The sequence below is a fragment of the Parasteatoda tepidariorum genome, chromosome 4 (genome assembly GCF_043381705.1).
Source record: "Parasteatoda tepidariorum isolate YZ-2023 chromosome 4, CAS_Ptep_4.0, whole genome shotgun sequence".
Taxonomy (NCBI): domain Eukaryota; kingdom Metazoa; phylum Arthropoda; class Arachnida; order Araneae; family Theridiidae; genus Parasteatoda; species Parasteatoda tepidariorum.
Genome location: NC_092207.1, coordinates 64,583,081 through 64,655,169, shown reverse-complemented (window position 1 = coordinate 64,655,169; position 72,089 = coordinate 64,583,081). Strand labels below are relative to the sequence as shown.

The window sequence follows — 72,089 nt, the reverse complement described above, 5'->3', positions numbered from 1 at the left end:
AAAAGAAGTCATTTCATTTGTTGATGAGACTTACATCATTATAACATAAGACATATATTTTTAAAAATTTAAGTATAAATGTTAATATCTGGCAACATATAATCTCTCTCTCTCTATGTGTGTGTGTGTGTTATTTTTAATATAAACGCAAGCGGAAGCTTATAAAAGATGGAGAAATGAATAAACTTTTCAACTACAATTTGTAAATAAATATTACTTGGAAATATAAAAGAAATAATAGGAACAAATCGCGAGAAAACTCCTAGAATTGCAATAACTTTTCAAAAAAATTAGGTTTTTAAAAAAACTCGTATGAAGTTCTTAAATAAAAAGCACATTTCAGCACGCCAAATTTTACCATAGTTATTAAATTTTTAAGGCTGTTTTTCGAAGCTCAGTCACCAAGGAAAATAAAAAAGCCATAGTTTAAGTGTCTTACACTTGAAGCAATGTGATGATTTTAAATTATGTATATAATATTGTCGTGGTGAATTATCTGCCCTTTAGAACAGACGAATAACTTATTTATATAAAAAGTTCTTAAACTTTTTAAAAATCACTAATTTGGTGACACTCTCCCATCTAGATGATAATTATCAAAATCACTGCCTTATTCTCAGTTTTTGAGCCCAAGAAGGCAGCATTGGAGTAAGTTTTTAAATATTAAAAGATTAGACCACAGAAACTTTTAATTTTCACAAAACAGTGACTTTTCTCCGTATTGACGTTTTGCGCCATTTTCACAATAAGAATAGACAGCACTGGCTTTACATAGGACAAACTTTACCTAATAGTCACGAGTAACAGTTGCAAATTTACAGCAAAAAACATTCTCAAAAAAGCATAATTTCATATTACGACGGAGCCTTCGAAAAACAACCTTTCTGATTAAAACTGTTTTCCAAGTAAATACCGATAATTATTTTTGTGACATTCATTTGCTTGCTGAAAATTGCTTAATAAAATGCAGGCTGTTTCAAAATTATAAGAGACTTTTCAGTGGGAACGTCATGTTAATACAAGGTAATTTCGAATTCTACAGAGCACCAAATATTAACTACTCCTGCAAAATACTTTTATATTTTAAAAGATTAACACCTTAATTTCTTTTTTTTTTCATCGAGTTTTAAGACAGATTATTTAAAACAATAAATTTTCAGGGAAGACTATCAACGGCGTTGCGTATGTAACGCGATTTTAGCTATTCGTTATATCCGTGTGTAAGAAAATTGTATTTTGTTGCATAAATATTTTCTAACGCAAGAGAAAGATCTTTTAACCCTATTTGAATTTTTTTTTTTTAAGAATTTATAAATAAATTTAATACTTACTGGGTAATAAGTACTTACTGTGGAAATAAGTGTCCCTTTTAAAGGGATAAGTAATTGAGAATTTTCTGGATCGTGATAAATTCTGAAATCGAAATTTCAAAACTTTGCAAGACTCGTATTTCTTTTACATGGGGCCCTAGCACAAGATTCAGAGAGTTTTCTGTGCCGAATTCTATGTATAAACCTACATTATCAAACTATTGAAATAATCGAAAGCAGTAAACTCTAGTAAATTTTCGAAATCTGGCTATGCTTATTCATACCATTTAAAATACTGGGAAAGGATTGTACATAATAGAAATTTGAAATCCTATTCCAGTTTTGCTAACTTAAACAGGAATTGTTGTCCATAACTTAGCAAATTCACTTTTGATTTTAAAAGGATGTAAATATAGACTTTTTTTCCAATTTGCATATTTCTGATTTTTAATAAAGTTATAGTAAATTCCTTGTTTCTCTTTCTTATAACATAAAACAGAACAAAGCTTTCTATTGCAGTCGTAGTATTTTTATTGCCTGAAAAATCTCATGTTAGGATCCAGTTTTCCCAAAATAATTTCCGTAATTCCTTTGTCATCAGCAAAAACTAATGAAGTTACTGTTTTCCTATAAAATATTTTTGTACCCCTAAATCATGGGATACAAAATTATTATAATATTTTGGAATAATTTGCAATATTAATAATAATTTATAGTGAATATAATTTATAATGTTAATATTTTATACTATAATATTTAAGTAATTTATTTTGTATAATTAATGCAAATTTCGTAACTTTTCTTTTTCTTATTCAATTATTACAGTGCTTTTTCTTTTCACCGGTTCAATTCTGACAACAGCAAAAGAAAAGTGCTTTCTTCATGTTAACCTACGAAGAATCAGTTAACAGAATTACTTTATTTATTCAAACATTTTTGAATAATTTTAGTTTCATTTCATTCGTTGAAATGGGTCCTAGTGAAATAAACCAATGTTGAATTTTAATGCTGTTGTCAGTAGCTTCTAAAACATTTGCAAAGTTTTTAATTAAGTATTGTTAATACTTTCCTTAATAATTTAAAATCGACTAATATCAATAAAAACAGTTTAATGAATAAAATAAAACAAATTATTTCAAAATCTGAATTAGTTATTCCTTAAGTAAATTCTGGATATATTCTTCGTAGGCGATTACCTATAGAGTAAAATCTTTTTTTCAGTCTGAAGGAGACCTTTCAAGGAAATAATCTTTAAAAATATTAAGTTTCAATAGTATTTATTCTTGCAAACTCAAAAAATCTTAGAGTATCAAATGAGTTAAAATTTATTTACAAATCAGGAATTAAATTACAAATCTTTCTAAAATATACATGTATATCAAATTCAAACACTTCACAAAATAAAATTGTCACAAAATCGACAAAATTCCAATCTTCGTTTAATCAGCTAGTCGTTTAATCAACTAGTTTTTAAAAATTAAATAGTAAAATGTCAGGTAAAAACTTGTACACAGGTTTACATTTTAGCAGAAAAATCGGAAGGAAAACTCATAATGTATATAAAGATTGTATATGGACGTAATTGTCACTTTCTCTAACAACTTTGGGAAGAAAAAAAAACCTAAACTTTACGAGGTTTAGAGATTTTAATCCTATGTGATTTAAAAGATATTGGAACTCCAAAAGATTCAACAATCGTTTAGTGTTTCTAAGAACACTTATCCAAGGTAAAAAGGCTTTTGATCAAGATGTAAAATAAATATCCTTGCATTAATTTCAACTTTACTTGTACACTATGTAAGGCCTCCAGAATTCACAGGCTTCTAATCTAGGGTGAGGTATAGCTCCTTCACTTCTAGGATTTAACTCATATGCAGTAGGATTTAATGCCACCAGTTTCGGCCAATAGCCGTTGCTGTTATCTGAGATTGGGTTGCTGAAAGATAAGTTATAAATGAAACATTAGTACCAAATTTAAACAGGATAACTTAAGATGAAACTTGGAAGAAAAAGAAACAGTGAGCTTTTGTTAAAATTACAATATAAGCACATTAAATTTTGAATACACATCTATAATTATAACCATCGATGAACAGCAGACTCAATTTTAGGTTTACGACTACTAATGGTCTTGTCTTCTGGATTTGGTTCGAAATCACAGGGGATTGTTGTAGTTAATTTACGTCGCACTAGAGCTGCACAATGGGCTATTGGCGACGGTCTGGGAAACATCCCTGAGGATGATCCGAAGACAAGCCATCACAATTTTGATCCTCTGCAGAGGGGATGGCGCCCCTGTTTCGGTAGCCCAACTACCTGCACGCGAAGTCTAGCACTTAACGGTAGAACAATTTAACGAGGACCAATACCGCACACCCTTGGCCCCTACGCAGACTGATCCAAGTAGTCACCCACCCGCACACTGACCGTAGCCAGTGATGCTTGACTTCGGTGATCTGCTGGGAACCGTTTCTTAACGATCAGTCCACTGCGGGACCAGAAGACAGGGGAACTCCTGGATCAAGAATTGGGAGGAATTTTGCTTTTGTACAAGACTTCTTGACGGAACTAACCCACATTTGGGTGAAGAAAAAAAACACAAAAACCTCCCATGGTTAGCCTCATGGCAAGTGGACTAACCCATGATTCGTCTACCACTGAGAATATTTTAAGTCTTCGCTGTTACCGGTGCGATGCCACTGTTTGAACACTAGATATTTCAAACAAAAATCTTGTAGAAAGCCATAACTTCTGTGTGTTTCAAAACTTCAAGAGGCCTTTTTCATGACATCGCCATCTTGGATTTTAGGTTAAATGTGCGATTTCCCGATTTTTTTTTTTTTTTTTTTGTACTTAAACTTCTGACAACAGATTATCGTGTGACAGCATAACGTTTTTCAAAGATTGAGAATGAAAGGGTCGCCTTATGAGATATAGAGCTGAATACATTTAATAACTTCTGTAAATATTTCCACGGAATCGTTAAGCGATTTCTTGATTCAAACTGGAAATCCTCTGGAAAATTGAGGAAAACATTCACATCTGGTACTACTTTTTGTAATCTGAGTAAATCAAGACGCTGATTTCGTGTTCAACTACTTCTACATTAACTATTAAGACAAACACTTTGAGTCGACCTTAACATCGATGGTAAAAAGTAATCTACAAAATAAGGCTCTTTTGTTTGATTAATTTTCAAAACTTACAAGTGCCAACAGTGAACCATGGATATATTTCTGTGAAGACATGCTAATAAATAGTACATAAAAGAATAAAGATTTGGTGTATATTTTACATGACCTTAAAGTTTACCATAAGTAGCAAGAAATTGAAACGTTGCCCAATTTTATAGATCATTAAATATCCTCACAAAAACTTAAATAGTATGAAGTTTGCAGGAAAAAAGACTTAAAAAATAGCAGTAACAGGAGTCAATTTGCAGATCTATGGTAACTGGTTCAACTTTTAAATAATACTGCACTAAACTTTGAGGCCCGTACATAAGTAATTGAATGCAGCATTAGTTACAGAAAAGCTGTGAATTGTTTCAAAAAAAGGAACTTTGAGCCTAATATGAATATCTAAAGTTAACACTTACCTCGATGCGAGTTTTAGTCTATCTAGAATTTACTAAGGTGGAGGATTGATAATACTCCGACTATTTAGGAAAGTTATGTTTCTAGCGCAAATTTTTACACTGATTAGAATACGTATTAGAGTATGTATATAATACGAACTGATTAGAGTATGTTAATATTTTACACTCAAGTAGATAGATTTAACAGTTAAATTATTTGCATTTTATACAGAAATAGAGCAAATTCTAACTTGCATGTTTATGCATCTAGCATTGCTATCCAATCAAGTTGGGTATTAATTCCAAAATATTTTTAAAGCAATCAACAGGAACACTTCCATTCACTACCAGCATACAAGTTATAAAAGCTTTGAGTAGGTAAGTGCAAACAAAGGATATTTTAATAAAAATCTTTTATAACTTTTTTAAACTGTTAGTAAACTGAAATGTTCCTCTGGATTTCTTAAAAAATACATTGGAATCATACTTGACTGGATAACAATGTCAGACGCATAAATACGTACGAGTCAAAATTTGACCTGTTTCAATGTAAAATTTAAATAAATGCAGGGTGTTATCTAATGATCTCCTTTCACTTTTTATTATTAAAGAAACATTTGATATCTAGTCTTAATTACGCTTTAATGCAGAAAAATTTATTTAAGAAAGATTGAAAAACCTGCCTTTGTAGTAGACTTTTTCGCAAAAACTTTAAAAAGAAAAAAAACTGAATCAATACCTCATTTGCTTGGTTAGCAATGTCAGACGTATAAATATGCACGAGTCAAAATTTGCACTGTTTAGATATAAAATTTAAATAACTTATTAACTAACAGATATATCTTATAAACTATTAACTAGCAGGCTTCGATATGATTTTATTAGATTCTACATAAATAATTACATCGGAAGCATAACTTGCTTAGATGGCATCAGTATGTTTTTTCATCCCTCTTCCTCAGTAAGTTCTAGTTATAGACTAAAGCACAGCTTGGAGAGTGTTTACTTCAGATATTCGTATAGGTCATAACTCATGTAAGTCATAAGACATTCGTATAAGTCACATTTTTTAAAACAATTTACAGCTGCATGTAAAATATGAAAGGTAATATGAATATAGATATTCATGAAGATAAAGTACGAGCCTCAAAGTTTAGGGCCTTGTGTAGAAGCTCAATCAGTAACCCTAGTTTTGTGAATTAATTTTGTTTCAGCTATACTTTTAAAGACTAATTTTCCAGCAAATTTCCTACTTATTTAGTTTTGACGAAGGCAGTTAAGAACCCTAAGTATTGTGCAAACTTCCAGTTTCTTGCTACTTCAGGCAAATGCACACCACACACATTTTTGGTAATCCTCATTTATGCATTCACAGAAATACGCATTTGTGGCTGAACCAAATAGGTTTCGACACTCAAAATTAAGAAAAATATATCCTTATTATAAAGATTTAGTAGTTATAGCTTAACAATTAGTGTGGAAGTAGAACAAAGTAGTGGTCAGTGCTATGATTTATTTCAGAAAGTGTTACCGCGTGTAAATAGAATATATATTTTTCTCTCAAAATTCCAAAGTATCTTTTGCTTCGACCCCCAAAATCCCGAGAACATTTTTTGAAAAATAAAAAAACGTATCAAGTAATTTTAAATAGAGTTTTATATCTATAAAATAGTTTAATATCCAGACAATTTTAATAGAATCAAAAATGTCAAGTAGCAAGCTTTGTATAATTTTTGTTTTTTCTTTTAAAAAGAGGGGCTTTTAAGAATTATACATTTACAGCAATAAGTATTTGAAAATCTATTTTATAAGGCAGAGCACAATTCAGCGCTTTTTTTGAATTTAAAATTGCTTTAACAACTTGTTGCTAAGAAAAAATTAAATAATTCATCTATATTCAAAGGTAAGCTAAACCAGGGCACATAGCCTGTCACGTTTCACTATATTTCGGATACCATATAGAAAACCACTGTTTCACTTTCGTTTTATTAACTTCATTTCCTACAGATTAGTCTTTAACCATAACTTCACCGTTCGAGGGTACTGAGTATCGGGAACCCAAAGATTGGAGTGTGGTTATGCAAAGCTTTAGCCCTCCAGATCGATGTGAAAGCTATATTTAAAGAATAATTTTTCTTAACTCCTTAGCCAATGAAAAGTTGCCTACAATTTAAGTGTCTTATTACTCAGCTCAACATTGACACACCATTTTGTTTATTAACGATTTACTGGTGCTGACCGTCTTAGGCCACATGTGTGGGTATGTTTGATCTTATCGAAGTGCAAAAATCCAATTATCAATTTTTCCAATTTTTTAGGAGCCAAAACAATGTAACATTTGGAAAACTTTTGAAAAATTAAAATATAACACCACAAACTCTTTCAATTTTCACAAAACTGATTTTTCTCCACATTGATGTTTTGCGACATTTTCGAGCAAAGTGGATGAGTAATTTTTGGCAAGATACTTAAATCCCTTAGTCAGTTTTGGAAACTTATGTATTACATAAACAAATTTAAATTGTGTTTAATTTATACTCACCCTGTACGAGCGAAATTCACCCATTTCTTGATCAGATCACCACTAAACTTCCCATCTTCCGGTGTATATTTGAGTGCATCAATGATTGGCTTGCCAAAAATATATTGTACTTCATAAAAATGTGGTATTCCCATCCATTCCGCGTCACCTTCCTTCAGAGAACGATGCGTTAACCAATACAATCTTGAATTGTTAGTTTTTTCGGCGAGAAACAATGATGGGCAATTGAAAGTGAAATCGCCAAAAGCATTTGAAATTGCTTGCACAACCTCGGCAGAGTTGTCTTCGGTTATATTCCGGAAATAAAAAGCAAACACTACTTCTGGAGAAACTTCTGGCGCATTAGCAAATAATCCACGTATAACATTTTTAGCTTGCAGCAAAGTAAGATTCACACTTTTGTCACTCGGAAACACGTCCGGCATGGCATAGGACAAAAAGACAGATCCTTCGTTTTTGTTATTACCAATTAGAATAGGCAACTGAGGAAATTCGCCAGATTTCATCTGTAATATGGGATGTTGTGGCAAAAATTCGTCTCCGAATGTTGGGGTGAAGAAAAGAGGGAATTTAGAGGTAAACATGTTCTCAGCTTCAGCAAGTTGAGAAGAATCTTTCTCCTTCAAACACTGCACCACTTCCACCGGGCTAGTTGCTAAAGTTTTGTTCTCGCTCTCACACCCAACCACTTTGGAAAACGTGCTTGCTTTAAATAAGGCTATATTAGAATTATCCGTATAGTACTGGTAATAAGCTGTACCACTCTCCATAATCACCTTGTGAAAGAGTCCATCTGACAACGGTGAAAGCAAGAGATCGTTGATTGAAATTGACCCGGCACTTTCTCCGAAAAGTGTAATGCTGTTTGGATCTCCACCGAAATTTTGAATATTGGCATTAATCCATTTCAACGCTAAAAGTTGATCAAAAAGACCAACATTTCCTGGCGCTTGATCTATGCCAGCATTAAGAAAGCCAAATATTCCCAATCTGTAGTTCACACTAACAATGACAGCATCACCGTAAGAGGAAAATATACTACCGTCATATACATCCATAGTCGATGAGCCAGCATAAAATCCACCACCATGAATCCACACCAAAACAGGTAATTTATTAAAATCATTGCAATTGCAGTGAACTGGTGTCCATACATTTAAATACAGACAGTCTTCACTTATGTTTATTCCCTTGGGAATCCAATGAAAATCTCTGCTAGAAAACTGCACACAAGATGAAGGTTTCGCATTGGCAAAGATCGGTGTTTCCCACTTTCCTATTGGTTCCGGTTTGGCGAATCGCTTTTCTCCTATCGGAGGCTTTGCAAATGGTATACCTAAGAAGGCTGCAACATCTGTGTCGAATACCTTAACGTATTTACCAACTATCGGCCCAGAGCTAGTTTCCACCAATGGTCCAGTCTCTTTAATGTAAGGATTTTTATTGCATGCAGAGGCGAAGCATACTCCATATTGGCCAAAGAAATATAGCACGCCTGAAATGAATTAAAATAATGAGGAAACTAAGGGTAACACTATAAGATTTGTTGCATGAAGTAAGTAATCTATAACATACAATTTTCTGAAGATAATTTGTTATAGATTTGAAAAATACGCTAACGATTTTGTAGAAATAAAATTACTTAAAATATTGATTTTATATAATTTCTTATTCATTTAAAATACGAAGAAGGAGTCAAGTGGACAAGAATTATTCCAGCATTATTCTTTCTTTTCAGTCAGCACTTCAAAATTCTTGCATATAAAAATTAGTTTTTGCTAATTAAATCATTAGATTGGATGATAATAGTTCAAGAATCTGCTTTAGTTTTAGTGACATCTTAAACCAAACTTAAGAAGTTAAGGTATAAGGGACCCGAGCTACAACCTGAAGCTATAAGGGAAAATACTTGAACTTTAACGACAACTTTAGGATTTTAGATTTTTTTTATTTTATTTTGATTTTTAAAATTTAAACCGGGTGGTAAAAAACGTTAAAATTATGTTCGTGAAAAATTGCAGGGGAGCTTTAAGTCTTTATATGAGCAGGGCAAGGTTTGGGTTCACAGCGTGTGCCTAGAAACACTTTTTCTTGAAACTGCATTTTCAGTGTAGCCAAACTCACAACTCTATCAAATCAAATTAACCTCAAATTTGAAGTTTTATATTGATAGTGACACTTTTTTAATAGACGTACATAGAATTATTTCCTTTTTTCGGCTATAAACAATCTTTTTAAGGGATTTTCGAAGAAATAAAATAATTCTTGAAAAAATTGGTAAAGGAAAATTCCTGTACTGGAATTAGAAACCGAGCGTGAAATTATTTCGTTCTGTATCACTTAAGAAAAAAACTTTTTTTTTTTTTGCAACTTACTAGTTGCATAATAGACCTTTTCAAAATATCGATTCATTAAGCTGCCTCGTTAGGGGGAAAATATTACTGTGTCTATTATTTTAAAAAATAAACCATGTGTCAAATTTCATGAGAAATTAACAGAAATTTGAGATTTATTCAGAAATCGAAAGTATAAAGATAAAAAAATTACTGAGAAATTTAAGAAATTTCGTAAGAAGATCCGTAAAAATCAAGTATGTTTGATTTTGATTCTAAATTCACAACTTAATTAAGAGGGGCATCATGCGTGTCAGCCTCGAACGATAGAATGTACAATTGTATGTTTTAAGGGGAGTGACATCTAAGTTAATTTTTTTTAAATTGCATTTACCGTGTAAATTTAAGTGTTAAATGCTTTCCAGAAAATAGAATTTTTAGTGGAATTATACTTTGACTAATAGAGTTGAACCAATTTTAAGTGAAATATTTACGAAGCAATTAGAAATTAAGAAAATTTTCGTGAATCATCGATTTAAACTTACGAAAAGCAAAATTGAGAAAAAGATTTTTGCTGCAGATATTCGGCAATTTTTAGAACTAACTTTTGTTGTATAAGAAATTTGGCGAAAATAAGGAGACTATTTTAATTTCGTCTCGCTCAAACATTGAACAATTGCAACACCCATGCCTTCTTCCCACTCTTCTTCCCTTCTAAACTATAGCTGTGTGAACAGATTGTTAACAATGTTTAACTTAGTACTCTATATGTGCCTGAAAAGAAACATTGAACGATCGGAGTTTATATAAAATTTTTTCAGACCTGTAAGAAATATGTAGTTTGACATTTAAGTCGATATTATGTATTTAATTCTTTAAAATAGAAAGGTGATACATCAAACGCTAAAAAAAAAGCTAGGTTAAAATTCATTGATCAGCAGGAATTTTCCTTAAAATGACAATATGGTTAAAACATCTCAAGTAGTACATCACATCAAAAGTGCTGAAGAAAAGTTTTTTTTAAACTTTTGTTTGGGGGCGTTGAAGAATTCTGAACTTGCAAAGTGGGCAGTGAGTTAAAAAAAAAAAAAGTAAGGAGCCTATTGAGTAGAGAATTCGATTACCATAAGCCAAGAAAAATCTTCCTCCAAGTTTTCTGATTTTTGTAACATTTAATGCTTGTAACTCTGCTGCAATTGGAGAGAACTATATTTTATGCTTTAATTCTTATCCAGACAATGCATGCTTAAAAATACCAAATTTTATCACAGTAAGGCACCCTAAGCAAACCACTCTCGCCAAAATGGTTCAATAAATAGATACTCTGGACATGGCGCCAATAGCTGGACAACACGCTTTGTTTTCGCGGAATTTTCCTATTCTTAACAAGGCAATCAGATATGCACTACATAATTTTTTTTTTCATTAAAAAAATAAGTAAATATTTGAACTGAATATTCTAAGGTGCATCTTTTTATTTAATTTATAACCATCAGTAAACAAAAATTTGAGTTTACGACTACTAATGTTCAGCTCCGTGGCCTTGTAATTTTGAACCCAATCCAGAAGATAAGGGAACTCCTGGATCAAGTATTGGGAGAAATTTACTTTGGTGGAGGACTTCTTGATGGAACTAACCAGCAATTGCGTTACATTGAAAGGAAACCACGAAAACTTCCGACGTTTATCCTGATGGCAAGGAGACTTTAACCCCTGATCCGTCTACCACTGAGGATATTTTACGTCAGTACTGTGGTCGGTGCAAGCCGGATGCGGAATTCGTATGGACCAACCATTGCTGGGTTTCGAACCCTGTTCACCTCATTTGAAGGCGAAGTATTCCCTGAGCCCCCATAGCTAGTGTATATTACATATAGTGCGCCTTTTCTGAAATATCAAAGAAAATTTCCCTTTTTCACACAATGAAAGGAATTTAAAGTAAATTAAAATAAAGCCTACTAACCTTGAAGACAGTTCATTCCCTAGCTATGGTGGCTCAGTTCCCATAGTTCGGTGTCTGGGAAACATTTCGCACAATCTTGTAAAATTTATTTTTAACTTAAAATTAAAACATTAAACACTTATTTTATATGTATTTGTATTTTTGCTGCAAAACGTTATCAATTAAAAAAAAAAATTTAATTTTTATAAGAATATAAATATTTTTAAATAAAACATTTTATGCTAATGTTATTTATGACTTGAGTATTTTAACTTTGTTTTAACAGCAGTTCATTTTGTTTTAATTTGATAAAATAAAAAATTAAAGAATAAATTTTTAAAAATGTAATATCTTTTAAATAAAATATCTATGGTAACTTATTATGGCTTCATGTTTGTTCTAATATATTTTAATTAATTTTTTTAATTTAAGGAATCTATTTTTAATTAACAAAATGATTAAAGTTTTCTTTTTATAAATAAATATTTGTTAGTGTTTTTGTTTTCAAGTAATTAGTTTCAATGTTTTACATAAATTAATGTACTATAAACCATTTGAATGTGAACGATAATGTCACAATACAATTTAGATTAAGATTTTTAAAACAATGATGGAAAAATGATTACTTTTTTTAACTACGTTTTAGGCATTTTTTTCTTTTTAATTAAAATATAATATTTTGTTTTGCTAAAAATGCAAGTTGATACTTACAAAAAGAGTAAAACTTATTTTACTAATCAATAATTTTAAGACAAGATCATATATCCATATAAAAAAAATAAGTTTCCCATCCACTTATAATTTCAGATGAAGATATTGTTACAATTCAACAATTATTTCAACAAAGTTTTTAGATAGTTACTTTATCTTTTGCTTGACGATTCAACGGTGATAATTTCTCTTTATCCTAAAGGATTTGTTTCACAATTTTCAATTTGTAAAACAATTGTGAGTGTTTTTTTTAATATTCTGAATGTAAAACTTACTTAAATGACGAGTGAGTTACTTAAGACGTATGTTTTAAGCAACATAAAGTTTTATAAGCGATACTCGTAAAGAAAAAAGAAAAATGCTACACTTGTATGTTTCCTACTTGTCACTAGATGGCAGCATCAGAAGCAGCCTCTCATTTCAAACTATCAAACGTTTCTCAAATTCGAAGTGGTACCTTTTCCCTTACTCCTCTTCGATCAAATTTATTTAACATTTAGAACATTTAATTTGGTAGTATTATAAGGTAATTTTGAGTTCTACCGATACATTTGTACTATGCTTTAAATAGCCACTTATAGACAAAATATTTGTTTGTACTACAATAACTTATTGTATTTAAATTTAAAACATCCGATTTTTTTCAACAATGAACTAATTACAATATTGTTTGCTTAACTGTCTATAGACAGGTTCATTGCTTTATTTTTAAAGTTCGACAGATAAATAAATTTAATAATTGTCAAAACTTAAGTTAGATTGTGTTTCCCTCCAATCTTTTAATCCGTTTAGTCCCGAATTTATATATGGAAATGATACAAAAAGTGGTTTTATGGAAAAAGTGGTTTAATATATTATCGAAATTAATTGGTTTTTCCACTGTTATGGCATTCAAAAAATCTTTGATAGATCAAAAAGTACTTATTCCTTATAATTCTAGATCTAATCAGAAATAACTAAATCATTGTGGTATCTGAGAATCATTTAATTCACCCAGATAAATGAAAATGTTGAAAAGAGTTTCCCGCCACAATGAATGTCTTTGAAAAAAGGAACTGTCCTAAATATATGACGCTGGGCGTTAACCGGTTAATACTGTTCAAAAACATTTTAGTAGTAAGAATTTAACAAGCTGTGTTATAAACTCCGATTAAAGTGTTAACGTGTTATGCGTGAGTCAGTATAGAGCGTTTTTTTTTTTCGTCCTACCAGGGCATTTAATGCATTAAACTTTCTGATTTAACGGTTGGGTTCTTAAATTGAGAAAAAAAAAAAGTCATAGTACTTCTCCCTTATTTCAATTAGATTACTTGCAATTTTCCAAAATTTATACTTATAAAAAATTTTATGTTTGATTAAAGCGAGTATTAAATTTTATTAGTCTTTAAAAATACAATTCTAATCAACGCAAAAGCTTAATGAAATTTTATATAAGGGTTCGCCAATTTTTATTTAGTAAAAATAAAATCTATAATAGAACGTTAGTAGAGTAGAGGTGTCAAAATTTAAATGTTCACAAATGTTAACTTTCACTTAGAAAATTGAAAATTTACGACACTTGTATAGATAGAACATTTTTTAAAAAATTTCGAAGTGTAATAAACTAGGAATTATAGTTAATGATATTTATTTTCACTATATCAATTAAAGGAATTTGTATGAACATAATACAAATCAGGAAGTAATTCAAATTATTTCTATTTGCGAAAGTGGAATATGTGGTGTCTAATACTTTTTGTCTAATACTTCTAAGTCTAATACTTTTAAGGGCTAGTGTATGAATGATTAAAAGAGTGACAAAGGTTAATAAATTTGGGTGATGTTTTTAACACTAATTTGAAGAAACATCAATCATCGAAATGCAACAATAAATAATTGAAAATAAAATATTTTTTAGCTTCAAATGAGCATTTTCCACTTTCAAAAATAACTGCTAATAACAATTTGTTGTCTTCTAGTTAAAATTCTTCATAATACTTCAAAATGAAGTCTGACTATTCATTAAGTAAATGAAAGGTAAAATGCAAACAAAAAAAACTTTTTGAATAGTTGAACTTGCAATCCTTAAGTTTTACTAGAGTTTCCAATATCAGACAAACATAAATGAGTGCGTTATTTGATTAATATTTAACCAGGATTATGGAATCCAGGATTTAACCAGTCGGAGAAAAAGAAAATTTTCAGGTTCACTCCTACCTACAAATTTTCAATCAGATTCAGAAATATTGAAACTTTATAAAATTCAGTTCCACTTAAGCTTGTTTTATAAAAGTTCGAAAAAAAGGAATTCCAATTTTTTTTACAAAATATTTCACTGAAACATTTAAATGCGATTAAGTGCAAGCCAGTAAAAGCATCCTGTAAAAAATTATAAATGTTCAGTAAGAACTATAAAGCATACAAATTTTAAAAATCGAAATTAAGAAATTAGAATTTTCCATATTTCCTCAAATTATATTTTAGTCAATCAAGCACACAGAAAATGTTAAATTCTTTTATAGATCGTTGCAAAATATATATATTTCTGAATTTTCACTCAAAATATCAAGACTGAATACCAAGACTGAAATACGCGTCGGTTTCACTTTCACAACATTTAGAGCTCTTTCGTGAGGCGAAAAAAATTACGCCCTAATCTCAATCCAGCCTTGGGAGTCTAAGTTAATAAAAGTTTGCTCGACTTCAGATTCAAAGAAGTTTTTGATTTTATGAAAATTTATACAAACATTCACAATTGTTAAGACGAAAAAAATATTACTCAAATACTGAGAAAAACCTTTAAATTATAACTTTTATCATCTTTAAATTTATCATCACATTTGAGAGTTTTTCAGCACATGTAAGATGGAACTTTGAAAGTACAAAAATTCCAAAACGAAAAATTTTGCTAGATTCAAAAGTTAATTAAAAAAGAAAAGCAAATATCTAATTTGAAATAGCTTCCTTATCGAGAGAATTTAGTTCTACCTTTTTCCAAGTTTCAAAATATTCCCTGTAGAATTTTCTTGTAATAAGATATTTAGTAATTTATGAGTGCGAGATATATCTTTTTATATATAATGGTTTCTTATTATTTCAATATTTTGTAGAAATATTTTTTTTAAAAAATTCTTCAAATTATCTTTTAATATGAAGGTTAATTTTAATTCGATAAGTTTCTTTCTAACTGTACGTTTCCTTCTATTTGTACATAAAAACAAAAATGTGTGATATAAAATTGATATTTACTTAGAAATGATATTTTCCGGGGATCTGCCAAAATTTTTAATAGACTGAAAGTCTGAGTCGAATCAACTCCCGACAAAACAATTCTTTATTCTGATAAAGGTGATACTTTATATTAAGTAATATGGGATTAACGAAATAAGTTCTTGCTATAGATACACTGTGTGTGTACATTTTATACAAATTAAAAATTTATGCATTGTACAAATACAAATAACTATATGCTTAACATACAATACACATTTACAATGATTGCGTATTACACATACAATTTAAAAATTTTAGAATTAAGGACAAAATAACTGACTTGTAACAAACAAAAAAAATAGTCATTAAATTTGCAAAGCCTTTTTCTTAAATAGCTTCTTATGTATGCAAACAAAACCAGGAGATGCCAACTGCTCCGGATACGCCGAAATAATTTTAAAAAAAAAACAAAAAAAAACGGTAAATAACTACAAAGTAAATTTTACAAATGTTTGACTATTTTTGCTCTCATTTTAAAAAATATGACATGGCAATAAAGTGGTGAATTATATAAGCCTACGAATTATTTAGAAATAGTGGTGGATAAAAATTTAATAAATTGAATTTGTCAAACCCAGAATCACAATTGATAAACTACCACTTTAAAATATATATTTGCTGTCCGGAACAAGTTGGCATCTTTGAATACCTACCACTGACAATTCTAAATAGGAATTTTTAAAATTAGTATGAAAATTTTCTGCATCTACAAACATTTACTTCGTAAGAATTTAAATCCCCAAAAATGCCAACTAGTTATGCGGTAAAAACAAAAAGTTTAAAAAATTTAAATATGAAAATTTATGGTTTTCGGGGAACAGTTCGTTCAAAAATTTTGTTTGATTCCAGTTATTATTTCACTAAGACGTATTTACTTTAAAAATTTGCATATTTAACTTTACTTAAAATTTGTAGCATTAGCATTTGTACATAGTTTAGTATAGATTAACATTTGTGTAAGATTTGAAAGTTAAATTTTTTTACATAAAATGTAAATCGAAATTTTTTATTCTAATTGGGAAAAAATGACCAAGCATATATTTTCTTGATAAGTATAGACATTCAGCTGAAAGACTACAGACTTATGTCATTATTAGTACTTCGAAATGTACACTTTGAACCCTTAAAATCTTTAACATTTGAAAATTAAAATTTTTTTCCTTATCTACATTTTAATAAAAATTTGAGAATATTTTCCTTAAGCTATGCTACTTTGAGATGCAGAAATAAATTTGTTTTTAGTTCACTGTTAACTAGTCGAATAAATAGTTACAGAATAACTCTGTTTAGTTATGAATAGATATAAGAGGCGACAACAAACAATTTACTAAATATTAAACTTAAAACCACAATACATAATGCAACAAAATAATATAAAATTACTACGCAATAAACTCTTTCAAGGGGTTTTAAAGATTTTCTACTAAGCACTTACCGAAACTGCAGATGTTAATTAAAAATTGCTTGAAACACGTACGCTTCATAGTTAAAACCTAATAATTGATTACAACTAAAATCGCGCCGCCGTAGTTTACCTTTATAAAGATTTCTTTTTTTAAAAAAAATAATAACAAGAAATGAATTCGAAACGCCTTCTACGAGGCGTTTCGAATTTCGTGAAAGAAAAGGCCTCAGCCAATCAAGGCTGATTCAGAAATTGCGTCAGTGTGACATCAACATATTCGAAAGTATCCAAAGGAAGGTATTACTCAAAATTGATAACAGGTACGGGGTTTCCACGTGTGAAGAAAGTCTTCTTTTGATTTTTCTCTGTCTGAAATCTCTCGGTTCTAGAGCTAAGTTTTTCGGTTTTTGTTCTATTATGAACTATTTAGCCACGAGGCAAAGTCTCGAGAGTGACATTTTGTTGTGAACTTCTCCGCACGAGTCGCAGTTTATCTTAAACAATGTTTTCAAAGAACATATATTTTTGTTCGGTTAGTTAAAACCTAACACTTTATCTATCTAGTTGATATTTCTGTTCTTGTTATCTAAATGAAGTCTAGACATGATAAATAATTTTATTGTAGATTTAATGGTAAATACAAAATTGTTTATTATATATGGATAAAAAAAATGTTTTATGCTTGTACAGATAATATAAATGTTTAAGATGTTAAGGACCCAAACTGCAAGAAAATATTTTTCGCAAAAATAAAAAGTCTGTCCAATAATTTTACATAAAGAACATATCCTGAAGATATAAAGAAAATCAAAAATCCAATCCTTCAAGACTGTTAGAAAACTGTCTCTTAATTTTAAAAGAGTTATTATTAGATTGGTGGCTGAGAGGTAGCGCTTCGCGCTGCCCTGCCACAGGTTCCTGGTTCGATGCTCGAGCCGGGCAAGGTTGACTCAGCCTTTCATCCCTTCAGTGGGTCGATAATTAATTCAATAAGTACCAAGCATGCTTGGGAACTAAACACTGGGGATTCCGCGTTCGGCTGACCACCTGACCGGAACATCTGCTCCTGCATCCCAGAGCCCAAGGTCAAGAAAACTGAGATGGGCACTGTAGACCTTGGCCCTCTTTGGGCTGTCGCGCCACTGAGTTTAGTTTATTATTAGATTCGGGAGCATATGACGGGATTCTCATCAGACAACGGAAATTTGACAATTAACATTATTTTAACAATTGAAATTTAAGAGTAACTAAGATTTACCTTGAAACTAGCATTTTTAATTTCTGTTATTTTAGAAATTTTCGTTAGACATCCGGCTTTCAAAAAAAAAATAAATAAATATTTTTTTTTTTCAAGTATGTTAAACTTGCATGTCGATACAACCCCTCAAATGTCCTTCAAACTGCAGATATTTTGGAAAGTTCATTGAGCAAATGAAAATATTTCAGATAAAAACTGGTTGTTTACTAGAACCAAACATTAGATATATTACAAATGATGTTTGAGTTTATTTTCTTTAATAGCTATCGTAGCGAAATTATCAGCATTATCATTATTAAGTTTTCTACAATGGCCTAATAATGAATCTTCTCAATTGTGTTTTTTTTATTTTATTTTATTTATAAATTCTCTATAATAAAGAGAACGAATTTGGGTTTATATATTTCAATCTTATTAAGAGGTAAATGAACCTAAAATTAAAAAATGAGGAATTTTCACTATTTTTAGGTGAAAAATTTAGAAAAGATTTAATATTTTTACAAATCTGATAATCCTTGTTTCGATACGTAGTAACAACACGTCTGCATGTTTACTGTATTTCAATACTATATTTCAATATTATATTTTCAATTGTGCAATGTAGAAACTTTTAAATATCTGAAAAAAGCAGGAAAAAAATTTTTTTATATAAAAGTTTTGTTAACATTTGGATATATAAATTCGAACCAAAGGCCCGAATAATTAAAAATTGAATGCAATATGCTATATGTAATAGTAAATTTGTATTCACAAATCTATATTTCATAATGACCTCGATTTTAAAAGTTAAAACTATTTAAACTTATTAACAAATTAAGGCGTGCACAATTGACTTGTATCTATTAAATAAATGGTGAAATAAAAATGCTTCTTGTATTTCTGGTACATTTAGAGCGCTTATACATATTTAATCATAGGTTTTGGTACTCTTTTGATTTTTTTAAAAAGAAAGCTAAGAATCATTGTTTTTCAAACATACTATAATATAAAAGTTCAAAGTTTATTATTTTTTTGAAAATATAAACTGTGAATTGAAAAGATTTTGACATTATTTGCTTTACATCTCTTAAAAGAAAACATTTCACTATACAAATTTTTATGCAGTCCTTTAGATTTTTGTATTACTTAAACAAGCTGATTGAACCCTACCTCATTATGTGCACTAAAATATAAGAATATTAGGGAATTTAAAGTTAAATCTTTTATCCGAAATCCAGCCAATCGGATGTTCTGTAGACAGTTTGCATGCAACAGATAACGCAGAGATCATCGATTCGTTAGCCGAATTGAAACCAGTCTTACCGTTCGACACGTGTTTAACCTTAAAAGAATACTGGTAAGTACCTACACACGTGTATTTTCACTTTTAGGGCCTCAATTTTTGGGGTCTTTGAAATATGCCCTCAAGATAGTGAAGTTGATTATATTTTAAACATCATGATTTTAACGAAAGATATTCGGTCATAGGTCAAAGTTCGTTAAGAGACCATCAGATTTACTTTCACTTTTGGTATTCTTTGAAATTAAATTAAAAATTGTTGAATTAAAGCTTTATATTTTTCAAGGAACATTGATACTATACATATTTATCTATAATTTCCCATTGAAGTTGAGTTAAGATATAATAAAGTCAAAGCAAAAATTCATAAACGTAAAGAGCCTTAACAAAATAAATAAATACATACATAACAAAATAAATAAATACAAAAAAACACGAAGAAAATTACGAAAAACAATAAGTATCATTTATTGCGCATAAGCTGCAAGTAAAGAGAACACATTAGATAAGTTCAAAATGAAGATAAAACAAAAGAAAGTTACAGATATATGAAGAAAGAAAAAAAAAAGGGGGGGGGGGGANAGGGGGGGGGGAGAAAAAATAATAAAAAATAACAAACAACTGGAAGAAAAGAAAAAAAAGGATAAAAATTTTTTAAAAGTCCGGAAAATAAAAGATTATATCTTTTATTTTCCGGATTTTTAAAAAAATTTTATCCTTTTTTTCTTCCAGTTTGTTATTTTTTATTATTTTTTCTCCCCCCCCCCTTTATATTCTTCTTCATATGTCTGTAATTCTCCTTTATTTTATCTTCATTTTGAACCTATATATATATAGATATAGATATATATTCATATATATGCTTCTAAGCAAGTGCTGGTGCTTCTAAGCAATTTATGAATAGGAGAATAATTGTATACATTTTACGTGTTTCGCACAAATGCTATATGCTTATTGGGCAACGTTTGATTATAAGTCTTAGTGGGATAGAAAGAGAGTAATATTTTTTCCTTCGCTTTATTTATTTAAAAAAAAAATTACAAAGTTAGTGGCCAAAGAAAAATAACATTTTCATTATTCAAAAAACTTATTTTATGAAATACATTTCTTACTTTATTCGGCTTATTGGATTTTTATCAATAGTGTTCAACTGAGCAGCGGAGGCTGCGGGGATAGAGCGTTCGTCTTCCAATGAGGTGAACCGGGTTTGAATCCCTGCAATGGTCGGTCAGTTCGAATTCCGCACTCGGTTCACACCGACCACAGTGCTGACGTAAAATATCTTCAGTGGCAGACGGATTATGGGTTAGAGTCCCCTTGTCGTTGGAAGTTTTCGTGGTTTTCCTCTCCATGTTAAGAAAATGTGGGTTAGCTCTATCAAAAAGTCCTCCATGAAGGCAAATTTCTCCCAATACTTGAACCAGAGTTCCCTTGTCTTCTGGATTGGGTTCAAAATTACAAGGCTTTGGATTTGAACATCGGTCGTAAACCCAAAACTAGGTCGACTGTTCAACGACGGTCATAAAATACTTATAAAAAAATAATGTTAAACCAGGAAAAACATCAGTTTCGGGAATACCGGGAAATCATCCGAACATTTTTACTGGATTATTTATCATTTCGGTTAATCCGGTTATAATTGCGTATGCAGAAAGAAAAAAAATCATTACTTGAAGAAAACACCTTAAATAATAAACCTATTGGTCGCATCAAGAAATTACTTTTCAAAAAATAGTAATCAAATGTAATTGTACTATTCTAAATGAGGAATAGGATATACTTTGTGCTACGAATGAATAAAATAAAAGCAACTCTAATAATGCGTAGATAAAGGTTAAAATGTATAAAACAAAGAGGAAATAAAACCCATAATATAACCAAAACTATACTATGGCCCTTCGTGTATCGTTATTTTTGTTTTATTCAATTTGTTTCTGCTTTATTTATATTTTTAACTATGAAATAATTATATTTTATGCTCCACCGGTTTGCACCAAGCTTCCATAATGTGAGAAATGTTTAATAATTTCATATACTTTGTTAGACTCAACAATACCGAATTTTTGATATGCATGTTAGTAACAGAGTATCAAAAATTGTAAACAATGCCAAGTTTTTTACTTTGCGAACATTCATATCAAAAAATACATTCATAATATTAGAATCTGTATTTGAATCTAAATTTACAATTTTGGATTACATCTAAAATAAAAATAGTTAAGCTTTTAAACCAAATTGGAAGCTAACAAAAATATGCATATAATTTAAGTATGTTACTGTGAATGACCAAAATTGGTATTTGTTGACTTTCACAGGGGAATGTTGACAATAACATAGTCGCTTTGGTAAATGTTGACATTCACCGGCGAAAGTGGACATTGTCTTGATTTCGATCATTCACGGTAACAAGTGTACAAACGTAAAAACACTTTATTCATAAAGATACTTTTGTTATGATTGCAGACAGAGAATTTGACAGGTAATTCCTGATATATAAAGGTATACTCCCAACAGGTACTGCTTATTAAAAATAAATTTCGCATTAAAAATGAATTTTAAATTTACATTATTCTAAAATTTTTAGAAAAAAGCGATTTTCAGAACAGTATAAAACATGAACTAAAATTATATATTTAGAAGAAAAATAATGATTAAATGCACACCGGGTGCATTTTCGACAAAAGTAAATTTCAATCGGTCGGCCACTGACAAGCAATTTTTTAATCGCTATTTGTTATATTTAGTCGCTCTGTGGTCAGTGGTGACCATTCATTTTGCCTTATGGAGGATATCGTAGCTCAAAAGTCAAAAAACTTCTGGTTTGAAGTAACGCAAGAGAAAATTTGTTATTGTTATTCCTTTAGTGAATGATACTGTTTATTCTCAGCAAAAAAATTTAAACATTTCACGCAATTTTGAACTGCTTTAATCTTTTCTCTAAGGATAAATGGAAACTATCTTAATTGCTAATAACATACTTCTTTTTAATAATCATTCCCGCAACATTTTTGTTTTCCTGGAAAACTGTATTCCCTTATATGTGGGACAAGGTTACTCCTTTTATAATTTTTATGGATGATGGACAATAAGAAGGAAATTATTGAGATATGAACTTAAGATTATTTTCTCCACGTGGGTGAACTGAATAGCAACATCTTCCTCGTTACAAGTAATTGTAATAAAAGTTTCTTCACCGGCAATGCGCGCAGTATCGAATTCTAAATAAATTACAGTTTGCTGTAGTTGAGTTTATTGTTGTTTTTTATTATTATTTTTCTACATTACTACATTGCATTAATGAAATGCATTACATTAATGAAATACATTACATTAATGAAAATAGAGGTTTTCACCCCACTAATGCTATTCAATAATTTAAATTTTTTAACGATAAACAGATTTTTAACAATAGAATAAAAAATTATTCAAATTAAAGATTCCAAAATTCCTATTATATTATTAACACAGATTTGATTCCTTTAAATTAGCTTCCGCTTTGTATGGGATAAAAATTTTTGACCATAAATAGTTATTTTTGCTTCGTTACCAAAGTAATTTCAATTTAGTTTCTGCTCTGTGCAAAAAGTGCTTTACATTCACTCCATATAAAATGATGTGTTGACAAAATACAAAATTTGAATGAAAAATAGTTTGAATAGTTAAGCTATAAAATTTTTAAAAAGAAAAAAAAATTTCCTTATTTTGAAACTTGTATTTCTCAAAAGCTGTTCGACTAATTTCATCCAAATGTTGTATTTCGTCATTATATAATTAGAAACAGCGTAAGAAATTGTAAATATACCTTACAATTTAAAATTTTCTGACCATTATTAAATAAAATAAATAATTATAAAAAAATTAAATTTTACGTAAATTCGATTGTCTTTCTAAAAATGAATTTCATAATAGTGCGCAAAATTTTAGATTTTTCTTAACACGCTCACGCCGGGTGTTGCGCCTGAAAGCGGGACGGAAAAGAGAAAATACTGGTAGAAGAACTATTTCAATATTAGATAATATTCGGGTGGATTTAATCTATTCTCAACAATAACAATTCACTGTAAGGAAATTTATCACGGCGAAGAAGCAATTCAATATAAAAATTGCATCCGTTAAAAACAATTGGTAGTTATGGATTTTTATTATTCCCAGAAAAAAACTAAAAAATGAAATTTATTTGTTACCAGTTTTTACTCCGGTACGCCGCCCGATGAGACAATCTAGCGTGACCCACCGGTGGGTCACCCCGGCGTGAACGTGTTAAAAGCTTTCCGAAATATGAAAAAGTACGCAAAGCGTAAAAGTGACATACTTCGATCGAACTTTCGACTGCTCTCCAGACCAAACGTTTTGGACGTTTCAGATTGCGGCTACCCGGCAAATTTTGATGATCAAGAATCCAAACTTGTGGGAAATAAAGTACGTTTATTCAGTGAAAATGCAATTTTTTTTGTCTAAATATGTGATAATAAGAACTATAATAATTTTGAAACCCAGAATTTCCGGTAAACCTTTACCATATGAAAGGAAAAATTACCAAATGAATGATTTAAATACCATATATTTTTTTTACCGGAAGGGTCATTACCATACATTACAGTAATTTTACCAGAATTTTTTTCTCTGCGTATAATATTAGTACAGTACAGAACCCGCTATCCGGAAATCACAAAAACCGGGACGAAATTCGATAAATTTTCCCGCCATTTTTAAAATTTTTTCTTTTTTTTTCCTCATAAGATTTTAGGATTTTTCTTTCTTTCTTGAAAGATGTTTACCTTACCATCATTTTGGAAATAATCATTAGTGTATTACTCCATCGTTTTTTCTTCTTTTTAAGATTATTTCAAAAAAAATTATTTTTTTAGTTGGGTTTAACAATAAAAAAAACAGCTTTTTGTAGCGATTCAGAAAACCGGAAAAATCAGTTATCCGGAATAGCGATGGTCCCGATCGTTCCGGATAATCGGTTCCCTACTGTAGTAACAATTATCAAAATTAATTAAGCTTCAGTGGAGTCAGTAATAGGATGGAGATTTCTTTTACAATTCTCCTAAGCGAATAAGATCTATTATTTTTTATTTATTTCATTAGTACATAGTTTATTGATGTGGCTACTAAAAGATTTGCTACACTTTCATTATATTGATTTATCCTCTTCAAGAAACTGTTCAAGATAGTAGGCTTAAATTTTAAGAAAAAATTTTTGAATAAAAACTGATTCTAAATTCTAGTCCGAAAATATAATATTTTGGGATAAATTTTTATTACTATATTTAGAATTATTATTATTTAATCAATGCATTAAATTACTTATATAGTAAAAATTCTTTATATTTTTAGTATTTTGTAAAAGAATTTTTTTATTAATGCTAATGTGCCGATACTGATGTGGAATATAAATAGTAAAATCATATCGACCTATCTATATGTGGAAAAGCAGTAGATATGGGTAATTAAAAACATAGACAGTTAAAAAAAATTATTTTACAAATAAAAAACGTAAGCATTTTATACATTAGTAATATCCAAGCAAGCACAAATTAAACTGGAGGTTCATGTATAGTCCTATATCTTATTTATCTCGTATATTTAATGCATCCATAAATCAACCTACTTTAATGTAATTCGAATCGAATAATGTAAGTTTGACAATAGCTATATATCCTACATGGTAGAAACAATAGCAAATTTTATCGATTTCAGGTCATCGCCAAAAAGTCCAAAGTCCCGAAAGAGGGCAAATCATTCTAAAAACATTAGATTAAAAAATCCCCCCCCCCAATGAAAAATTCAAAAAATGAAGCATGCAAATTTCTAGAAAAATTGCAAATGCATTTAGAACTATATCGTTTAGCCAATCAGCAAACGTAATGCATAAAATCTATAAAAGAATAAAGACAGCTGAAATTTGACATCAAACATGCAGGCAGCTAAAATCTCTACAACTTGAAATGTCTTTTTCTATCAGCACTACAGCCAATTGCCAGCCTTGTCTGTCTCAATTATTAATCAAACATACAAAAAAAGTATCTTTTTTTTGAAGAAATATCCTATGATGCGAGAAATATCCTATAAGTGAGGCAAAGTATTAGATGCTTTTTTGTATGTTTTATCCCCTGTATTTAGTGTTAGAGCTTCCTTAATTATAAAAATGACATATTTTAAAGCTCACAAATTATTAAAGCTATGAGATTAGCAAGTTTCACGAACAGTGAAAATTTTTGGGAGGTTCCAGTGACCTCCCGCGCTAAATATCATATAAAAGAATGAAAACCATGTGTGAAACATTGACAAATTCACTCTGAAAACACGTGTGGATAACAGGTATTATGTCTGACCGATAAATAAATCATAAAATAATTCAGTCACTGATAACTTAGTATCAAACAAGGTGTGCGTAAGCTTTTGTTTGAGAATTTCCAGGTGTAGAGAGATGATTAATCAGTACTGAATAAATTACGAATTCATGCACAACACTGGATATGATTCTTTTATTATTTCAATTAATACATATTACCAATATTAATTAAGCATTGGTGTGAATAATAATAATATGGTGATTTTTTACGGTTCTGCAAAACGAATACGTTTCTTTTCACCATTTACTTTGATTTTTAGTACCTAGGTTATTATTTTATTTCAATTATTACATATTACCGATATTAATTAAGTATTGGTGTTAATATAATACTATGACTCTTTTGTACGGTTCCTCTAATAGAATAAGTACCTTTACTCCATTAATTTTGCCTCTTAGTATATAGCTTATTTTTATCTAAATTAATTAATAATCAGTGGCGAAAATTATAGTACAGCGATTTTTCATGTTTTTCTTAACCGAATTAGTATAACTTTTCCTTTAATTTTGCCTTTGAATTCATAAAAAGTTTTTTTCTTCATTTAAATTACCGTTGATTTTAAATTATTTAATTTTACACTTTAATTTTTTACACACATTAAAAGAATTACTATAAACAAAATAAAACACCATTGTTGTAGTTGTAGTTCATTTACGTCGCACTAGAGCTGCATAATGGGCTATTAGCGACAGTCTAGGAAACATCCCTGAGGATGATCCGAAGACATGCCATCACAATTTTGATCCTCTGCAGAGGGGATGGCACCTCTCAGCCCGACGACCTGCACGCGAAGTCGAGTAATTAACACTAAAAATACAATGAAATTACTATAAAGTATTTAGAAATATAAATTTGGTGACGTAGTCCACGAACCACGTTAATGTTGTTCACTGAATTTATCTGACATAGCGATAAAAAATAGTTTAATATTAAAGTACTTTTTCTTTCCGATCAAATAAAGCTATAAGCTTGCAAATATCACTGATGTTATCTTTAAAATAATTGCAAATTTGAATCGTCTATAGCTAAGTTTAAAACAATTGCTAACTCTTAACCAATCAAAAAATTCAATTTCATCTTTTGCTCAACCTGCTCGATGGGTTCGTCGTATAATGTTCTAATGCGTACAGCGACCTTCCTTATGTTTCGAACTGTCTGCATGCCAAATTTCATCGCTTTCAGTTGGATATGGTTTAGGAGTTAATAAAGGACATACACATACAGACAGACATTCATTTTAATGCACATAAATTGACTGCAATCTTACATCAGGTACGGAGTAGAACAGTTACTTAAGGAAAATGAATGAAAAAAAAATTAATTTAGTGAAAATGAAAAAAAAATATTTTTGCACTAAATTTGTGTAGTTTCGCGCTTTAAAGAGTAGATTTTAAAGTGGTCTAACCCTTTAAGCCCCAGCATGCAAGAAAGAACGGTTGAGATATTAATAATGTCAAAAATGTAGTAGTACATTTATTTTAAACCGTGTTCAAATTAAGTGAACACCTTTTTCACAAAAGCCTTTTTCCTTCCTTATTAAATGTGTAGTCGGTGCGAGCCGGGTGCGGAATTCGAATAGACTAGCCATCGCTAGGATTCGAACCCGGTTCACCGGATTGGAAGGCGAAAGCTCTATCTCCTAAGCCATCATGGCTCATAATATGGTTTCCGTGGTTGGTCACAAGTTGGTTCAGTTTTACTCATTTTTCGTGGAAGGCAACACTTTCTTGACACCAAAATTATCGTAATTCATTCCGCCTCGCGTTACCTTTTTGACAAGATAGTGTATATTTAACTACTAGATGGCGAATCTACGTGAAAGAAGTAATTAGAGAAACTATAATTTTACCTAGATGTTTTTATGTACATGAATAAAATCATTTTAATGCGTTCCCATTTGGTATTAAGATTTTTAAGACACAGTCACAAAATACTTTTTTGATGATTATATTAATTAGTTTCATGAGTCACGTGCAAGCAGTGCAGACGGAAGACATTATCGCACCCTGGGTGATACTAAAAACAGCTTCCATTAAACTATGTAAATTAAAAAAAAAATTTTTTTTTCATATTTTCAAAAATATAATAATAACAATAATAACGCTTTGCCGGTGTAGTCATATTTCTTTTTTTAATCTATATCTTCTTTTTTTCTATACCAACCCTAAAGACTCATTTAGAAAACAAATGAACAAGATGAATAACAATTCTTCCAAGGTCAAAACAGAAAGTCGTTAGTTTCATTAATGGAGAATATCACCTAAAGTATTCTAGAAAAACATATATATATTACAGGTAATATTTTTATTTATCATAATCTTACATGGAATACAAACATATAAGCATAAACAATAAAATGTATTTTTTCGCGCTGTAGTAGTGGCAAACAAACTGGTCAAAAGACTCTTCAAAAAAAATTTTTTTTTCGGTCTCATTTTTGATAGAAATTATTGTCGTATTTTGTATTCAATGTGTCGTCATTTTGTTAAAAATCATTTTAAAAAAAGAAAAAATGTTGCTGACTATCGTCAAACAATTTATAGATTTATAAACAATTTTACGCATTTATAAACTCATTCACTTATTCGACTATTCAGTAAAATGCCCTTCAATGACTCGCCCATAAACAAATTCACGGTATTTGTTGCTGACTCTTTAAAACACATGTTCACTGATCCCAAGATTTTTTTTTTAAATTTATTTTTTTTTATTCCTTATTTTTACTTTATTCACACGCTATATCTAAAATCATTCATAATAACAGTTCTCATTATAAAGCGAACTTGAAATAAAATGTTTATGAAGTCCATCTGAATATAACTGCATAAAATGAATTAAAAATAATCTCGTATAAAATGCATTAGCAAAAGAACGGTACTTTATTTACGTCGCACTAGAGCTGCACAATGGGCTATTGGCGACTATCTGGGAAATATCCCTGAGGATGATCCGAAGACATGCCATCACATTCTTGATCCTCTGCAGAGGGGATGGCTCCCCTGCTTTGGTAGCTCAACGACTTGCGCGTGAAGACGAGCACTTTACGTTAAAACAGTTTAACGAGGACAGATACCGCGTACCCTCGGTCTCTACTCAGGCTGATCATAGTGGTCAACCACCCGCTTACTGACAGCTGCCAGTGATGCTTGACTTCGGTGTTCTACTGGGAACCGTGTTTTTATGATTTCTCCACTGCGGGACAGCAAAAGAACGAACGGTCGTTATAGTAATAGAAAAATATTAAATGATTACACTGGCAAACGAATTTTTTTTCCGTTTACATAAGATTTTTTAACGTATCTTGGATATTTTCACGTCGCTGATGATTTCAAGTCTCGGATTCTCTCTTCAAGCTACGTTTTTTTAAAATGAAATTTTTAGTTTAAGTTAAAAACGGTATACACAACAGAGGGTCGCATATATGTAGTTCATTTACGTCGCACTAGAGCTGCACAATGTGCTATTGGTGACGGTCTGGGAAACATCCCTGAGGATGATCCGAAGACATGCCATCACAATTTAGATCCTCCGCAGAGGGGATGGCACGCCTGCTTCGGTAGCCCGACGACCTGCACGCGAAGTCAAGCACTTTACGGTAGAATAGTTTAACGAGGACCAATACCGCACACCCTCGGTCCCTACGCAGACTGATCCAAGTGGTCACCCACCCGTCCACTGACCGCAGCCAGTGATGCTTGACTTCATTGATCTGCTGGGAACCGTGTCTTAACGATCAGTTCACTGCGGGACTGCGCCGCTAGGGGATCTTCACTATTATGAACTAATCCTGAGCTTCTAAACAGGTCATAATAGGGAAGCGCTCCTAGAAGCGTGTAACAACGTTTCTGGGTATGGGTTCCTATGCAATATTAATCCAGATGATTTCAGATTTGAGATCCTCAAGCCCAAATTAGGTAAGATCAAATATTTGTATAATTGCAACATAAAGTTTGTCCCGAGTGTTATTGATATCAAACAATTTTTGGAAAAGATTAGATATTCTCTACCCAGATTAAGGTATATAAAACTATATATGTAAATAAATAAAAACCTTCGTGCAACGGAAACGACTGAAATAATAAACATTTAGATGAATCAGATGAATAAAGAAGTTATCTGGCTCGCTATTAGCAATTATTTGTAAAAAAAAAGATAAGTCTTACTTTAGTCTTCCAGAAATTCTTTTAAATACGATTTTCAAAATAGATCAAAGAACAAAATATATGAAATATTGAAAAAAAGGAAAGCATGTTTTTTGTGGTTAACATAAAATTTACTTAGATATCTTGGCAATTATCCAATCTTTAGTAATTATCTAAAAAAATAACCTTCGTCTTCTTTCTATTTAAGCCCAATTTCTAAAAACTTCCGCCTTGATTTGGATGAAAAACTTAAATTGGAGACGAAATAGGAGTATTTTGAACATTAAATATTAAGATTTATATCAACAATTTCACATTATGTTAGGAGTAAATTTGACACGCAGGTTCACATGTAGTACATATCCAAGACCGAAATCTAATACTTAGTTGAACGCACTCAGTTTTTTATTAGAAAATTAATTCCTATTATTCTTTCATATTTGTGCAAAAAACAAAGATACGTTTAATAGTTTGAAATATACAACAAACATTTTTTAAGAAGATTAATTTTTTAAAATGTATTACAAAAAAAAAAAAGAATTTATTTTTAATCAAAAAAAAAAAGAAGAAAATAGGATCTATCGTAAAATCATGAGACATAGCGATAAAAAAATGCACTCTGCAATTTTTTTTTAAATCCTTGATTAAAACGTAAATTAAAGTAATACAGTTTTGATCGTGAACCTAAATTCCAAAGAGATGTTTTATTCTTAAAAAAATTCCCCTGTTTTCATATAATTAACAAGACATAACACACTAAATTAAAAGAATGAATGAACTGTTCATATTGTCATTCTTTAAATGCCTCCCCCAAAACAGCTCATTTTAAATGCCTTCTCCGAAACAGCTCATTCTCACTCCTTCAGGGGTGATTGTGAGCCAAAGTCAAAATTCCGGAAAATTTCTCGAGTTACAGTTTAAATTGTGAAATTAGAAAAAAATTTAAACAAGGATTTTTTTTCCTTTTTCTCAATATTTCTTAGTTTACTCAAAATATATTTAAAACTTTACACATACCTATACCATTTACACATACCTATGATGACCTGGAGAAGTAATTAAAATTTACAAATATGTCTTTCTTTCTTGAGTTTATGATTATAACAACTATTTACTGATAAAAAATTAATATAAGCTTATAAAGTATCTCTCTGGCTCTCCCTTACAAACAAATAAAATAAACTGTGTTTTTAAGTTCCACCTTTGAAATTTTGATTTCCGGAAACTTTTGTGATCAATGTTTTTTTGAAACATCTGGACCTGCGATCGCCGGAAACTTCCGGATCACTGTTAGCGAAAATTCCGGAAATCCGGATTTTTTCCGGAGCACAATCAGCCCTGACTCCTTGGAAAATGTGGAACTCTTTTTATTCAATGTCAAACTAGTAGCTTTTCTGCTGCACGCTGTCCTTTCCATCTCTAGTAAAACTTTTACTCATTGAACTAGAACATATAGAAAGTTAATCTAAGAATATGCAATAAAAAAATAATAACCTATAAATATATTTTTCAACATACAATATAAGCACACAAAAAAGAAAAAAAAAAAGGAAATTTAAAATTTTGAGAACATAAAATCTGTCTCGTTCGGCGCCCCCCTAACCTTCTGCTCCGGGTGAATGCCCGCCCCCGCTAGCAATATAAACGATAGCGTACGATACCAAAGCGTATTTTACCATCCAAATCAAAGTTTTAGTAACAAAATTATTATTTCAGTTGAATTGTAGCATTCGAAATATACTGTAAGGAAATCTTAGGCGAATATAAGTAAATGCAAAGATGTCTCTATTGAAAGGGCGTCATCTAATTTCCTTAAATACTTGTGTCTGAGATAATTACGTAAAAGCCTAATATTATGCAATATCATTGCATAAAAGGGGTAATTGATGATGACAGTGCACATAACAACGTATAATTACTTCGTTAAACCTTACGGAATTTCCTTTCCCTACAATAGCCTTGGATAATTTCATATACCTAGTATTTAAAAGCTTTTAAGGATATTCTAAATGAAAGTGAGTTTGAGACCATTTATTAAGGTCCATGCTCGATAATGGTTACCTTTTTTCATATTCGCATCGTGTTAAACGTGCTTTTAATTATAGTCCTATAATACATATCAGAGATCGTGATTATTTCATATATTTATCGAGTATATGCATTAAGGATAGTACTATTAAAAAGAGAGACGAGCTCATGCTCATTATTCCGAGCTCAATGACAGTAATCCGAGCTGAATTTCATATTTGTATTGAGTAAACGCACTATTATAGCTTTATTTATAACAGGGTTCATTTTCAAAGGTCCGAGTTCCACAACTCGAGAAATTGTTTTTAATTTTTGTGGCGTAACTAATATTAAATACCACTTCACTAGTATATAAAACATGTCAACTTAATTCCATAATGATATGAACTCGCTAAAATCGATGATAGTCATCATTAAATAGCGGCGTACCTTCATTTCCTAACAGTCTGAACTTTAGGTAGAGCTGCGGATGATGGGCTTGTTAGGATGTGTATCTGGTAATGTACTTTCACCAAATGGATTGTTCACGGCTTCATATGTTAATGGGGCAACAGCTTTATAAGATATAGTCTATAAGTGATATTTTTGAGCTATTTGAAATTCTATGTAGAAAATCCATGAATTTACTATAACGCTATCAATAATGTTTGTAAATAATGGTCACCACCATTTCTTACCCTGAATCTTTATGTGGCAATTAGCTATGGCATTGTCATGTAGGTCTACACCTCTCATATGCTTATTGTAATCCAAAATAACGTTGAGTTGTGAAATCTCCACTTCTTTTCTTTCTCTGCGTTTGGCATTTCCAAGGGGCAAAATGGTACCGTTATTAGTAACAATTGTAACTACAGCATTGTCGTTTTATTTTATTACACATGTACAGTGCACTCCTGATTATCCGGGTTAATCACCGGTACAGGTCGCACGGACAATCGAAAAACACGGATAATCCGAAAACTCCTTTTGTTAGAGAAAAATTCAATATCAGTACAAAAAATATAAAAATGACTGACATTTGCATGCATAACAAACTAGGAATTTTCCTTTTTAAAAAATGCGTAATGCGTCTTCGACATATATCGATACACATATTTTACGAACCGCAGTAATGTCACCGTAATCAAATCCTCCCATATAATCTAATAAAGTTTCCACAGAGCAGCAGAATGAGAAATTGTATTTCATTCATTTACTACATCTTCTGCATCAGTTACTATCATCACTATTTGATTTAACAACATAACGATGTCTTCATCAGTCAAATACTGGAAGCCAAGCTCACATGCATCACTTTGAAACCAATCTTCTAAATTTTCTTCATCAAGAATTTCGAAACCTTAGATTTCTTTTGCTTGTTCGAGAATACTGTTATCATATTTTTCTTGAACATCTGAAGAGGATTGTTCATCAAGCGGTATGATCTTTCTCCAAGATCGTGATAACGTAGACAATTTTACCTTTGACCATGTTGCTGATATTTCATATACTGCAATCCAATAACGAATATTGCTTCCAAAAATTTGGTAGTGTTATAACTTCATGAATCAATTTTTTTTAATCTTGAAAATGTTTCTCTTTATATTTTTTGTGTGATTCCGGAATGAGCACGGATAATCCGCAAACCGGATAATCGAGAGTGTACTGTATTTGTATATTTGCTGAATGCAAAATCGTTGGAATCACGATATTTTTTTCCATATTTTTGGAGTCATCCAATATAAAACCAGCTATGCGATTTTCTCGAGCTGTGCCAGATGCAAAGAAACTCTTTTCTTTCAAAATTTCGAATTAACTATGGGAAGAGAAAAACTTATCAAAATAAATTTTGTACACCCCAGGTTTTGAAACATCGCTAAGTAACTTCAGAATAATGGTTATTTCTAATGGCATATTTTGTTGATCAACTCTGATAACAATAAAACTTCTCAATAAAATTCTGAATATACAATAAAACTATGAAACCTTGCATAAAAAGTGGGTTTTCAAATGTTGCCTATTACTCATGCATTCGGCCAATGGTGCGTTAACGCACCATTAAATTTGAATTAAAATTTTTATGATATTTGTTTTTTTTTTCTAAAATTTTATTTCAAAAACTTAACCCATTACACAAACATATAATAATCACAAGTAGAATAAATATACAGTTTCAAAGAATGAACTTTTTCAATAACCATTTGAAATTAAAAAACTAGCTTGTTTTGAAAATTTCCCAACTGAAAGTATTTACTCCAATTAAATTACTAATATTTAATAGATGTCTTCAGAACCCTCAAAAAAAGCAGAACAATAAAATTATTAAAAAATATTTTTCCACTGTATTAATAAAAAATTATTCATTAAAATGGTGCGTTTACGCACCTTTGGCCAAAATCCTAGATTCTATTGAGTACTTTAAAAAGTTTTTTCTCCCTTTTTTGAATTTTTTTTTATTCTGTCTATTTAATTTTACTAAAAATATTAAAAATTTTAAAATTGATTAAATTTTTAATCATACCCCCTAACTGAGATTCTTTAAATTTCAACTAATTAAAATAATAATTAATTTTGCTTCCACTAGAAAGATTATTTTCTAAAATTTTGCATTTTATGCAGTTTTTAGAGGTAAAAACTTTTATTATAACTGAAAATTCTTTTTATGTCTCTCCATAGTGTAACAATTTTTTATTTTAGGTGTGATAATTATATAGAAATATTTTTTTCCTTTCAATCAACCAAAATAACATATTTTTAAAATTTTTTATTTTCTAAACCATTATTCCCTGAATGAAGATTAAGATTTGGTAAATGAAATAAAAGAAATGTGAAAATAAAGCAAGTAGTAACCAGTTAGCAATCAAAATGTAAGAAAATTTATAAAAATTAATAATAATTTATTTACAATATACACAGAAGTGGGCATTTAAGACGACAAGTGTGTTTTTATATGTGCTGATATTGCTGCAAAGGGATCAGCTACAAAAGTTGGGTCTTCCATAAGGCTCCTGAATGTTTTGATGTCTTCAGACCTAATAAACAATTAAGTTCAAAAATGAAATTATGAGTAAAAAAATATCAACAAACATTTCCCAATAAAAAATTAATACAATTCTCAAAGGTTTCTTTCACTTATGTTTTTCTTGCCTTTTTTCACGTTGAGCAAGTTCTGTGACACGGAGCTAGTGAAAGGAGCTCTGAACTGCTATAATTTTTAAAATGTAAGCAATGATTTGTTGCAATATTTCCGAAGAATCCACTTCATTCTCTTCAAGTGGAATTATAATTTTTTCCCCATCAAAATGCCAAATAATTAAAAAAAAAAAAAAGAAAAACAGACTGTCACAAAAAAGATTAAAATCTTAGTCAATAATAGTATTCAATCAATTCTTCTTCTTACAGGATCAACCAGCATGAGTAAATTGTACCAATCAGAATCTCAATTTTTCAATACATTTTAGTTTAAAAATGAAATTATCACGAGTAAAAAAATCTTAATAAACATTTGCCAATAAAAAACTAATAAAATTCTTAAAAGTTTCTCGTACTTATGATGTTTCCCATTCCCTTTTTTTACGTTGGGCAAGTTCTGTGACATGGCACTAGTGAAAGGTGCTCTGAATTGCTTCAAATTTTAAAATGCAAGCAATGATTTGTTGCAACATTTTCGAATAATCCACTTTAATTTCTTCAAGAGGAATCATAATTCTTTTATAAAAATGTCAAATAAATTTAAAAAAAAAAAAAAAATCTTAGTCAATAATAGTGTTTGATCAATCATTCTCCTTACAGGATCTCAACCAGCAGTACTAAATTGCACCAATCACAATCTGTTTTCCAATATTTAATTAACATAATTTCATTTCAATTAAAAGAAAACAAAACATTCAGCACAGTCTAGGTAAATATTTTCCATCATAAATAAAAGTTTGTCGTTAAAACATTTTAATTACAACAAATAATTATCTTGCTTTGAAAAAATATTTATGTAAAATAATATTTTTAATAACATCAACAATTCATTGTTGCAGAATTCACAAATTGTTTCTTTTTTCAAGTTTCTTCAACAAACAATTTTGTAAGTTGTAATTTTGAGAAGCCAGTACTGCCTTTTATTTTTTGACCAAATATCCCTCAAAAAATTGTCTGGTGGCAAATTTGTTGTAATTTCTGATACTCTGCTCAAAAATCTCAAGGATATATGTATTTACAAAGAGAAGTTTTTAAACACTGAGCATAGGAATTTTCTAAGAAATTTCTAATTTCAATAGAATCCTCCAATATTTATTAAATAGAAACTTGATTTTAATGCCTTTAGACAGTGAGACTTTAATTTGGAATGTAATGTAAACATTCCAATTTTAATAAAGCACTTTATTCATGACATACTTATGACTTTTAAGTTAATGGCACTTTTTTTATGCATCCAAAAACTTATTCTCCTCACTTAGAATATTGAAACAATAATGTAAAGGGAATTTAAGTTAGTTGTGTCTTTTACTAAGCTTTAAGCTGGTTGGTTTTTATCAAAACAAAAACTCAATTCTTCCTAATGTAAGGAGAAAGTAATGTTAAACAGGAGAAATTCCAAACAAAGTTGGCTTAACTCTTGTATGGTTCATAAGAAAATTCAAACAATCTGTCCTTTTGGCTCAGCACTCAAGGCTAAAAGGAAAGTTAAATTTTTAATTGAATATATTAATCCAATTTATAAAACTGCAACAAAAAGCATAAAGAAAACTGAGTTCAATCATTCATGCAAGAAAAATTTCTAAAGATTACACAAATAGAGTAAAGATTTCTAAAATTTTAAAATATTATATTTCTCAGTTTCGGAACCAGAATAATAGCATATACCAGAATAATAACTATCAATTACTTAATAATAGCATATACATTGCATAAACACTATACATTGCGTAATAACTATACTTTGCATAATAACTACACCAAGATTTCTAAAGATTACTCAAATACAGTAAAGATTTGTAAAAGTTTAGAGGAAGGATAAGTTTTTTATTAACCAACCTTTAATTTTTTTAATTTATTTCTGAATTTTTGAACCAGAATAATAACTATACATTGTTAACTTTATTTCAAATTACACCTTTTTTTCAACTTTGGATTTGCAATATATAATAATTAAAATTCTATCAGTATTATTTTATTGAAGAGTTTAATATTACTACCTAAATGAAATAAATTATTCAGATTTGATTCTTTTAAAGACATTCTTAAATAAACTTATAAATTTTTTGCTAATTCATAAATGTTTTTATATTTTTTATAAAATACAAAAGAAAAAAAATATGATCTATAATTTGTTTTTTGACAACAGTTAATTGTTTTCTGAATTAAATCTAGTGTTTTCACAATTTAAAAATTCAAATAAAAATTTTTTAGCCATTCAATGTCTAACTGGAATGACATTTTCAAAGCTTACTGTTGCAAATGTTTTCGAATAAATTTAAAAAATATATATGGTACAGAACTATATGATTATTTCCTTAAACTTTTTTATATGCTAAAATCAATATATGATATAAAACAAATAAGAAAATATAATAGAAATTGCCATAAAAACTAATAAGAAATTTAACGATCTTCTGATGCTGATTTTGAAAATCTACTTACATTTTTAATGCTTGAGCCTTTAATGCTTTAGGTATTTTAGGTTTTTCTTTTGCTTCACTAAAATAAGATAATACATATTAAATTACTCCTTAATTACAATTTAAAAGACACAATATAAAAATTAAATGCACAGTTAAACAGTGATTTGCAGAATTTGTTTTCAGACAAAGGATAAAATTAAAATTGTATAAAAATAATTTGCAGTAAGAAATTTTTTTTTTACCACATCCCATCTAGAATAGTTTCAATTTTACTTTTGCAAAATTAAGGAATTTAAAAGGAAAATACTAAATTGAATGTTTTGCACTTTATTTCAGAAAAAAAAAATTATTGGTATTTAAATTAACTACAACAATGTGCAATGAACCCTTGGTATATTGTTTCTGCCTAAAGTCAACAAAAAAGAGAAAATCAATGAAGGTCAATATAAACTAAAAATGTTTGGAGATTTTCTTATTAAACCAGGTAACAAAATATTTTTGATATTCTTTCTATTTGGTTAACTTTTTAGGTAGAACATTATGATGTGCATCTCTCAAACTGCATTTATCAATCTTTCATTCGATAATATGTCCTAATGCAAGTCTAAACGGTTCATACATTAGACATTTTACAGCATTTTCTCATATTGCATTATTCTAACAGTTCTATAAGTTTCTTATAGATAGCATACAAAGACAGTGGTCTAAAACTACTTAATTTTTGATGCAATCCACCAAAAGCATATGATATGATCCTTAATTAACAAAGAAGATTTAAATTTCTTTGTCTGCGATCAGCATAAAATTAACAAAAGCATTTTCTACTGGCAAAAATATTTTTTTTACGTAAAACATTCTTTACTGCACTTACCTAAAAAATTATCTTTTCTAAATTATATTCTTAAATATAAATACATTTCTGATTTCAAATTTTATAATTTCAAATTCAAGGATTAAAAACAGTAAATGGTGTTCTTTTATCATAAAGTAATCCTATTATATTATTGTACAATATTTTATGATAAATTGACTATTCCTTATTAGCCATTTTACAATTGCAGAAAGTAAGTCTCATTTACCTTTTTAACAAGTTTCTTGAGAAAGCATGTCTTTTCCACATTTGTAATTAAAATAATGAACACAGAATTGAAAAAATATTATAAGGAATTATTAAAAGATCTTTTCAGCAAAAAATATTAAATAAGTTTTCACAATGACCAAAAATTTAAAAAATCAAATTGCAAATGCAGTTACAATAGTAATTACACAAAAAGGTAAGGTTCAAACTTTATCTCAATAGAATTTATTAATAAATTTGTGGAACAAAATCTGTGTGAAGGGAATGAAAAAAAATTTAGTACCTTATAATTGAATACTTTTTAATTTTAATGCAACAATCAATGTTGCATTCAAATTATCAAATTATATTATCAATACATGAAAATGATTGCATAGCAATAATGGGAGAGTAGAAAAGTAGCAAAGTGAGAACAGGTGTACAGAATCTAATATTTCCATGAACACAGTTTTTTTGGTTTGAAATTTTCCCCAAGATTATAGGGCTTTTTATTTTTTCTTTAGTTACAGTAACATATTTTAAACATTTCTACAAAGTAAAGTTTGTATATCGCTAAACCTTGATAATTTTTTCGTTAACAAAAAAAAGAAAAACTAATTTAGAACTCTACACAATTTTTCAACAAACAAGCAAATGAGTTAAAAATAACAGAAGTCAAAATTTATTGAAATAGCAATAATTTATAAAACTGAATTTAACATCCAATTCATTAAGCTAAGGAGTTTAAACTCATAAAAAAATATTGACATATTAAGCTATTTGTGTTATAATATAATAATTGATATTTTTTTTATTCGGAATTTTTTTTTTTCATTCTAGAGTCGCCTTAATTTCTCCTGAACCTCGTACGCATGATCGTACACATTTGGTATCAATGGGGGAGTCAATATTATAACATGCAGTTAAATAATAAATTTTTATGAATTATTCAATTTATCTATTATTTATTTGTCACTTATTTCACAAAAGTAAAATTCAGCAATAAGCACCCTACTTTCACTTTCCTGTCATTTAACCAACAAGCCATTTCAGACTAAAAACGAGTATTAGTAACAGTGTTGACCAAAAAGACTGATGCTGAGAAGTATCAATAAGACTAATCTACCATAAAATATCTTTTATGGAGTTTCAGAAATACATTGGAAGAAATACAATGATGAGAGTGAATAAACACAAAGAAAGAGTGATGAAAATACACTTTTATAAAGCATGCACGGCAATACTTCATATTTAATACACACCATTCTTTTCTAAGTTCGACTAAATCTGGTAAAGCGTCTTTTAAAGAGCTATAATCCTGAAGTATAGTTTTGGACTTCTTCTTTTGAGCTTTTTTCTTTTTTACTTGTTCTGCTAGCACATTTTTAATAACTGAAAATAAAGCAATTTTAATTACATTAACAATATACACAAATAAAGATATCAGAACAGATAAAATAAATTGTTAAAAGTTATAAAATTATTATCAATTGCAGAACTTTGTTTTGAATCATGGGTTCTTATTAAGTTTATACTGGTCTAAAGTTAGTATTTGGTCAATAGAAAAAAAATCAAACTAAGAACGAAGGAACGAAGACTAAATCGGAATTTTCTATAATGAACAAACAAACTATCTGATGGAAAATGCGAGTTATGCTCTTAGTAATGAAGTCTTATGTAGGCTACTTAACATTAAAAACTGAAGATCAAATCAAATCAGAGCTTGCAATAATCAAGTTTCACTGTATTTATAAAATTTATGCACAAGGATAAGTGTCATTACAAAATACATACTTGATTTTGATAAGTTCCTTTTTTTGGTATAACAACTTCATCTTGTATAACAACATTTTGCAATAATAATGTAATTTTTTTTACAATTTCAGATTTGTAATAATTAAGTGTAAGATGAAAACCCTTAAAAAAATTTTCAACTCATTTTAGTATTTATTTATTTTGCTGACACATGTAAATTCAATTATTTTTTTACTTCTTATCCTTTTAGAGGGGTGATTGTGACCCAAAATGAAAAACCCTGAAAATTTTAAGTGCAGAAAATAATTGATATCAATTTATATATCATACATGTTTTGTATTTAACATAATATTTTTTAAATAATAATAATTAAATTACCTACCAATAAAGAATATCACACCTTTAGTGTAACTAATTTAAGAAATATCTTAGCTATTGCATGAATATGAATTGCGATATTAGATTTTAAAATCGCGACATTGGATTTTTAAATCATGTGAATACGAATAGCAATGATTAACTATTGAATTAGGTAGATAAGAAAATCGATGATTGATATTCAAACCAGGTGAATAGGAATCACGACATTAGCGGATTCCGGCACATTCTCAAATATTCAAAAATTCGCCAAACCAAAGAATGAATTGGCGAAAGAATAATGTTTATGTAAATGTCTCTTTAGCGGGAATAAGCAGATGTTTAATGAAGTTAGAAATTTTGTAATACCATAGGGACATTTTGTAACCGCATTGGAACATAATTAGAACAGGTTGTTCTCATCAACCTTAAGCGTTTTTAGAAGGGCTGTCCGCCCTGCCTGCCCTTTGTACAATATGAATGTACTCTTCATCGTACGTTTTGTCAAAATAAGCTGCCATCCCTTAAAAACACTGCCTTTTAATACATATTCTACTTTTAAAAATATTAATTCATTGTTTAAATAATAAGTACACTGGTAAAATTATTTGTGTTTATGGGTTTAATTCTGATTACTATTAGGAGTTACTATTATGTTAGGATTATTCTCAACTCGTTAAATTTTTATAAGTATCTCTTTTTTTTCAAGGGGAGATATGAATAAATTTTTTAATGGTTTTAATTTTTAAAATAAAAAACTTCCTTTTTTTTTTTTAAAAAAAATGTAATTTCAAATGTTTATTTTTTCATAATTTTCAGTTTAAATTATGTAAAATTCTCTAAAGTTTATTGATTATAAATTTTTAGTTTACTTATTTTAAAACAAATTTATGTCCAGAGATTGTCTATTAGCATGTCTTTAATATTTTTATAAACTGCAAATTTTTCTATCATTCAGATAATGAGAGAGAATTATTTTAGAAACATACACATAAAATAGTATAAGAGGGTGATTTAAAATTTTTTGAGAATCAAATTCAGTTATTACATAGTATTACACATTTTGATAAATTTTTACAGTGTTGAATGAGTGCTCTTTCAAAACTTATAGCACCCTTTTTTATTCCTAAGGAGAACTCTGCTCATCAGTTTGTATTTTTTGGGTACTTTTGTAATAAATGTGGTGGTATGAAATATTTAATTGAATAAAAAACTAAATTTAATAAAATAGACAGCTAATTAAAACTCAAAGTTCCATTTTACCAAACAATAAAGAAATTAACAGAAATTATGTTATGTTTAACTACACTATGGCATTATTTTAACAATATTTATAAATTATTTTTTTCGTTTATTTCGTTATTGTCAGTTACGGGGAAAAAAATTATAGAACATTGATTATGATTTCTACATACATTGATTATGATTTCTACATACATTGTTTATGATTTCTACATACATTGATTATGATTTCATTCATAACATTGATTATGATTTCTACATACTACATTTTTACTCAATCCAATCGTTTATAACTAGTGAAAATATAGAATTAAATACAAAAGCAGGAAAAACTTCTTATGCTCTTCATCGAGTAAGATTATAAAACTAATGCAGAAAATCTTTTTTTTTGATTGATGGGTCTGCAGTGAATCAATATCTTTATTTTTTAGTGTAATAAGAATAAAAAACAATATCAAATTATATAAAAAATTAAAAGACAAAGCACAACAAGCTATGCATAGTATTTGCTAAGTAGATATGTAGATTTTTGAATTAGTATTTTAGAAGTTTTATATAAATTTTTATCTTACGCTTTAAAAATGAATTTCATAATTTTTTCACTATATTGACATCTTTAATTTTAGGAAATATTAAAATTACACTTGTTATGGATTAAATCTTTTTTTCTTAATAAAGAAAGAAATCTCAATGAATTGAAAGTTGTTTAAAAAATAAATAGTTTATGAAAGCATTCCAGGTTTTTTTTAAAAATTAATTTGTTTCTACAAAGTGGTGGGTTGGACACTGACACCACAACCCTAGTAAAGAGATTTGATACAGAATACAACTTTCTTTTAAAACTTATCCTGCATTCTTTTAAACTGTTGTTTTTACATTTTAGCTCCGAAATTTAAGATTGATGGAAGGAAAAGGATAGAATTCAAACTAATTGAAATAATTTTTAAAATTTTTTAACATTTTATGGTTTGTAAATTAGGTTCTTCAGGTTGGCTAAGACTGCCAAATCAGTAATGAGAAGAATGTAATTTAGAGATATTCAATAACCTTTATGAACAGGTTCTCTCTTGGCTCCTTTCTTCTTTTGTGCACTTAGCTTAGAGGCAACAAGCGCTAGAGTCGCATTTCTATGAGCGTGCTTGGCTTCTACAGCATCTTGAGTGGCAAAGGATTGAAGTTGCTGTTTAAGTGCACTGGGTGGAATATGTATGTTCTTAAATATATTAGTGCTGACACTTGGCTGAAAAAATATTTAAAAAAAACTGTTATAATATGACATAAAATCAGGGGTGAATGTGATAAAAAGTGAAAAATCCTGAAACTTTTATGTCAAAAATTCGATATCAATTTATATACCATACATGTTTTATATGTAACCTAAATTGTTGAGCTTACATTTACAACTAAATTAGCTGCAATTAAAGAATATATCACTCTTTTATAGTAATTTATTCAATAAAAAACTTACTTCTTACAAGAATCGCGATATTGGATTTTAAAATCAAGCAAATGTGTATCGTGAATACGAGATTTAAAAAAAAAAGCAAAGGTAAAAATTGCGATATTCAACTTTTAAACAGCATAAATATGAATTACCATGCATAATTTTTAGATCACATATATATATATGAAAATCAATGTTTGATATTACAACATTGATATTTGACATACATGCAATATTGGATTTTAAAAACAAGCAAATATGAATTACAACATTGGATTTTAAACTCGAATAAATAAGAATCTCGATAATGGGTTTATTTTATAAGTGTGTGAATATGGATCACAATGCGTAACTTTTGAATTAGGGAAAAACGAAAACAATGTTTGATAATTGAAAGCGTGATATTAGCAGATTCCAAAGCAGTGTCAAATATTCAAAATGGCGAAAAGCAGCTAAATCAAAAGAATTAAATCTGCAAAATTTTGTCGGATAATTTTTTGATTCACAGAAGTCTGCAAATCAATGGTCTTGAGATACACAGAATTCTGAGATATTCATGGAAAAATCACATGCCCTGCTTCTAGTTATTAAACCTGGAAGACTGATACAGAAAACCTGGAATTTCGGGATACAAACAGAATACAATCACCCCAGAAAAATCTAAGTTTTAGGCAATTATTTGCATTTGTAATAAATGCAAAATTAAATTTTTTTTATTTTTTGCAAAATAAATCATTTATGAATATTCCATCTCACCTAACATAATTTTCTATAATACTTATTACTTAAAAATATGTTATAAAAAAACATTTTTACTTACTATTCCACTTTGTTGAGACCACTGATTCCGTGTTACATGCAGTACTTCATTGTCAGTCAAAGTCTTAGGAGCAGCAGTATGAAGTCTGTGCTTCTTGTCAGTTATTTTCCCCATGTTTTTTCACATAAAATGTTTTCAACAAAAAATTTATTTTCTAAAAATAAAATATGTACAGTTATCTGATATAGTAAATAAAAAATATTAAAGAAGTGCAATAAACTTGGTTTTTTGATTATACAGAGGTGTAAGCTAACAAACATTATGTTTTACATAATTGAAAGGAAAAAACATCTGCTGCTTACTTAAAACTATGCCTAAATCTAAACATATGCACAAAAATTCTTTTTGTAATGCAACCTTTCAATAATTAATATATATGAATAATGTTTAGGAGAGGGAATAAAAAAACCTATCTGTCAATATTTCAGGTTAAATTATTATTTTAAATGAAATTTTATTATCGTAAGATAAAACATATCTTAGAAATTACCAAAATTAGATAAATGATACTAAACACAGGGTGCCAATGTTCTATGGTTTTTGAGAAAATTTGTTCAAATGAGGAATTCTAGATTGATTTTTTTTATTTTTATGTATTATACATGATTCCTTTTTTTGTAATGCAAAATGCAACTTTGTTATAGCTTTCACTTGACTTGGTGAGGTTTTTAAAATGTTGGCAAAATTACCAAAATTTCAGATAGCTTTAGTGTTTAATTGTCCACCATTCTATGAAATATTTTGCAAACGGAGTAATAGTTAGCAAACCACGATCTCAACTCTATAATACGTCACCTCGGGAGAATTCCTTACACCATCCATGTTTAGAGCTTTTCTCTCCGACTCTGCTCATATGTATGAAAATCTATGAGGATGATTTTCACTTCCATAATATTCTTTGCATTTAGCTTTAAAAACATTTTATAATTCCGATGATGCTAAAATTACGGGGGATATTTCCGTATTGTGGTCTGCCATGCCAACTACAATCACCAAGGTGCCAAATTGGTTTTAAAAGGGAAACCTTTATAAAAAATATATTGCTCCGCAGTGACTACAAGTTATACCTTTCTGCAATGTGTTTTTTTAGTTTCTCATGGTCTGACGACAGGAAGTTGCCGAGACTTGGCGATTATTCTGTCACAGATCACAATACAGAAATCTTCGTAAATTATGTGCTGAGCTCAATGCAGTTTTAAGTTCCATATAGTTTTCAAGCTGAAAATTTTTTAATCAGTTTGAAAATCAAGACAGAAACTAACATTCTTCCTACTCTTATGACTATCCTTTCACTAATGGAGAAAGCATACCTAGTGTTGCCACAGATCAAGATACAGTAATCTTTCAATATTAAGCACTGTGTTTAATGCAGTTTTAAGTTCCATAGCTTCCAAGTTGAAAATGATTTAATCAGTTTGAAAATCAAGACAGAAACTAACATACTTCCTACTCCTATGATTATCCACACACTAATGGTGAAAGCATGCCTAGTATTGCCATAGATAAGAGTTCTACTATGCACCACTTGAAGCCCATTTTGATCACAATTACATAGTTTTTTTCCAGGATTCATGTTCATGTAGAAAAAGTAAGGACATAAGCGAATTACCACTTCAAGTTTCATTTTTTAATTAAATACACTTTTAAACTAAAAGTTTCGCATTGAAAACTTAAGTCTTGAAAATTTTTAAAACAAAGATAAATGTTTTATTCAGTTAAAGGGGGGAGATTTCCATATCATGATCTGTAGCAGCGATTAATCGCAAGTCTTGGCAATTTCCGGGCAGCTAATAAAATCAAATCACAAAATTCAACTAAAAAAATAAAATCACAAAAAGGGGCCAACTCGAAAGGTATAACTCGTAGCCACCTCCGGGTAAACATCTACACGTTTTTTTTTTTTCTCTTTTAAATTTGCAAGTTTAAAATCGATTTGACGTCTTGGCGATTGTAGTTGGCACGACAGATCACGATACGGTATTATATCCAATTATGGTGTAAAATGAATAAATATGGAATAAGTTTCTTATATTAATTTATTAATTTGAGGATTGTAATTAAAACTAAAATTAATTGAAATAATGCGACAAAGAACCGATATAGATTAATTTATATATTTGATATTAAATTTATCATAATGATAATCATATATTATCATTAATCATTTATTTTCTTCTAAAAAATATAGAAATAGCAATTTCAAATTAGAAATAAAAGCATAAATAGCTTTTATTTCTAATGTACATAAATAACATGTAGGTATAATATTCTACATGTATAAATAATATTACATAAATAAATTTCAGAAACGAATATAACATTTTATATAGAAATATTAAATGATAAGGATTATTTGTCGCACATACATAACTAATTAATAGCTATATAACTAATTAATTTCAACCTACAGACAATAAGAACAAAAGTTTACAATTCCATGCCCAATACTTCACTGTTTTTGTTTACAAGTTGCAGAGATTCACAATTGCAGTTAAAGTTGACAGAGATTGGCAGAAACAAAAATTTCTAATCAATCATAAATAAAAATTAAATTATTAACCACCATTTATTATTAAATTACTATGAGTGAAAAATGTTAAAATATTGCAGGAAGATTTAGAAGAAAAAGAGTATTTTTTTAAATTTAAGATTCAGATAAAGATTTTAAATTTATATCGTTTCTTTTATCGATACAAGAAAAATGAAAGTAAATGCTAGCAGAAAACAGAAATGTCATGTTTCGGTGTAGAAAAATTTAAGTAGTTTATTGACCCTTCGAATAATTTTTGGATAAAATTATCTTTTAAATTTACAGCAAAATGTGAGGATTGAAGATTTTAGTTCTAAGGTTTTTAAAAAGTAGGAACTGTTAATTATCCTTAATAATTCTTATTATGTGCGGAGTGCATTTTTGTTATTAACTGAACATATGTTTATTGTTATGGTTGATATATCAATGATTGAAAGTAACAATTAATCTTGAAGTAATATAAAATGATTAAATAAGGCTGACAAATACCTCATTAAATTTCCTAATTACGTACTTATGCAAAATTTTTATTTTCATCAAATGTTTAGTATTGTATTGTTGAAGTTTTTCGATTTTTTAGTGTGCACTTATTCTTTTATTTTATTAAATGTATTTTAAGAGATAATTCAAAAGATTTAATGTCTGGAATAATGTTGGAATTCTTTACCAAAACAGAAAGAAAATAGTGAAATACTAAAGAAACTATAATATTTAAAGTAATTTTTATATATTAGTTTTGTTGAAAACACTGTAAAAACGGCACAAGGATTTGTATACTTTGTCTAATGCTTTATAATTTCTAACAAAAAAATAATTGTCTGAACTAATGCGTGTGTCAGCTGTATTATACAAGATTTAGTGTTCTGCTAAAAAACAACCTAAACAAAGTATATCATATAACTTTTAGTGAGTATATATGAAGTATATAGGAACTTCTACATTACATGTACAAAGTTACATGTAATAACTTTTTGAAACGTTCAAGAATTTTACAAAGTATATACATATAACTTTTTGACTTTCTAAAATTATAAAAATAATGAAACATATTAAAACACTTGTAATTTTAATTCAACTATTGTGTAAAATTGAATAGGAAAATATTTTGAAGTATTTTTAATATATATTATTGCACATAGTCGGTTGAAAGCTATTATTCGATCAATTCAAAAATTTAATTTATCATCACAATTTGTTTTAAGTACAACTATGTCTTAGTGCACTATTTTTTTTTTTTTTTTNTTTTTTTTTTTTTTTTTTGTAGTTCAAAGTTATTTTTGTTCTATTAAATCTCTCTTGTTTTACATATTTAGACTTCAAAAATGTATATATAATTTTGATTAATGAAGAAAGATAATTATTTTAAGCATAATTAATGGAGAAATAAAAATAACTCAGAGCTTTTTTTGATAACGAAATAGTAAACTGACTTTTGGAACTTTTAGTCAGCTCTATCATCATAATATGAAAAACATAAGATATTTTTAGTTTAGCTCAAAATGAAAATACTTCAATTAGATTTTTATTACCTATCTAACTCTTTGTTTTCTTTCACAAAAGACCTTTTGTAAAGTGTAATCCATTTTCTTGAAGTTATAAATTTTAAATTTATAAAGGGAATTTGATTATCTATGTAAAATGTGAATTGGTTGTAAAAAGTTTGATTTCGTACAATTATTTATATTTCAGATTTTACAAACTAAACTTTTACTTTAGGTGAGACAATGAGTACATTTAACTCATTGCTAAGAAAGGCTTCAAGTCTGCTAAAGATAGGTGGATTAGATGCTTCTCCACAGAAATCAAACTTGGCTGGAGAAGTTACATTTTGTAAAAATAATGTTTGTGTTCATCCTCCATCAATGTTGAGGACAGAAGTCGTTCACCACCCTGGTTATTTAACCATACGAGAGCAAAATGATGAGGTATGCTGACTTGAAATAATTGTCTTATAATTAGTGGATTAAGTTTTATAGTAGTAATTATTTTAAATGCATGTGTCATATTATTTCAATTTTTTCTTCTTAATTATTCAAAGGAGACAGCTCTTACATTTATCCATAATTATTAAATTTTTATAATCAAGATTATGGTCTTACAGATGAGTTATATAATTGCTATTTTTGAAAATTTTCGTTATAATTTGTTTACAATAAGGTTTTCCTCTCTAAACTATCATGAGCTACGAAATATTGTTTGCAGCTAATTTACAATGTTTTTCTACTTCTTAAACAATGATTATAAAACAAAAATCATTTGATCAAAACAAGAAATAAAAAGAAAGGGATAAAACTTAATCTTCTCTTCTAATAAGAAAAGCAAAAGAACATATTTTCAAATCTGATGAGCTAAAAGCAAAATTTCTAGTGGTTCAAATGCAGAACAACGAAAAGGTAATAAAGGCTAGTTCTGATACAACTAAAAAGTAGAACATGATACTAAGTAACCAATTTAATTTTATAATGAAGAATAAAATTTCAATATTGTGTATTTTAAAATTTAGTTCCTCTATGTAAAATTTTTTTAAAAAATTTAATAGTTAATTCATGCATAATTTTATTAATATTATTTGTCTTTATAGAACAAGTAGTATTATACGTCTTAAAATTGCGCTAATTTGAATTTTGTAAAAGCTAACTGTATATATTCCCTAATTGTTGTACTTCTGATTACTGATAACTAGTTTGGAAAGTTGGCACTGCTGATTATTAAACAAATAAATAAGTTGTTTTATTTCCTAAACATGTTTTGGGTACTTTTTTCACATTTTAGATTTAATAATTAAATTTTTTTTCATCAGAAATCTATTTTTATTTAGTTTCTTAAAAATGTTTACAAATATACCACCTGTCTTAAAATGTAAATTGAATATTTTTTCCCAACTATTTTTTTATTCTATTTTTTAAATTCCACTTTTTTATTACTGACATTCTATTTTTGAATTTTGCTTTTTTTATGTTGATTAATTTTAAATTTTTAATATTTCAAATTTAAAACGCTATATCATAGCTTACTATGTATTGAATATCATAATGTTTTTTATTCCCTTTTTAAATTAGTTTTCAAATAAAACCTACTTGCTGAATTTTTTATTAAAAACATTGTCTTTTAAATGTTAAATTTTAAAATATTTTAGTAGTATCGGATAAAAGTAAGAAAAGAAAACACACTTGAATGTTATATAATATTTCCTTTGATTTTTTTTTTTAATATGATATTGATTTCAGATACTTGGCTCAACATTAATATTGACTTGGATACCTAATGCTACTCTGAAAAAGAATCCACGCAGCTTGGAAAACAAGACTCCCGAAAGCTCTCCTTGTCGTAGTTCATTTAGTAGTAAATGCCCTAGTCCTACTCCCAGTGGGAGGTCACCTTTTCATTTATCTTTGTCAAGTAATTATTCTTTGAATGCCATGAGTGAAAAGTCAAAGGGTGATTCAACTGATTTACCTTGCTTGCCATTTTCAGGGTAAGTTTTTGAGAATATTTACTTTAATTTGTTTGTGTTGTATTAGATAGAAATTTTCTTAACAGAATATTTTAATCAAAACATAGATTGGAAATAATTTATCTTTTTTTGATGAATATTTATGTTCATTCATGCATAAGAATTATCAAAAATTGTTTTTTAATATTTATTCTAGCTGAACATTTAAAAAATGTCATAATAGTATCAATGTTAGCCAAAATTAATTTTTTAGAGAGTTATTTCACCCCTTTATAAATTTTCAAGAAGTTAAATTTAAAATAGAAGAATAAACTTTATTTTATATAAAACAGGAATTTTATTGGTAAATTACTGCCATTTTATAATGAAGATTATATTATAGCTGACATATAAACATTACTAACATATTAACTGTGCTCAAGAATTATTGTCTGAATATTCAACCAAAGAATATTATTTTACATTATTTTCAATTTATGTATTTTTTGGTTCAATTTAATTAAGTTTTCTTTTTTTTTTATTATTGTTAAATTCCTAATTAAATACATCAAATTTTACTCTTTACTTTTTTTTTTGAAAATTTTATGTTTGGAATTCATGTTACCACTAGATTAAATTATGAACATTTGTTTGAGTAGGATAATGTTATGTTTTGGATGGGAATTGGAACATGCAAGAAAGATGTAAGTACTGATTTCTGGTAAAAATATAAACAATTTTATTCAAATTTTTTCTTTTTTTTAAATAATGGCAGGCACTGAACTTTCGTTCTTCGCCTTAGAAGACGCCGTAAGTGTTGCTCATTTATCGTTACCCAGTGGGCACCTGTGAACCAAAGTCACGGAGGCGAGCAACATTACCCACGCCACACTGCCACAAATACCCATTCATAGGGTGTGCCACATTCATACATTCACACATCAGAAGACAACACAGAGAGAGAGAAACATCCATGCCCAGAACGAGATTCGAACTCGCAGTCATTGGCTTCGCAGTCAGGCACGCTAACCACTCGGCCACCTGGCCGGCATTTTATTCAAATTTACACGGAGTATTTAAATTATTTTGTTTAAACTTTGTATTTTGTTACTTAAAATTACATAATTTAAAATGGTGTAAAAATAGTTAGAAATTTTCATTTACTTTTGTATATTTTTCTTTTGCAGGGTTGATAATTCAGATAGAAGAAGTATAAGCTCAACCATATCTGATATGGGAAGTCCACGCGAAGATTTTGGAAGCTTGGAGAGTTTTTCTAACAGTGATCATACAGAAGAAATGACTGCTTCTACCAGTTCCCAAATAATGTCTGGTGACATTACAGAGTTGGATAGCTATGAACCACCATCATATGAATCTAAAGCTGATCAAGAACCTGAGAAGTCAAAAGTTTCTTCCAGTAATAATGGTGACCATCAAAGTCAGACTGATTCTGGAATAGGACCAGAAGAAGTTATTGCAGCTCTTGAGAAAATGATATGTGGCCTTAATGATATTGATAGCTCTAAACAAGGTACATTTTGCTTGATTTTTTTTCACTCTAGTTGAACTTTTTTGTTTACTTATGGAGAAGCATATATAGATAAGCCCCAGTGGTAAAATTTGTAATGAAAGACTTCTGGGTTACTACTTCCAATATATTTTCATGCTTTAGCTTAAAATTAAACCATATTGTTATATTGTTTACAATTGACTTGTGTTATTTCCCATTCTGTAAGTAAGATCTTAGTGGATACGTAAAAAAATGAAGATATGGCTTTAAACATAGCAACTCTTATACTTCTTTTATGTGCTGATATTAATTTCTTTAGATCAGTTTGTGGTTCACAATCTTTTAAAATTTATAGATTACTGAAATATCTTATGAATAGTAAAATTACATATAAATTTATATTCAAGTCTTAAATAAAACTTTCTAAAATATCAAGCTGGTTCACATGTTGTTTCATCAACATAACATAAGAAAAAGGATATATTTGAAGTTTTCAAAATTGCTTTCCGGATTTAAAATTATGTTGTTATTTACACTCAGTTTCTCATCCACTAAATTCATCCCATGTTTAAGAAGAAATAGTTCATGCTCAAACTTTGAAGAAAAGGTTAAATGTTGTTTATTGGATACATTGCTTGGTTTACTAATTGTTACATGGTTGTGTATTGTTATTTTTGCTTTATTTTTTAAAATAATAACACTACATTTTTTTAAAGTTTCAAAGTTAAGTTAATATTGTTACTGAGACAAATATAGTTATTTTCTGTGGGACATCTAATTAAAATTTTATTTATTTCAAATTTAATTATGCTTTTTATTTTTTTCAGAATTAGGAAATGAAATCAATGATACTCTTGAAAATGTCGTACAAGTAGAAGAAGCTGAAATATCTGCAAGCAATGATCAAATTCTTGAAAATACTGAAGTAACTCCTTTAGCACAAGAAAACCTTCACTACCCTAAAGAAAATAGGGCAGATATGCAACTTATTCTATCTGATAATTTAAACGAAGGTAATATTACTCTTTTTGTATATTTTTTCATTGTGAACGTAAGAATTTTTCATTTCTTTTTTAAAAAAAAAATAATTCTTTTTCCTCTTGTGACCAGCTGATTTTAATGATTGTTGATTCCTTGGAAATAACATTAATCTTCTGATTAATTTATCTAATGAGATTTAAATTTAACTTTTTCCTTTTTTAAGTTCCCTGTTAATTTAAATAATATGTATACTAAAGTGTTATTTTTTTATCATTATAGTCATTTGTGAAGATTATATAATTGAATCTTACCTATCTGTTCTAATTTTTAAAAGTACATTTTAATTATCTAATTTTAAACATCATTTGGGATAGAACTTGGTTACTTTTCCACTCAACAAACCTGTTTTTCTTCATGTTTTTAAAAGAGAAACTTATGCTTGGTGGAGGAATTTTCGTAATTTTTTTTTTAACTTAACAGTTAAAAGGTTAAGATTTAAAAAGTTCCCAGAAGAGCTGCTGTAAGTTATAAAATAAAATATCTATATTGACTTTCACTTTCAAGCATAGTTTTTATTTGAACTTTTCTTCTTGGTACATCATATTCTATTTGAGCTTTGTATAATAAATTTATGTTCAATTGAACAATTGAAGTACTTTTATTTTTAAGAATTCTAGGAACAAGAGTAATTTGACAGGGTTTGTACAGTACTAAAAAAATTAAAAAATTGGTTGCATGGTGGCAATACTGCATTCAAAAAGCTACACATTTCTTTCAGCTTTCACTAGAAAATTAACGATACAAAACCTGAGATGTTGCAACTAGATAATTATTTCAAAAAATAAAGCGTATTGTGTATTCAAATTTATTGAAATGCTTCATTTTTTTATTTTTGATACCTTTTTTTAAAATTTATTAAGACCGCACTAACCTTGTTTAAAGAAAGCATTAAATTTTTAGAAATTCAGTTCCTGTTTTTTAAGAATTTTCAATTTTTTATGAGTCTTATATTTTTCTGTAAAATTTTTATTACGTCATCTATTAATGACATCTGGAATGAAAGCTTTAAGGGATTCCAATTTATTAAATAATAACTGCCATATCTTTCTTTTGGAACTAGTCTTATCTAATAAAGAATTGCACTAAACAATTAATAAATTCATTAGTATTGTTTAAATTAAAATTTATTTTATAGATCAAAAAAGTGAAATAATTGTTTTATTCCAATTTTAAAAGTTTTAAGTACTTATTAAATTTCATAAAAAAATTTAATTTTTCCTTTCTGAATTATATGTTTGGAATTTTTTTCTGTTCGATTGTCAGATTTGTGGTTTTTTTCCTACTGTAAATTAAAATGCTATAACAAAATGATAAATTTATAAGCATTGATGTTCCTAGTGAAATGAGAATATATTTCTTTCCTTTTTTACATCCCTAACTTTAGGTATGAAAGAGAGTTCACATCCTCAAACTGCACCTGGAATAAATATTAGCTCATACAGTCCTACAGGTTCTAGAAGTAGTTCTACAACTCCTACCACATCAAACAGAGACCCAGAGAGTTTTCCTTCCACCCCTGGTGACACACCACCACCTTCTCCTACAAATAAAATGTCAAAGCTTTTATTTGTAGAGGGAACAGCTGAATCATTAGCTCATGCTCACAATCTAAGTTTTCCAGATGATTCTCCTTCTGCAAGTGCCAAAATATCCAGGAGGGAAAGCAGCTGCAATGTTTTCTCTGTAGATCTAAGTAAGCCCTGATTTTGACTGTTAAGATGAGTTAGGAATAAAAATAGCCTAGTTATGAAAATAATTAGATGTTTATATTTTCTTAAAAAAACTTTAATATTAATTTACAAGTTGTTTTTCTAACACACTATAAATTTATGAGGAATAATTTAAATGAATCTAGTTAATTAAGTTATCGTTTTAAAATGTTTTCTTGGGATTTTTTTCTTAATTTTTTAAATGCATAAACATAGATTTTTAGCATATTTAACACAAAGAAGGAAATTTTTTAAAATATTTTAATTTTAAAAAATTAAATTATTTAATTTCAGATTAATATATTTTTTGTTTTGCTAGAATGAACTAGACAAAGAGTAACATATTGTGCACTAATTATTGTGGATAATGAAAATCTTACAATATATTAAAGAACTAAAAAATTTTATAAATTTTTTTTAATTAAGGAGCAAGCATGCCTTAAAGGGGCTTGTATTTGTTTTGAATTCAGATAAAACTGGGGCAAATATTTATATTTTGGTTGTAAATTCAGTTAACAGGTAACTCCACTTTATCACAAAATGAAAAAGTGACTAATTGTCCATTAAAGGTGGTTTTTCATTCCATAGAATGCCTAAGTAATGCATTCAATGTCTAGTAAAAGGGATAGCCTGGTCGGTAGGATGCTGGGCTCATGTCCGAGAATTCGTGGGTTCGAACCCCCTCAGCTAAAGACTCCCCAAAAAGTAAATGGAGACTGATGCACGTTAAATCTGTCGAGTTGCAAAATCCTCCATGTTCCCATAACAGATCAATACCTCTGAGGGTACTGGATTGGAGATCGATCGTTCTCTGATTCAGGTCAAAATTACGATCTGTGGATGAATGAATGGATGTATGAATGGGTCCGCCCTATAAATGGGTGTGGCAAAAGTCGAATTCTTAGCCATAGATGGGGCCTCTAGAAAACAAGAACAATCACACTCCTCTGCCTAAACAGGCATTGGTCAATAACAGTAAAAGTATATACGAGGGCTGTTTTTTTAAGTAATCACGTTTATTTTTTGATTCTACATACATTTCTCTTTTTTTCTGAATAGTTGCCTAGTTTGCTTTAACACTTATCATACCTTACAACTAGATTTAGAATACCCTCTTTATATAAACTTACCACCTGCTCTTAGGAGATCATGACCATTTTCATATCTTTGTCATCATTGTACTGGTTGCTTCCAGAATGATGTTTGAAACATCAAAAAAGAGGAAAATCACTTAGCGCAAGATCTGGGCAGTATTGAGGGTTGGGGCAAAATTTCCCAACTGAAAGTAGTCTAATAAAGCTCTTGACTGAGCTGTGGAGAGAGTCATTGTCCTGGAGTAGCAACATTTCCTGTCAGCATGCCAATAGGAGGCTTCGTAAACTTCAGAAATCTGCCGGTGAATGTATGCAGCTGACAGGTTTTTTGCCGACTAAAAATGCATCACTTATTCATACCTCATATGGGGTGGCCGATTTGTTAAACTCGAACATTTTAGAGACGCACAGCTGATCTGCTGGTTACCTACACAGATGTAACCGAGCACAGTTGTTTCCAAGGAATGTCAAGACACGATGCAAGCACTCATTGCGACCCACACTTCACCTATTAGTGAACACAACAATATTGCCCTTATTTAAAAAAAAGCCCTTGTAAATAACTCTTATCCTATTTTGCCTAAAAATACCAGTCATTTCATAAATCACAACTAGCATACATATATTTATTTCAAAAGCATGTTAATGTATTTTTATATTTAAAAAACTGAATTATAGTTATGATTTATATTCTTTTTTTAATTTCTCATGTTAATATTTCTCATCCTAATGAGCTATAACTGTACTGTTGCATTATTGCTTTCTTTACATTAGTATTATTTCTTTCTATAACTTATATTTTGTTTCTTTTATTAGGTCAAATGCGTTCATTAAGACTATTTTACAGCAATAAAGAATGCACATGTGGTCAACTAGTCATAGCTAGTAGAGAAAGCCAGTACAAAATACTGCATTTTCATCATGGTGGCCTTGAAAAATTAGCCAAAGTTTTTGAAGAGTATAACTTTCTTTCTAAATCTAAAAACAAAGTAATTATATATAAAAAAGATTTTTTTGTTATATTATCAGTTGAATGATATTTAAATTACTACATTGGTTAGAAATGTTAAAAGAATAAATAATATTGGGTGTAAGTTAATCTTTTATTATTGTTTTGTTCCTTTTTAACACCGTAATTTGTTTTCAAAATAATATTGATTCTTTTTAATGGCTCATGCAAGACATATTTTCTATTATTTTACTGTTGTAAAAGTTTATTTCAATGAGATTTAACAGCCTTTTAGCTCAATGACTAAGTCATTGACTCAATATCTCAATGATCATTTCAAGACTGTTTTGATGTTAATGCTATTCTCCCCTTGAAGATCATTTTGTTTATTTTCCTTTTAGCTTTAAATTTAGAATTTTAAAATATTCTGTTGGAAATGTTGGGCATTTTATGTTCTACTAAAATTTATGACTTATACTAGAGTCATACTTATATATTGATTTCAGGACTGATTAATTCCCTTTTTAGGGGAGTTTCTCTATATATGGATTCCCTTTTTAGAGAAATAGCATTTATTTTAAGGTAATAATGTAGGTCAACTGTTTACAGGATTTTGATCTGTTTTTAAAATGAAATACTTTTTTGATGTAGCATTGCAAATTTTATTTAGGCCTATCAACTAATTTTGTCATGTATTATTTGAATAATTCAAACAATCAAACGCAATTTGAAACAAACTGCAATAAAGGATCAAAGTATTGCAATCTTTGCATATTTAAAAAGTTTCTAGACCTTACATACCACTATTTTTCATATAATTTGAAAACTATCAAAAAACAATTTTTAATTAAAAATTTTGTTTATAAAGTTTTATGTTTATCAGAAATTTATATGAAGATATTTTATTTTAGTTCTAAGATTGTTCATGAATGTATAAAATCAGAAGCAAAATTAATTTAGAGTAAAATAGTTTTGCAATAGAACTGTGTTTATAACTTAAAAAAATAGTATCAATAAGATTTACAGCAATCCTTTGTAAAAATTAAAAATTTCAAATATATATTTCACTTTAATTACTTTGTATTTTGTTCTATAACTTAGTTTCTAAATGATTGATTATTATTTACTTTTCATCTACTATGGTCAACGTGGCATTTTATATTTAGATGTTAATTTTTAATTCTAAAAAAAAAAGCATTTTAAGGATAAAATTATCTCATTTATATTTTAGGGAACTGATAACTGCCCCTATCGACAATTTTCTGTTTGTCGCCCAGAGCTTTCTGCAGCTGAGTGTCATCCTGAAGAAGGTATTTATTCAATGGTAGATGAGCAAAGATGGCGAAGCTTTATGAGTGAAGATGGTAGCATAGAAGATGAATTGCAACTACGAAAAGTAACATTTTGTTTTTAGTTTAAATTTGAAATATTTAAGTTTTTGAAGATGAATTATTTTATTTGATTTCTAATCTTTTTATGCAGATTTATCCTTTATATATTTTATATCTTATAACAGTTGTGACATTTCTTTTTTTGAATTTTTTTGTAATGTTTCTCAATTTTTACTTTTAGCTTTATAATTTTTTTAACGCTTTCTTTACTATGAAGCTATTTTTGAATTATCACCAATCATGCTTATTTTTGATGCATAAATGCAGTAATAAAGTTATGTGAAAAATATGTATTTAATGTGACTATTGAAGATTATTAAAATTTACAGATTAGTAATAAAACTTATTTTTTTATTGCAAATAAAAATTTAATTTTTGGTTTGTAAAATTTAAACTCTTTTTTTTAAAAAGTTTTTTGTTTTGTTTTGCTGTTTTAAATTTTTTTAAAATTTTAACCTGAAATAAGTTATTAAAATGTATTTTCTAACACCGGTGAATGCATCAATATTTTTTCAGAAATAAAATTTTGAGACTTCTTATTTTAATTTTAAAGAAACACCTATTTTTTAAAAAAAATTGAGATTAAAATATGATTTTAAGTGCCAGTTAACTTATTCCGTATCATATTTGTTAAATTTTATCAATTATATCAAACTTTAACTATTTAAGTAACTTATAGTACCTTGTAAGCACTTATACACCTTGTGAGCTAACTCCCAGTTTGTTGTCTAACTCCCAGTTCAGTTTGCCTAAAGATGTAATAAAGATGTTTGTGCTTTAACATCTTATTTTTTAATTAATGTTACAGGTATCATTATAGCTAACAAATAATATTACACTAATTTATTTTTGCTAATTTTTTAAAATAAATTTTTGTTGTATCTGTTAATATTCATGTTATGCTCCCAAAATAATTTGCAGTAATTTTTATTAATTTGAGATGTAATACTTAATATTAAATCCGCATTACATGTGTTAAGCTTTATACAAAAATATAATATTTATTTTGTTTAGCTTTTAACTCAGCAAAAATTAGAAATGTTTTCAAAATATTTCAAAATATTCAATTTATATTTCATGCTTAACACTAATAATTTGGCTTTAAAATTCTCTCCCTTCTTTCCAATAGCTTCAGTTAATTATTTTTAAGAATAAGTTTTTAAGCTCTGTGACCAAAGTATATAAAAAATATAATGTATCTCAAAGAACAAAATCCAGTTTAGAATGTCCATAAAATGCCTAAAATTGCTGTGCAAAGTTTTAAATGATTAATTTATTGCCCAGGCATTATATTGCATGACAAACTTACATGCATTTTTTACCTAAGGCATACCTTGATAGTAACATGTAGACTAACTCTTTCATTGCTACATATGAGATAACACGCTAATGTTGTAATAATGATAATGAGCTGTGCTATACTGTATTAGTCAATATTGTCAATTGAATTAATTATTATTGTTTAAAGAAAAGTAAATAAGCTTTAAAGGAATCTGTGTTCTTTTCTTAAGTTTAGTGCTGCTGTTGAGGGTGGGATAAGGCACTCTGTTACTACTATAAAATTGTTAGATTTAATGTTATTTTTCTTTCTTACTCTATTTGGCTTCTGTGTATACATTTATTTTCGTCTTTTTGAAGGAGATATTTTTTGGTGGTCTAGACTGCAAACTCAGGAAAGAAGTGTGGCCATTTTTATTGCATTATTATAACTTTAGTTCCACGTTTGATGAAAGAGAACAAATTAGAAACGATAAATACATTGAATATCAGAACATTAGGAGAAAGAGGTAGGCAACTTTTCAATAATTCTAAACACTTTTAAATTAAACTTATTAGTGGTATTTGAAATATCTTTGTGTATATCTGTTATATGCATGTTACATCTTTGTATACATTTAGAATATCTTATTTAGAATATATTATATTTTATTTGCAGGAAATTTAGTACTTCAAGAAGTATTATTTCAAAACTTTTATAAATATAATTATATTTCATTCTTCTTTAATATATATTATTTCATGTTTATAAAATAATATTGAGGTAGGCTTTAAAGTGTATTTTTTTTAAACTGTTGATAATATAAATTTGAATAAAGTACAATACATAATAAATATTACGATCAAATTATTGTGGATTGTAGGGAAGTATAGCTTCCACTCTAATGCTAGAGGCTGCAAAAAAGTTTTTTTTTTTCAAACCACCAAAAAAATTTCAGCTATTTTTTTCCTATGGAATTCTGCTATGGTAAGACTTTTAACTATAAATTAGACATTGTTTTCTTTTTTTATTTCCCATTGAATTTATGAAATTAATTTTAATTATTTAGTTGGTTGCTTTATTTTACTTCTAAGGAATGCTTGGATGCTTTTTCTGGATATTAAATGTTAATGAAGACAGCACATTTTTGTCTTATTGCTTAAAGTAAATTACGAAGCAGTTTAAATATTTTAATTTTAATAAAATTATTCTTGTTCTTAAATTTATTTGTATACCCTTAATATACATTTCTAGAATCTGTATCAAAAATGGGATCAAGAAAGCTTACACAATGGGGTCTCAAATTAATATTTAAGTTAAGAAAAGCAAAAATACTATTGAAATCTGATAAATTGTAGGATGTAATAAAGATCAAGGTTTAATTAGAGCTTTACACTTGATGGTGTTTCTAATAATCTTTCCAAACTCTTCTCAGTTTTCTATCACAATTAAATCTGTCCTTTTCTTTATTACATCTGAATCCTGTACTATGATTCGATAGATTTGAATAGTATTTTTGTTTTACCTCACTTAAATATTAATTTGCCCCTAATATGTATACTTTTTTTCATTTCTACTATGGATTCTAAAGAAAGTTATTAAGGGCTGTCTTTATTGAACACCTTTTACATATAAACTTGACATGCTCCTCTTTTGAACTAATAGAAGTATAAACAAATTTTGTGGCTTTTAATTACTACATTCATATTTTTTGATATAAAGTTTTTTTCTTCTTATAGAAATATATATAAAGTTTTCTTCTTGTTATATGTATTATATAACAAGAATTAATTAAATCAGAATAGGCAGTTGTGAATAAAATAATAATGAAGATTCTAAAATAAAAAGTCTTTGTTCTTAATGACTGCAGCATCTATTTATTGATAAATCTGATAGAAGGCTTTATTGTGGCTAAATTGCTTCTTAACATGTTAATTTACTCTCATATAATCTTTTAACATTCAAGCTTCAATTTTTAACATACTTTTTATTGAAATATTTCGTATTTAGTCATATTTTTCCATTGGATTAGATAACAAAAAGTAGTGTGTTGAGCCCAAAGTAGCTGAGTTCTTCTTTGAACTGAATTTCAAGTGCATTTATCCTCACATGGACTTATATTTTGGAAATTATTTTTCCCTAATAATTTTCTTTATAAAATAACATGAGAAAATTAGATTTATTTCACATGTCAAAATACAGCTCTTTGTGTTGTAATCACTAGAGAGTTGAAGGTTTTATTTTTTGAACTAAGTGAAAATACATTGAAGTTCATACTGAACAAGTGAGTAACAATAAATGCACTAATTATGTTAAAAATATTTGTATTAAATATGTACTTCACTAAGTTATGCTCTGGGTCTAAGTCTGTGAAAAGCATTATTTATAATTTTTTTTTTTTGGTTCTGTGTTGCAATCAAGTTCTGTGTACTTTCAAAATTGATAGCAATTATAGATAAATGTATCATAAAGAAGAAAAAAAAAACATAGCATTTTGACAATTGAAATTGAAAAAGGTTGAAAAGAAAAATAAACATGGTATATATTAATTTTGATTGTCATTATTCATTTATTCCCTACTGTACAACAATTATTGAGGATTTAAAAAGAAAATTTAAAATGTAATTGAATGATCACTTACTTTTGTTTAATTTCATGGTGTTTGTTTTACATATAGATTTTTAGAAATTTTAAAACCAGTGTATAAACTATTTGTTATGTAGCGCTTAAATGATAACGTAATTTAAAATTGTATGTAAAATTAAGTTGTGAAGGGATTGCCATTTTTGTCTGAAAGCTCTCTTAAATATTTTATAGTTTTATTTACAAAAATGTGAGTAAAATATTTTAGCTTATTCTAAATGTTTTCCAACAATAATACAAATTGTAGATATGACTAATTGTTTTGATTTGTGATCGTGAAAATGGAATGTATGCATTTTTAATGATTTGCTTATGAATATTTTATTCACGCAGAGATCAAATGAGTCCTACTGAGCTTGATACATTTTGGAGAAATATTCAGTGTACTGTTGAGAAAGATGCTATTAGAACTGACAGGAATCATCCATTTTTTGCTGGAGAGGATAATCCAAACATAGAGACTATGAAGTAAATTTTTTATTAATATTTTTTGCATTCATAATCAGTAATTTTGTTAGATTAAAAAAAAAAATTGATTGCTAGCAATTTCCAAAACACAATGTTTTTTAAACTGTTTTGTTTTTTTCTTTAGTTGATTTGATGTCTATTAGTATTCAATGGCTTGTATAAAATTTTTTGTTTGTTTTTTAGTATTGAGTTTAATTTTTACTGTAATCTAAGCCAGATTATTATAATTCCTAAAAAAGTTATTTATTTTTTATCGAACTATTCTAACTCACAATTCAGAAATTTTAATTCAAACTAGGACAAGTAAAGAAAATTTGCTTTGCTTTTCATATTAATCATTATGTTTTTGTAATTAATAATCAAATTTTTATCATAACTATCTTTGGTGGTCTTAAATTAAAAATGTTTTTTTTTTTTAAATTCCACACTTTGTGGAAGATTTGTAAAAATAAAATTTACGCTGAATTGGTTTAAGCATATGTGTACCAAAAGCTTGATTTTATAAAATAGAAATCATGATTCCATTAAAGGATGGTTTTAACATGTTTTGCTATTGTAGTGATTCTGTTCTTGCATATTTGATTTTAAAAAGTAGCTGATTTTATAATCAAGTTATTTATAAGTTATGGTCAATGTATTGGATGCTACTACTAATGTTGCCTTATTATTTTTCTGTTGTTTTAGAAACATTTTGTTAAACTATGGTTTTTATAATCCAAAAATTGGATATACCCAAGGGATGTCTGATTTACTTGCTCCCATCCTGGCTGCTGTTCAAGATGAATCTGAGGCTTTTTGGTGTTTTGTTGGTCTCATGCAACGAACCATTTTTGTAACTTGTCCCAAAGATTTCGACATGGATATAAATTTGGTAAGTGATACATTTGGCACTTGCTATTGTCAACCTTCTGTGGGCCTAGCAATAAGTCCACTATAAACAATCAATATATCCAAAATCTATGAAAAATATTTTTTAGCGTATTGCAGTAGAACTGTTGAAAATGTGATTGTAATAATATGCAATTTGTTTATGAGTTATTAACTTACTAAGTATGAAGAGTCTTTCTTTATTGCAAATATCTTCCTATAACAAACATTTTAATCAAAACGTTTTATAACATTCAAAATATTATCCATATAAAGAAGTGATTGTCTCATTAAAATGAATTTTTTAGACATTTATCTTCTCAATTTATGCTATTTTTGGAATTTTTTATATGTTTATCTTTTTTTCATTTCTGCTGTTTTTGAAAAAGTTGCATTAGAAAGTTTAAATTTCTGTGCAATCGGTTTGCCCTCACATGAGCATGTTTTTGGAACTGCATGCTTTTTTTTAATACTCATATTAAACATTTCTTTATAATGTGTATTACTTAATTTTTAATTGAAAATCATAATTTTATACTTTCTAAGTAGCCATATGGACTAAAAATGTATGCAACATTTATTTAAATACCTATAAAAATAAAATTTGAAAAAATTCATTCAATGAATTTTTAGCTGTTTACTATAAGCATATGAAACAACATTAGTTAAAAAACAGTTCAGACAAAATGTTCACAACAACCGAGTGTTCATGATATCTGGCAGGGCTTCCATGGGTCAGGGAGAACAGGGAAAACATGGAATTGTCCGGGAATTTTATTTTATCTCCAAAAATCAGGGAATAGTCAGGGAAAGTCGAAATTTTCTTACAAAAACCTGGAAAATTTCTATATCATATCTTTAAAATAACCAGTCTTAAAATTTTTAGTAACAGTAATCAGTTATTGAGATTCAAGTTAAATAATTCTAACATTTATTACAATTATTTATTGTAAAAATTTAAAAATTTTGTCAAACTGAAAGGTTCCTATCCTTATTTAATGATATATTTTTTTACACAGAAAATTTGCTTTTTGGCATTATGAATGAAAGAATTTTTCTGGGGAAAAATTGCATGGTATAGATAAAATATTGTCTCGATTTTCTTTGAAATTTACCTGGTTATATCTGAAAAAGTTAGGGAATTTTTTTTTTTTGAAATTGAGTGAGAATCTTGGGTGTTTATTATATATATTTAAAGTCATCTTTAACAATCACTATTTTATGCTGCTTAATTTTTATTTTCTAACTTTATTTTAATTATTAATTTAATTGTTTCAGAATTATTTGGGAGAACTGTTTAGAGTCATGAATAAAAAGTTTTACGATCACTTGTGTGTGGCAGATGGTTTAGATTTATTGTTTGTGCACCGATGGATACTTCTTTGCTTCAAAAGAGAATTTCCAGAACCGGAATTTATGAAGATGTGGGAATCCTGCTGGGCTCATTATCAAACAGATTATTTTCACCTTTTTATATGTAGTGCCATAATTTCTATTTATGGAGATGATGTCATTGCTCAGTCGCTTCGTGCTGATGAAATGATGGTCCATTTTAGTAGCCTGGCCATGTACATGAATGGAGATCTAGTTTTACGAAAGGTAAATCAAAACATAGGTATAATGGTACATTTATGGGTAGTTTTAATATGGAGCTTATTTTCATGATTTTGCTTCATAATTTTTTATAATGTTTTTATGTTTAGAGTTTTTTTTTAGTTTCCTATCATGAAATAACTTCATTCTGGCTCGTCACTTAATAGCTGATTATTCAACTAGATAATTATAAAATTAATAGAAATAAAATTAAAAGGAACAATAAGGTTCATGAATAGGGAACAAAAATAGGAATGTTTCTTTGCTTTAGGAATTTATTAAAACAATGTTTGCCATATTAATGCTTGCCCTTTTTCAACAGATGCTTAGATCTATAACTAAAATAAGCCAGAAAATGGAAATAATTTTATTAGCTTGAGCATAGTTACTGTAAAATGTAGTTTGTTTCCAAGAAACTTAATTATGGGTTTTCACACTATTTCAAATCAATGTTAATTTTTTTTTTAAAAAAGGAAGAAAAATTCTTAATAACCAGTTAAAAAGAACTTGTAGGCTTCAAGTGAGATTTAAAAGTTGAGTTTTATAACCTCAGTTATTAATTTTTTTATCCATTTACTCATTTGGAATAATTTTTTTAATGAACTTGGCTCAAAAATCAAGAAAATTGAATAATTTTATTTTTGCATCAATAAGAACAAATTTTCTGACAACTATTTGTTTCATTGAAATAAAGAGTTTTTTTTTTATAAAGCATTTTGAAATCTCTTACATCCAAGAACCTGACAGACTGAAAAGTACATCAAAATCCTTGCCTTTAATAAAATCAATTTTGTTAACTCTTTTAATCTGTATTTTAGTGACATAATACACATACTAGTTTTATGTTTAACTTGAATTTTTTAAATTTGAAACATGGTTTTTTTGTTAAAAACACAAATTATATTCCCCTGCTTCGGGATTAAGTTTTCTGAATCAGTGAATTTTAAAACTTTGTCTTTTAGGCTAGAGGTCTGTTGCATCAATTTCGGTTACTACCTCGTATCCCGTGTACTTTGTCCAGACTTTGTGAACTTTGTGGTCCAGGTATGTGGGACAGTGGACATGTCCCTCTAATCGATTGTTCTGGAAACCACGGAGATCATTCTTGTCCCTATGGGGGACAAGACCCTACCATCAAAGTGATCTGAAATGAAATCAATGTTCAACAGTTATTTTATTTCCATTCACTTAGATTTGTGAAATTATCCACAAATCACTATATTTCCTTTATCAATAAGTGTTTTAAACCTTGTCTTTCCAATGTTTTGTCTGATGTCAAATGTGCCTGTGTCTTTATAGAATTTATCTATAACAGTTTAACCAATTTTTAGAATTTTTTTTTCGATTTAACAAAAATGTTTTTTCTTTAAGGTATTTCAAACCAATGAAAACCCATTTTGTTTTAAGATAAATTGTCTTTAACAGCTTCCTATTTTTAATTAGTTATTTAATTTTTAATTTATTCTCCTCATTTTACTAGTCAGTTTAATATAAAACAAAGTAGTGTGTGCATTTATTTTTAGTACAAAATAGTCCTTATTGTAGATTCTATTCTATGATACAATTTAATAACTTCGTACAATTTTTGAAATGATTACAAAATATGTAGTTGTGTTATGTACTGTGCTTTACATGTAGTACATATTTACATTATTCCGAGCTCAACATTAGTCTAATATTCCTACTTTGTAATAATCTTCAGAACCACTGTTAAAAAAATATTTATTGAAAACAATGGATTAAATGCAAAATAAATAAAAGAGAAACATTTTTTTATTTATTTTGCTATTTGGCTCATACATATATATATTGTAGTGCCATAATTTCTATTTATGGAGATGATGTCATTGCTCAGTCGCTTCGTGCTGATGAAATGATGGTCCATNATATAGATATAGATACAAATAAATAAATATTTAAACGTGAAACATTCTTGTACGACACAATATTTCTACTAAAATGGTATTGCTCACGTAGCCAAACTTGTTCTTCCTAATTAGATCTTGTTCTAATTTTATAATTTTTATAAAATCCATGCATGTTTCGAGTTTTGATATAAAATGTAATTTTTCAGTATCTGAAAGAGCTGTATTGTCTTAATGTATTTTTTAAAAATTTTGTCTTAATAGTTATTATTCTGTAGTTTTGTTTAATATTGTGAAATAGTGACTACTCTAATTTTACAAACGAGGCAAAAAAATTTTCCTGTGATAGAAAGATATATACATTTGCTTGTTTAAAATTAAGATAATTTATAAACTTTATTTTTTATGTTATTGTGTACTGTCCATTTTTCAAAAAGTTATTTATTTAGTGTGAAAATGTCCCTAGTTTGTGTGTCTGGCTTTGAATATATTTTGTTGAAAGATAAAGTAATATTTAAGTATGTAAGTTAAAACGGTAATAAAATGGTGTCAAACTATGTGCTAGTGCCAGACTCCTGCCTTTCTTTGATCATCTGAAACATATGCCTTAAATAACTGATATCTTGTTGTATGTGTGTGTGCATTAAACTTAGAAACATGTTCAAAATGTTATTTTTAATTGCATAAAATTCTTTTATTATTATTTTTTATTTATTATTATATTTTAAATTACCATAATATTGATCTTTATTTGCAAAAATGAGGATATTTTATAGTTATAATTTTAAAAATTTTCATATTACTTTTTTTAACATTATATTAACTTTTCAGTGCTAAAAAAACTTTGAATTCAGACAATTTATTTTGAAATTATTTTGTTCATGTAATTGAAATAATTTCAAACATTTTTGTTTGAAAAAAAAAGTTATTAAATATTTAAAAATACAGCTGATTTGTAATCTATTTATTTTTATTGTAATTTATTATTAGCACTTTTTATGAAAAATTGGATTTTAAAGTTAAATTAGTATTTCTAATATCTATATTTTTATTTTATAAAATTTTAAAAAATGTCAATTATTATTAAGTTTTTTTTTGTTATGTTTGTAAAGTATTTTTAAGAATTTTTATGTACCATAATAAAACTGTAAAAAAAAGTAGGCTATTTTTAAATAGTATATTTCGAATGTTTTTTATAATTGCCAGATCTTATGCATAAAAAGTGCCGTGAAATTCGTTAGCTTACAAAAAAATAGTAATACATACCACTAGCATACCACTTTATTGAGGCTAATTATGTATATACATTGGCGTAATTTCTGTTTAGTATTTCTGGTTTGATGAAAAATCTCACCCTAATGTTTCATCTCAGATATTTACCTTTATATATAATATGCATAGATAATATGCAGTATACAATATATGTAATACGCAGTAATCTATATGTTTAGTAACAGTATATATGCATTTATTATATTTAAGTTTATATCTATGTACTTTTATTATTATATGAATAATATAATTTTTTTTTTAAATCAGTATTTTTTTAGTAGATGTTCAAAAGATGTTTTTCAAATTTTATACTTATTCATGCTTATAAAATCACTTAATTTAACATGATGTAAAGTTTTTGTGCTTTCTTATTTAAAAAGTTTTGTCAATATTAAAAATAAATTTCAAATATTTTTGTAGGATATCATCTTTAATGCACCCATTTAGTTTCAGAATTAGAGGGGAAAAAAACTAAGATTAAGAAGCTATTTGACTTTTTTATTGTTTTCTGAATTATCAATACTAGTTTATTTCAATTCTAAAATATTCAAATCAGTAATGAAAGCCATGTTTATTTGGAGGAAATAAGTTTCTGTGTTAGATTTTGTAGCTTCATTAGTTTTTGCACTTAATTAATTAGCATGCATTAAGTGTATCTTTGAAATCATGATTGCTGTTCCCTAGTAATATATAAAAATCCAACCATTAGATCAAAAGTTTTTCCAATTTTTTTCCTACTGTTAGTTTTGTGTTATTATTAGGTAACCTAATTGGTTAATGCTCTCTGTTTATTTATCTGGATTTTGGTATTATTACTATCATATCATGAATGCTTTAAAAAATGGGGTGTAAAATACGTTCTTCATATCAGCTAATAAGCTTTGAAGGAAAAGCTCTTTCTAGTTGTTGCAGTTAAAAATTTGATTCTACACAACTTAATGTTAAGTGTATTTTTTGCATAAACTATATCTATTGAAGTATGTAATTCTGTTAAATTTGATAAAATTAATAGATATTTTATTAGATTATTATACTGATTAAGTAAGAGTTACAATTGGTATTAACATATAACAAACTCTTTTTTTTTCATTATAGAATTGATTCTGAAGCAAATTATTTATTTGAATTAACCACAAGTGTTTATTCAAATATTAAATTATTTACTTACATATTAACTTTGGGATATAGTTTTCCTGAGATGAGAATAATTGATTTTAAATTTTAATTTATCATCATTTTTGTTGCCTTTATCTTATTAATGTGCTAATAGAAAACCCATCACATGTTGATTATTCTATTATGCATTTAAATAAATTGGGATGCTCGAACTTTAGAATGTTGTTTACATTCTTTTATCAGAGGAGTTAGTCTTTTTACTAGTTACTTGATAAAGCAGATCTAGTACTATTTTGTTTGTAAAGAATTTTGATTTTCCACATTATTTAATTACATTAAATTAATGAAATAACAAAAAAAATACTAAAATTGTTTTCAAATTATAGTTGAATGTCCCGATATACGGTTGCCAACTTTTTTTTATCGTCATTGTTAAGTCAGGAGTTTGAAAAGTATGGTTCCCAAACTAATGTCAGTTTGCTAGTATCATTCATCTGGCCTGCTGTAGTAGACCTTGTCTTGCTAAGTACTTGGTCTGCTTCAGTTTATTTTTTATTACATTTTAAAATTTATATTGTTAGTAAATCTTGAAAATAAATAGTCTGAAGGAACACAATAGCTGATAAACATAATGAAATTGGAAAATTCAATTAATGATATGAGATTTGTTCTAAAATTTTACAATAAGTAACATACTCTCTTACTAGCTAGTTCTGATGCAATGGTTGTTGCACATTTCAAAACTACAGTATGATGAGCTACTTAGTGGTTAATCAGTCAAACTGTTTTCCAGTTGGTCTTAAGAATAGTATAAGATGTATGTAGAAACAAAAAATTTAAATAAAATAAAAATTTCTTATTTCAAGAACTAGGAGGGTAGTCAATAACTCCATTCCCCATAAACATAACACTTTTCTGGCTAAGTTTTAGCCTTGACCTTAAAGTCAGCATGGCCTTTATGATGTGAAGTTTAAAGACTCCCCATTTAATTGATTCAGCATGGCATTCTCTTTTAGAAAATGAATTAAAATTGTTTCCTCCTTAGATTTTTGAGCTCCAGATCATAATTTTTATTGACTACTACAAAACTTGCTCTATAGAGAAATTGCCAATCAGGGCCACTTTTACACACTATATTATGTAATCGACATACCCTGTTCATAATGTATTGATTCAACTATATGATGAGTTCAATTTTAAATATATTTGAAGTTTCGGTAGTATTATAATTTTTCTTGATCTTCACTTTTAAATCATGAAAAAAAAATCACAAATAACAAGGGAGAATACAACTGTTGCAGGAATCTATATGAAGCTTAGGTTTCCGTTATGTTAGAAAATAAATTTTAGAGCATTGTTTATTGTGCCAGGTCTTGTTTTAAGATGGTCCCAGAACAGGGAAAAGTCTGGGAATTTTATCAAATTGGAAAAATAATGGAATCAGCAAATTTAATTAAAATACATAAAAAGTCTAATTTTGTCTAATTAATTTTCTGAAACAATTAGTTCCAATTTTCAAAGATATTTTCTAATTAACAATTCAATTTATATTAATAAATATATTGGTACCAAGCTTTTTTTCTTTTTTTAAATGTATTTATATTTATTATAGATATAAAATAATACAAAAAGTTTGTCAATTTTAAAAATATTTTTTGGGCAAAATGTTATTTTTTCCTTTAATCATAAAATAAAATTAATGACCAAAAAATACCAAGTAAAATAAAATAAAATGTGTTATCAATTATATCGCTTTACTGCTATCTACTTGACTCTTTTTACATAATATACATTTAAGTTTTACAATTACTTTATTTTAGTAATTTTTTTAAAATTATTTTTGACTTCAACAGTATTTTACAATTTATTTTCTGTGCACAAATGTGACAGATATGAAAAATTAAGAATAAAACTTATCAGTTAAGGGCAAAACTAACGGTCAGCACTGGCTGCAGGGTGACTAAATATAACAAATAGTGGTTAAAAAATTGTCTGCCAATCGCCACCCGATCACCATATCTTTGTCGAGAGCGCATCCTGTGTCAATTTTATTATTATTATTTTTTAATAAATCTGAAATTATTATGTATATTTTATGATCTGAAAATTACGTTATTTCACATTTGTTTCTTGAGTTTTTTCTTTATTTTGGAAATGAATCTTATAATGTTTACCCTGTTTAATGCTTCAAAAGAAATGCCTTCTGTTAACAGTTTTTATAATCGTAATTTTTTAAAAACTGGCTATATGTTTTAAAATGTGGACTCTGTTAAAAAGACTACAGTTGGACAGTGGTCAGTATCAAAGTTTCCTAATTTTTCCCTACATTATCAATTATAAAAATCAAGAAAATTTGATAAAATTTGTTTAGAAGAATCAGTGAATTTCTTTTTTGAGTGTCTGTGGCTATTTTGTGTTTGTAAATTTAGAGACCATTTGTTTTGTTTTATACAGTTTTTTGTTCTTAATAAGTATTCTCCTTTTTTATTGTTCAATAATGAGGTCCACTAAGTCAAGTTGTTATGAAAGTATTTTGTTTTTTCTAGTCACATTTATGATAGTTGAAAAATATATTTTTATAACATGTAAAATGTTGTAAGCAATAAAAAAAATGCATGATTTCAATTTTGAAAAAGTTAATTTTGCCTGCTATTACATTATAAATCCAAATAAAATTTGATATATTGATTGTAAAACTAAGTGATTTTTTGTAAATAAGTCGTGGTGAAATGTCTCTGTATTATGTTACTTAATTAATATTATTAATTATATTAATATTTATTAATTTAATTTTTTTTTTCTGTTTCACATTCTATGTAATATGATTGTGTACCTATGATAAGGTGTATTTTTATTTAACGATCTGGTTTATTAAGATATTGTTTATTATTTATTTATTATTTTTTTATTTGTAATGATGCTCTTTCATTATATTT

General features: G+C 28.2%; 3 protein-coding genes across 6 annotated transcripts; 1 reads left to right on the top strand and 2 right to left on the bottom strand.

The window, feature by feature from the left end:
• Nucleotides 1–2,619: 2,619 nt before the first annotated feature.
• On the bottom strand, nucleotides 2,620–17,577 carry LOC107455030 (acetylcholinesterase-1). Its single transcript, XM_016072426.3, has 3 exons — nucleotides 17,103–17,577; nucleotides 7,430–8,924; nucleotides 2,620–3,246 (listed from the first exon to the last, which is right to left on the bottom strand). The coding sequence occupies exons 1-3, from the start codon at nucleotides 17,149–17,151 to the stop codon at nucleotides 3,093–3,095; spliced, it is 1,698 nt and encodes a 565-aa protein (XP_015927912.2). The 5' UTR covers nucleotides 17,152–17,577; the 3' UTR covers nucleotides 2,620–3,092.
• Nucleotides 17,578–34,996: 17,419 nt separating this feature from the next.
• LOC107455035 (ribosome biogenesis protein SLX9 homolog) lies at nucleotides 34,997–46,938 on the bottom strand. 3 transcript variants are annotated; one of them, XM_016072430.3, is made up of 6 exons: nucleotides 46,820–46,938; nucleotides 44,412–44,565; nucleotides 43,195–43,387; nucleotides 40,055–40,184; nucleotides 37,755–37,811; nucleotides 34,997–35,152 (listed from the first exon to the last, which is right to left on the bottom strand). In XM_016072430.3, exons 2-6 carry the CDS (start codon nucleotides 44,523–44,525, stop codon nucleotides 35,047–35,049), a joined length of 600 nt encoding a protein of 199 aa, XP_015927916.1. In that variant the 5' UTR covers nucleotides 44,526–44,565; nucleotides 46,820–46,938; the 3' UTR covers nucleotides 34,997–35,046. The 3 variants fall into 3 exon arrangements, 2 of the variants coding, with proteins under 2 accessions (XP_015927916.1, XP_042898653.1); XM_043042719.2 differs by having other exon boundaries at nucleotides 46,778–46,852; XR_011636599.1 differs by lacking the exon at nucleotides 34,997–35,152 and adding an exon at nucleotides 37,001–37,209 and having other exon boundaries at nucleotides 37,307–37,811.
• Nucleotides 46,939–47,100: 162 nt separating this feature from the next.
• LOC107455034 (TBC1 domain family member 16) lies at nucleotides 47,101–66,660 on the top strand. Of its 2 annotated transcripts, XM_016072429.3 has the most exons (13): nucleotides 47,101–47,270; nucleotides 48,658–48,866; nucleotides 50,169–50,416; nucleotides 51,562–51,908; nucleotides 52,715–52,900; nucleotides 54,313–54,621; nucleotides 56,548–56,720; nucleotides 57,912–58,076; nucleotides 59,710–59,858; nucleotides 62,306–62,440; nucleotides 63,125–63,311; nucleotides 64,586–64,906; nucleotides 65,863–66,660. In XM_016072429.3, exons 2-13 carry the CDS (start codon nucleotides 48,666–48,668, stop codon nucleotides 66,046–66,048), a joined length of 2,607 nt encoding a protein of 868 aa, XP_015927915.2. In that variant the 5' UTR covers nucleotides 47,101–47,270; nucleotides 48,658–48,665; the 3' UTR covers nucleotides 66,049–66,660. The 2 variants fall into 2 exon arrangements, with proteins under 2 accessions (XP_015927915.2, XP_071036052.1); XM_071179951.1 differs by lacking the exons at nucleotides 47,101–47,270; nucleotides 48,658–48,866; nucleotides 50,169–50,416 and adding an exon at nucleotides 51,023–51,078.
• Nucleotides 66,661–72,089: the final 5,429 nt, after the last annotated feature.

Bases quoted from the DNA above. Each gene is read 5' to 3' on its own strand.
- LOC107455030 (XM_016072426.3), bottom strand. From the start codon at position 17,151: ATGAAGCGTACGTGTTTCAAGCAATTTTTAATTAACATCTGCAGTTTC. The intron at 8,925-17,102 runs GTAAGTGCTTAG...AATTCATTTCAG, and splicing joins AATTAACATCTGCAGTTTCG to GCGTGCTATATTTCTTTGGC. The intron at 3,247-7,429 runs GTGAGTATAAAT...CTTATCTTTCAG, and splicing joins GTGAATTTCGCTCGTACAGG to CAACCCAATCTCAGATAACA.
- LOC107455035 (XM_016072430.3), bottom strand. From the start codon at position 44,525: ATGGGGAAAATAACTGACAAGAAGCACAGACTTCATACTGCTGCTCCT. The intron at 43,388-44,411 runs GTAAGTAAAAAT...ATATTTTTTCAG, and splicing joins GGTCTCAACAAAGTGGAATA to CCAAGTGTCAGCACTAATAT. The intron at 35,153-37,754 runs GTAAGTAGATTT...ATTGTTTATTAG, and splicing joins AAGGCTCAAGCATTAAAAAT to GTCTGAAGACATCAAAACAT.
- LOC107455034 (XM_016072429.3), top strand. From the start codon at position 48,666: ATGAGTACATTTAACTCATTGCTAAGAAAGGCTTCAAGTCTGCTAAAG. The intron at 56,721-57,911 runs GTAATTATATAT...TTTATATTTTAG, and splicing joins TTTCTAAATCTAAAAACAAA to GGAACTGATAACTGCCCCTA. The intron at 59,859-62,305 runs GTAGGCAACTTT...TTATTCACGCAG, and splicing joins CAGAACATTAGGAGAAAGAG to AGATCAAATGAGTCCTACTG.